A 72,089-nucleotide genomic window follows, 5' to 3' on the forward strand; every position below is an offset into this window, starting at 1 on the left:
CCCCTCTTGGGTGTTTTCTCTTTTAAAGATTAGCCTTTATTTTCTCAAAAGCTACCTATTTTTTTAATCCCTGTGGGATTGAACAAACCAATTGATTGGTAAAAATCAAGTCTTTGATAGCACTCAATAGCCCAAGTCAAACCAATTTTGTCTTTCAAACTAATTTTTCCATTTTTTTTTTTTAGTTCTCAACTTGAGTTTTGCAAGTACGAAAGCACAAATTTTACCTACTCTTTGCCTTTGTTGCCACTAATTGACATCCATCACCTGACCCCCTTTAAGTCATTAGCCTTTGCTCTACCAACTATCCCATAATATTTATTTTAATTTTTTATTATCATAAATAAATTTTGTTACTTTGAGATAATTGAAAATATGTTACATTACAATTTTCTTTTGTTAACTTATTAATTATATAAAATAAAACCAAATATAACAATTTTTTTTTTTTTTTGTAAGCTCAACCTTATTAGGTTATTAAGATATTTTTAGCATATAAAAATAAATAATTTAATACTCAATGACATTGAAACCTCCACAAAGTTAAACATATCATTCACACTTATGGATGAAGATTTATTTCATATTTTAGTTCAATTAATTTCTATTCACACTTAGAAGGTGTTTTTTTTTTTTTTAACTTTTTGTTAATAGTAATTTGCTTTCAAATTTTAGGTTGTTTATTTTTTTACTTTTTCATGACTTACTATAAATTTTTAGCTGAATAGAAAAAAATTAAAACATTTGACTTTTCTAAATAGAAAAAGTAATAGATTAATTTTTCTTTATTTTTTAATACTTAATAAAAATAAAAATATTATAAAAATAAATAATTTAATACTTAACGCTATTAAATATTATTTAGTTTTAATTTTTATTTAAAATTAAGTAAAAATAATAATCACCACCTTAGTGTACTTATTTACTTTCTTACTTCATACATTAATGCCTATGAGAGTGAATTTTGGTTTTCTAACTTTAAGGGTTTAGTAATATAAAATTTATTTCATAAAAATATTTAATGAATAATTTGTATATGTTTGATAACCATAAGTTATGTAGACATTATTTTATATCCTCTTATGACCTAAGGCTGTATAGATACTTGCTTGGGCCACAAATGGCTAGACCTCAAATGGTTAAGAAGGTGACACGTGGAGGAAATCTTAGGAAGAGGTGGTGGCAAAGTAAAAAAAGAAAGAAAGTGGAATTATCAAAGAAAACAAAAAGTAACATGGTGGAAGAATAATGAGTTAGGGGAGGAATTGAAGAATGCAAAGTGGGCTGCCCAAGTTAATCAAACGTAACCTAAAATCATTCAATGGGGCCTCATTGTCCCATAAATGGTATTAAAGGAAGAATTATCTTTTGGGGGTAGATGGACCCCAAATTAACAAAAGGTCCATATAACTCTTCAAATTAAGTTGAAGGATATGAAATAGTAACGGACAAATATACCCTTTAAGAACACATAAAATATTTTATAAAATTAAGTTAAATAATTTTTTTTCAATAATTTTTTTTTCAAAAATACTAAATTAAATAAAAGTAGTTTTCAAAAATATTAAATTAAATAATTTTTTTTTCAAAAATATTAAATTAAATTAAGTATTTAAAAAAAATATTAAATTAAATATTTTTTTAAATATTAAATTAAATAAATTTATTTTTAAAAAATATTAAATTAAATAAAAGTATTTTTCAAAAATATTAATTTTTTTTTCTCAAAATCAACAAAGGGCATTTTTAGAAATATTGAAGGATGATATCCTTCAACTCAATTTCCATACTTTCATTGGGTCTTGGGCTCAATTTGAAAAATTACATGGACCTTTTGTTAATTTGGGGGCCCATCTACCCCAAAAACATAATTCTCCCGAAATTTTAAAATGTGGCTTGTTATTAGTGATAATATAAATTAAATGACAAATAAAGGTGATTGTGATAGGAAAATCATATATGGTAGAATTTGTTTTGACTTAGATTAATGCTAAGAAAGTTAATGTTAGAAAATGATTAAAAGAAAGGAACTTGGCGACATCTTTGTTACGAGGGAAAAAGATAAATAAGTGGACAATTTTTTACTAAAATTCAAGGTGGTTTGGGTATGAAAGATAGGATAATAATTGGGTGGTGAAACGGGGTCACCCCCATTTCAACATCGCCCTGTTTATTCAAAATAATTTTTATCTTCATCTCATTAAAAAAATTAAGTGGGATATAAGAAATTTTCATACTTGTCACATCCCGTCCTGTTTAACTCTTTTTTGAAAATTTTAAAAATTTAAAAATTATTTTAATGACATTAAAATAAATATATTTTATAAATAATTAAATTATTATATTTTTATAAATTATTTTATTGAAAAATATTTTTATTTTTATTTTTATTATTATTATTATCTATGTATTAAAAATAGAAAAATAAAAATTAAATTTTAAAATTAATTTTATACATAGTTGGGGCGGGACGGAGTAAGACAAGACAATACCCAAATCCACCTCAAACCCATCTCGGGTTTTGAAAAAATATCTAAAACACGTCCTAAATCCATTTATTTAAATTTCAAACACATCTCATTAGAGACATGGTAAGATACATATCCAAAAAAAACCTGCACTATTATCATCCCTAAAAAAAATATAAGAAAATAAAAAGAAAGCATATGCTCAAACATATAATCAACTTGACACAATTGTACTTTCATTGCCAATTATGACAAGTTGACAACCCTCTATCTCCTTAGGAGTAGAATAACGCTAGTTATATATGGTTAATCAATGGAGTATCCCAATATGAGTTCCTTATCTTTGAGTTTAAATCAATGATTTAGTGGAAGGAGTAATATCCAATATAAACCAATAGAAGGGAAGGTATATAATCAATATTTCAATGACTAGTTTAGTATCATTGCCGAAGAAATTGTGCAAATAGGCTTCCGCTAGCATAGGTCTTACCCGCATCAGGTTAGTAAACTATTACTATGGTATAACATTCAACATATGCATGATCAATGGAGGGTGGCCCATGAACTAGCCTCAATGTCAAACATCTCTAGGCAAATTGATTACTGTCACAGAGGTTGAATCTAAGTATTATTGTGAAGTTATATGGTTCGAGAATGACCGACGTCCAACACCTTACCTTTAGGGTGCTCCCCTTTGTAAGGGGGTGTTGACCAATCAACCTGGTTTGATAAATGATAAAAGCTTTCTATTGAATTATTTGTCTCTAAAAGTCAACGGACACAAGGAGAAATTCTTAATAAAATCGTATATTCTCCTAGTAAAGTTGTTTCTCTTATTAATAATTGTTTCCATATTGTTTATATTTACAAACCATAAAAAAATTATTTGATTTTTTCTTAAAGTTATTGGGTAGTTTATGGTTGTTAACTAGTTTTATTTTATTTTTAAGATTTAAATTTTTGAGAAATTTAAGAACATGTGTATGATTTATTGAAATATTTCTTGGTCATTTTGTACTTCATTCATGGTGTGATTTTGTGGCAATAAATTTTAAATATAATGTATATGTCTCTACTATACAAAGTTTATAAAATACAAATTTTAAACAACTATTTAAAAATAATCGATATTTCATATATAGTTTGATCAAATGTATTATTTTTTACCATCTTAAATATCATTTTTAATCATTAAGTGTATGAAATTTGAATTATTTTTTTATAAAATTTTTATTTTATAATTATTTTTTATATGAGTACAGGGAAATATTTTTTTTTTATTTTTAGAATATTAATTTTATAATTTTATTTTGTATTTAAAATGATTATATAAGTGAAAAATTTTAATTAGTATATATTAAGAATGTGTTAAATGATGATTTTTTTTAATATTTCTAATAATTAAAAAATAAATTTTTTAAATTATTAGAAATGTTAAAAAGACTGACAAATCATTGTGAAACTATTCTACGAATGCATTTGGATATGATTTTAGAAAGTGTTTACGGGAGGTAAAAAGGTCTTCGAATGTTAGAAAAGATAATAAAAATCTTCGAATGTTAGAAAAGATAATATCACTCCCTAAAAGTGATAAAATGACTAACCTGAATGTTTCCTTTACATAGAAGTTTTCAATTAAACTAATCATATATGCATGGAGAATCAAAGCTTCGAAAAGCCTACAATCATTATTTCCCTCTCATTTCACGTTTTGAAACCAACAATAATAAATAAATAGTCAGTTGAATTTTCCAAGCACGGCTGGGACTCTGGGACCATGCTCTTTTGACTGACTTCTCCTTTCGAACTTTCCTGGAATATTTAACGAGTCTTGTTTACTCGGAAGCCTGTTTGTTTGGTGGGTTTTGACTTTGACTTGAGTTGATGCATCAAGTGTTGATATGGAAGAGTGAGATTCTTGAAGAGCTGGAGACCAGAGGCAGTCATGGAGGCAATCTTTCTCTGCTTAATTTCTCTGGTTTTGAGGGTTTCCGGTATTTCTGAAGGTGTGTTTGCCATTTTCTGCCCCCCTCACTTTCTTTTCTGATATGGGTTCATTGTTTTGTGTTCAATTGTTCGTTTTATATGGCGTTGATTACTGTAGAATCAAACTCAGAATCGATGGGGTAATAACTTTGATTGATTTTGACTTTCTGGGTTCTGTTTGGTTGCAGAGAACTTAGTTGGGTTAAAGTGGGTGCTGCAAGGGTCGACAAATCCTATTTGGCAATCCCTAGTGTTTTGTAATTTTAGTGCGGGATAAACGAATTGATAGGATTTCAATTATTGGGTTTACCAGGATTCTAGAACTTCGATTCACATTTTATCTGGAAAAATTCAATTTAATGTACGTTGTGTTATATTTTGGGAGATTTGAACAAGGGACTTGTCTATAGTCTTTTAAGTGAACCCTCCATTGCCCTGATACGACATTTAGCAATATTTTTCTGTAATTATTCCATTAAAACATGCTTTATAAGTTGTGAATTTCTGAGCATTTTTATGTGTCTTGCATATGCTATCGAAAATTTGAAGTTAAAACCAAATTTTGACTCTGAAACTTCACAATGATTATAGAGGTATACCAAAGTCAAAAGAACCAAGCATCACCAACCTTTTGAGTTTGATAATAGAAAAGTTCATAAATAATTTGCCTCAAAGATTAATGAACAAAATGCAAAAAGAAAAAAAAAAAAAAAAAAAATGAAAGAGACGAATGTGTGCATCTTGTACTCTGGCCACCATCTGATGTATAGGCTTGACTGTTCTATATAATTTCCTTCACTCTGAAGACCTACTAATTGATGTTCCTTATGTTTGCAACTGATGTTTTCCTCATGTGTGTAAACCAGGTGATGCCTTGTATGCACTAAAGTCAAGTTTAGTCGACCCTAAAGATGTTTTACAAAGTTGGGATACTAGCAGTGGTAATCCTTGCATATGGTTTCACGTTACGTGCAATGGTGATGGTAATGTTATAAGAGTGTAAGTGCTTGCTCTTGTTGTAACACTTTCTTTTTTTCCCCCAATATATATGCTTAGAATGCAACTTGTTACTGGGAATTAATTTTGCCTTCTAATGGTATTTTTATGCTACTGTAATGACACGTTTCTAATTTTATATTCCTAGTGATCTTGGAAATGGAAGTTTATCTGGTCAATTGGATTCAAGAGTTGGTCAGCTTACAAAATTAGAATATTTGTAAGTCAAAGTTTTGTACTGAAAATTATCTGGGTTATCTGTTTCTTGTTCAGTGTAAATGCTGGTTATCTTTAATGTTCCTTTTCAATTGCTTTTTCTTCCCATGATTGCTGAAATTATAAAATGCTTGGATTCCATTTTTTTGCTTTGTCATGTTTGGTAATTGTTTTTTGGGCTCAATATCACGTTTTTGTTGAGTTGAGAAAGGGGCTATTACTCTTAAAACTTGACCCCTAAGTTGAGTGCTACATGCGTCAGTCCAGTAGCTGAAAAACTGAATTAGACTGAGGTAGTGTTTGTTTTTTAACTTAATATTGAATGCAATTTGCTTTTAGATTTTAAATGATTTGTTTTGAACTTTTCTTTTTTACTTATTTACTTATTTCTTAATTTTTTTTTCCGAATAGAAAAAGCCAAATATTTGGCTTTTTGCTCAATGGTAAAGTAACTTTTTGAAACAACCAAAACACAACTCAATATGACCCTCACCCTATTAATACCTAATACTTGAATAGAAATCAAATAATAAAAAAAAAGAAAACAACTTAATACTTAATACTGTTAAGTTGCATTTAGAGTAAAGTGAAATTAGGTTCTATTTAGATTTAAGTAAAAAAAAAAAAAAAAAACCACCTGAGTCTATTAGCTGTATTACTGAGCTGTATGCCCACACTCACCCCAGAGTCGAGTAACTACATAACTAGGCCTAGAACACTCAAATTCATTGCCAGTTAAGTTGCTGCCATTGAAATCAACTGTGAAGTCTACTTTGTTGAAGATGCTTGAAATCGTAGCAGAAACTGCTAGCAAAACTAACCGTTGAAACTCTAGGCAGGAATGACAATACATGTTGTATTTCAACCCAAAAACAAGCCACAAAAGAGTAAAATATCAACAAGACATGTCATCAAACGCATGAGCAGCCACCCAAGAAGAGCAACAAGGTTCTTACAGAAAAACCTTCTAAGATGGAGATAAAAAAACCACCAAGAAATACACATCCATGATTCAAAATGGGAATACACATCCAAGTGGAAGAGAACAACAATTACTTTCTTATCAAGCTTACAAAAAAATACAATATAATATGGAGAGATATCTTACGATACCCGACTTCCACACTTGACACAGAAAACCCTCTGTACACCCAAGCTCAGAAATGATGGAGAAACCTGCCTTTGTAGCTGAGATGAAAGCCTTCTTGGAGTCCCTTCTCATTCTCTACTGCTCTCTCTTCTGTTGCAACCAATGACAGCTCTTTGTCATGTCAAGCTGGCTGGATCACTATTCATATTAGTTGGTACCCACTTTTAATGGGCCAAGGAAAAATGAGTGCAAAAGGAAAGTGTCCAGCACTCATATGACTGGACCTGAATTTGGCCTAGCCCCACAGTTTGTGTAAATATATAGCCTCACTCCTAATGGAAAATGAATTTCAGTGATCCTATTGGTTGCTTCTTAAAATTTACTTCAACAAAGAAGTATTTGGTTCAATATTCAGTTCACCAAACAAAATTCTCATTTGTTCCATTGATGAATATGTGATTCTATAACTTACCTAAAGGCTCAGTTTGGATCATGGAATAGTTTACAAGAAAGGATGAGGAAAAGGGAGAAAGGAAGGAAAATAAAGAGTAAGTTTGAGCTCCACTTCTCTGATCCTTTGCCAAAGTTATCCTCCCTTTTGTAGAGAATGAAGAGTTTGGAAACATGTACAAGTTTAAAATAATTTCATTAGATCTAGTTTTTTCTTTCTATTTTTATGGAAACTAAACAAGAGTTTTGTGATTCCTTCCTATAGTTTCGTCCTATATTTTCATTTCCATAGAGCTTTCTGAGATCCAAACTGGGTGTGAAAGTATGTATGTTTTCCTAATACAGGTCATGTCCCATTAGGGTTTTCACTCTAAGAAATGTACTTTAAGAGCTTGTTTAGGTGCATTTTATTTTTTCCATTTCTAACATTTTTTTATTATTTGTTAGAGATTTCTGTTTTCTACTCTGCACTCACAAAAAGCATAGTCCATGGCATTTTGATTTCCATTTTCTTAAACAGAACAGTTTTCCCTGGCTCTGAATAGAATGATCATCCGTTATGTTCTTTGGTCGGTTAAATAGATATCCTGGCATCTTACCGTGTCCAAATTTAGTTTTGATAATTCCAGTCAGGATCATTTTACAAGTTTGTTTGATGAGGCTGTTAGAAGTGCTTGGACTTCACTTCACATATTTTTCATACTTCAGTAATACCAATACTGCCAAAGACATTTTATATACATTATGAGTATCTATCATGAGAAAAACCTCTCAAAATGAACAAAATTCTACCACTTTCCTGTCTTACATTTATTTAAAACAAACATGTAGTTCATTATGACTATAGCAATTCAATATCTTTTCTTGTGTTTAAGTAGCTGTTGTTGTATGCTGTTTTCTGTCAACAATATGTTCTTTGATTGCTGAGACTTTAGTATTCAACATGCATGCAAGTTTTTCATATTCATCTATCATCTATGCCTTAAGTCTCTTTTATTCCCTTGGAGTTGATCATTTGTTTCTGTCTATTCCTTCATAAGTTGAAGCAAATATTATGGATGCTAGTATCCATTCTTTTTCTTTTTCATTTTTGTTTTTTTTCACTTAGATACTTGGAATCTGCTTCATTTGTGATTTTTGTGATCTTTGAATGATTAAATTTCCATGGCAGGGGACTTTATAATAATAACATAAGTGGAAAAATACCGGAGGAGCTTGGGAATTTGGAAAACTTGATGAGCTTGGATCTTTACTTCAACAATTTAAGCGGTCCAATTCCGGGCACATTGGGCAAGCTTCGAAAACTACATTTCTTGTATGGATACTCATCCATCAGGCTACTTTCTTCAGCCATGAAATCTATTTACCTTCTGCTTGATGTAGTGTTTTTTTCTTTTGCTTTTTGGTCCTAATAATTTTAAGGCTTGCTCACAGAGAAGTTAGCAAGTTTAAAAGCTGATATAAGGCAATGGTATAGAGAGAAATGAGGTGGCTTAAGTATAAACTGAAACAGAAGTTAATACTAAGCTTCTTATTTCTCATTCCTCTCCATCCTCCTCTCTAGGTGGTATAATTGCTGCTTTCACATGCAGTGTGTGCATCCTTCTGGTGTAATTATTGGCTGTGGACAGCTAGGTGTAACCCAAGATTCAACTGCCTTCATGATGACCAATCGGTCCTCGTGGAAATCATTGCTTCTGTAAACAGAGTACTTTTTATTTGTATGCTTTATTTGTTATTTGAGGGTATGTTGGCCTATTATGTGTCTGGCAGTCATTGCAATGATTCGATTGTGATTATTATGGAACATAATGGTTTGTTTCCATAAATTGTCTGCTTGGATATAGGCGGCTTAACAACAACATCTTGATGGGAACTATTCCTATGTCTTTAACTGCTGTATCATCACTGGAAATCCTGTGAGTACCTAACTGAATGTTTTATTGAGAAGAAATATAGTTGTGTTTGTTTCTTAGTTCCCATGACAAGCTTGTATTGCAACATTATGAAATTACCATATTTTTTATTCAGGGATCTATCGAACAACAAACTAACAGGAGATATACCAGTCAATGGCTCCTTTTCATTATTTACTCCCATCAGGTTCATTGAATGTGATTTACATTTACATGATGATGGTATTGGCTAGCCTATCTAAATTTTATCCTAATTTCTGTTCTCCAATTGTGCAGTTTTGGTAATAATCGTCTAAGTAATAATTCTCCAAAAAGAACGCTCGATTCTCCATCTCCGATTTCTCCAAATCCATTGACTCCACCGACTCCTTCAGGTTTGTCATCATCATTTTCTGTAATAGCTAACATTAACTCTAAATTGTCTGATTAAAATGGAAAAAAAAGTATCATTGATATTGGGCTTTCGTTATGTTTTTCATCACTATGTTTGCTTGTCATTTTCAAAGGGATTCTTTTGCATGTGTTGACCCCTTGCCTGTCCAATTCATCCATCTCATGAGTTTGTCTTGCTTTAGACGTCATATATCCATTTAGTACTTCTTAATCTGATTTATATAGTATAATATAAGCACAAAGAATTTTTGTAATGAAAGTTGACATAAGAAGATTGCTTACATTTGCATTTGAATCCTCTACCAATGAAGAATGTGGTATTTAATTTCATTGCCTATCTATTATTCTCAAGCTATTAAATTGTATTTGTGATGAAAATTTTTGTGCTTATTTGGTCTAAATTTCTGCGCATAAACTATATGTCCTCAGTTTTTAGAGATGATATGGATTGGATAAATCAGATTCAGTTTTTTGAGATCAGGACTAGTGAGTTATCCCTTTGATTATGGTCTAATTATTCTTCTTGAGGTTTTGTACTCTAACTTTAGAGAAGTAAGGAATCATTTTATTAAGTTGGGGTTGCTTCCAGATAAGGATTTCAATGGTTACAAATATGCTTGGAAAAAATCAGTTCAGAATATTTAGATTTTTTGAATTTTATTGATATAGGAAACAGTGCCATTGGTGTCATTGCTGGATTTATTGCTCTTGGTGTGTTCATTGCCTCTGCAATTGTTTTTGTTTGTTGGCGACTAAGGAGACCACGGGCGCACTTTTTTGATGTACCTGGTAGGTAGTTTTGGTGAAAAGTGGGTTAAGATGATCAGTTCAGGTTATGAAGTTTCTGTATAGGATGCATTCTTCACCTGTTTTCCTTGCTTTTGCAGCTGAGGAAGATCCATTAGTTCATTTGGGACAGCTCAGAAGGTTTTCTCTTCATCAACTAAAATATGCAACAAACAATTTTAGCAATAAAGACATACTGGGTAGAGGTGGATTTGGTAAAGTTTACAAAGGACGCTTGGCTGATGGTTCTCTAGTGGCAATAAAAAGATTGAAAGAGGAGCGTACTCATGGTGGGGAACTGCAGTTTCAGACAGAATTAAGAATGATCAGCATGGCAGTGCATAGGAATCTACTTCGTCTGCAAGGCTTTTGCATGACATCGACAGAAAGGTTGCTTGTCTATCCTCTTATGGTTAATGGAAGTGTTGCATCATGTTTAAGAGGTATTGCCTATTGGTTTCTTCGCATTATCATTATTAATATTATTATTTTAATCAACAAATCAGAATACTTATTTCCTTGAAATGCTGTCTGTTTTATTTGACATTATGGTTGTCAATTCATCTGTTATACCAATTCTTGACCTTTAACCATGGTTTTAAATTTGAACTTTGACATCATTTTCTCTTGTGTTTACGATCTAAAGTTGTACCCTCATGATCTTACTGATGCATTTTTGTAGAGCGGACAGATGGACAATCCCCTCTTGATTGGCCAGCAAGGAAACAAATTGCATTGGGATCTGCAAGGGGGCTTGCTTATTTGCATGATTCTTGTGACCCTAAGGTAATTCATCGTGATGTGAAGGCAGCAAACATACTGTTGGATGAAGAGTTTGAAGCAGTGGTTGCAGATTTTGGGCCGGCTAAACTCATGGACTACAATGATACTCATGTTACCACAGCTGTACATGGAACACTTGGGCATATTGCACCAGAGTACCTCTCCACTGGAAGGTCTTCAGAGAAGACTGATGTTTATGGATATGGGATCATGCTTCTTGAGCTCATCACTGGGCAGAGGGCTTTTGATCTTGCTCGGTTAGCCGGTAATGAGGACGTTATGTTACTCAGTTGGGTATGCATTTACCATCTTCTCATTATCTGCTCTATGTTTTAAGTTTATAACTTCAAGTGATGCATTTTCTTAAGTAGTTCTTTGAGTTCTTGAAGTCCTTTTGCCACATGTTGGGTGTTGGGGTTTTCAATTGTTGCTTCTAGTTAACTGACTAGGGTGCAGGGTACTCAGAGATCAGTGGATTCTTTTCAGTTTTTCACATAAATCAAATGATATATTTTGACCTTGTAACATTTGAGTGTTTTTCTTAACACTTGTTTTAGGTAAAGGCATCCATGCTTACAAGATAAAGTGATGTACAACTTGGTGGATCTCTTAGGCTGCTGTCCATAAGAAAAGCAGTAAAATCAAAGTGATGTTATCATAAGGGTCGTAAAAGTTTTCACCAGAACTGAGTTAAAGCGGGAATCAGAAAACACACACACGCACACAAAAAGAAAAAAAGACGATGATCTTTAAACTGTTGCATGTCCAAAACACAAATAAGTCTAGGACCCGCTAATGTTTGTAGAGGACCCATCGATGCTCATGATGATAATAGGCACTGAGAGAATAACTACCTAGTATGTATTCCAATGACTTTCAAAGAGTAAACAATCACCTATTCACAAGTCAAAGCATGAGCCAAGAAGGAAGAGGAGTGGATAGAAGCACAAATAGGGTGAGAAACAACCACCAGCAATAGTCCCCTTAATGGAAATTCTAGCATGGCACTGATATACCTCAAAAAGAAAAAATCAATGATAGATTGAATATATGGGACAATGTTGAAACCAACAGTTATCCTGGACAACATGCTTCTGGATAATGATATTTTGCCCATATATATTAGAAAGAGCAGTAATAATAGAGATTGAAGACTGCTGATCTCTTTTGAAGTGAAGAATGCAGTGATTGAGAGATTTGCAAATTCGCTAGCATCAGGGAAAGGGATATATTTATCTAAGTGAGGTAGACTTGTTCTCATTTATAGTACCTTTTCAAGCTTGTCTCTTTACCTTACATACTCCTTTGAGATGCTTAGAAAAGCTCTGAAGGTATTTTCTCTGGGCTAGAGGTGAGAAAGTACCACATTTTGTGAACTGGGGGACTTTTTAATGCCAGATAAGTTTGGTGGGATGGGAATTAGAAATTTGTTGGTTTTTAATGGAGCCTTGATTGGTAAGTGGTTGTAGAGGTTTGTCCTCTTTTTTCACATGGGGTGTGTTGGTGGGGGATTGCAGGTGGGTCATATGGGGCTTGGGAGAAATTTGTCAGTGGAAAAGTTCTGAAAGATGGAAGGGACTAGTTTCCTGTGACTCAGGGGGTTCTTCAGGGTGAAGCCTCTGGAAATCTATTAGGAACGATTAGGTTGTTCTTCAAGCTTGATTTCTTTATTAAGTAATGATTATGGGACAAAGTTTTAGCCTCATGTGAGGTTTGAGGAAGCGTGCCTGAGGATTTGGTTCCCATCTATTTTTGCTTTGACTTTTTGTAGGGAAACATGGAAAGCTTTCAGTTGATGGATGGTAGTTCTGCTTATTAGAATGGTTTCACTAAAAGCTTTCATGATTGAGATTTGGAGAAGATGGGGAGTTTTATGGCATCCATTTATCAGGGAAATGAGAAAGGATATGTTAATTTGTAATATCAACAGAACATTTTTTTATCAAATACCTTTTGCTGCAGTAACATCATGGTCTTATTTTATCTTCCTGGTATCATCATTCATCTGTTTGGGAATTTTTTTGCTTCATCCAATGTTGCACTTTCTGTGTTGGTAGCTGCTCGTGAGGAGATCCAACCATGGACTAGATGATGCAAAAGGGGCTAGGGGTTATACTCTTGTATATTGGTGTGGTTTTTTTGGCAAGGATGATAAATTGGGAAATCATATTCTTCTTCATCATGAAGTAACATATGAAACATGTGCCTTAATTTCTTTTCGTTGTTTAATGTTTCATGGGTTTATTTCTTCTTCAATCAAGAGCATCCTGTTAGCTTGGTTTGGTGGTTTCAGGGGAAAAATAAGAGGAAAGTTTGGAGGACTGTTCTGTTCTTTATTTTTTGACCTTAGTATATTTTTTCCTATTACAGATGATGGATGGAGACTAAAAGTTCTAAACACATTCAGCAAATTAGAAAGGACAGGCTGTGGCCAAACCATTGATGTATGATGAGTTTATATCTAAAACAATGGAAATCTTTAAGAAGCAGTACTTTGTATGTGGAACCTTGGTGCAATACATTTATATTCTAGTTCTTTTGAGTTGGGGTTCACAATAGAATACACTATATATGCCTAGGCTCAAAGTAGGAGAGGTAATTGTACTTGTCCTTTATGCTGCACTAAGGATATTGAAGTAAATATAAGATTGACTAATTATGTAATGTGAAGACTGGAGGGAAAGTTGAAAGGAAAAGCATTTTCTTTGTATTGCCTTATTCCAGCAATATTTTCCATTACAATCCAATCAATTTCCTTATAGAATTTATTTTCTTTTCCTTCATTCTGTTTGTAACATAAATGTTGCCCTTGTTTACATTGTGGCTTAAATCTTAACAGCTTAAGCTTTTGGGAAAGTTTGTAGCTTAATATGATATCAAAGCTAGAGATCTTGGGTTTGAGTGTTTCTTAATGCTGTTGTCCCCATCTATTTATCTACTCAGCTTTTAGGAAAGTTGGTAGCTTAATAATAGGCATAGGTTTTCTTTGGTAGGTAAGATATAGACTTCTTGACTGGAACTTCTTTTGAAATTGACATTCATTTTCTTTTAGTCCTTTTATAAACTCACCACATTGAATGGGTCTACTTTTCTTTTCTTGACAAACTTTGGAATTAAGGCATTTTAGAATTTCAATTAGGAACTTCATCCATTTTGTTTCATTCGTGGTGACTATGGCCATACCTTCATATCACATTATAAGCTTGTATATTTGAGTGTTTTCCAAAACAAAATTTGACAACTTCAATTCCATGGAAGCCCTAACACTTATTTAATGTAATCCTCACAGTTAACACTAAATCTCTTTTTTCCAGTAGTTTCATTCTCACATCCTATACATGGCACAAGCTTTTTCCAGAATCTTATTTCCCATTGCTGACTTATGTGTACATTTGCTGCTCTTTTGGAAAATTTAAGGTTAAGGAACTGTTGAACAACAAGAAGTTGGAAACACTGGTTGATTCCAAGCTGCAGGGCAATTACATTGTGGAGGAGGTAGAGGAGCTAATCCAGGTGGCTCTCCTTTGCACACTAGATGCAGCTTCAGACCGACCCAAGATGTCAGATGTGGTTAAAATGCTTGAAGGTGATGGTTTAGCTGAAAGGTGGGAACAGTGGCAAAAGAAGGATATAATTTGCGGAGAGCAAAATCATAGCAACTTCCCCTCTAATAATTGGATTATAAATGACTCCACTCCAGGCCTTCGTCCTGAAGAATTGTCCGGTCCCAGATGATGCTTTTGCTATTCCACATGCATATGTAAGGGTATCTCCTTTATGATTGTCTTTGAAATCCAGACCATTAAATAAGTGTATATAATCTCTTTTTCTCATTTTATTTTTCCTACTACCAATTTATATTATTTGGTAGAGTTAATTGATGATGATTATATATTATCTATTGTCTGTAGGGTTGTCTTGGCTCACACCTGAAGCCTCAGCTTCTAGTTTGTAGCAAAGTGTATATTGGAACAAGCAGATTTGCATAGGTGTGCCAGAGCTATTAGTTCAATCAATCTAATTCAACTTTTGCCCTGAATTATCATGATTGTGAGATATTTTTACAGGACATCTTCTAAATGCTAACAGAAGATCGTTCAAGTCAGGGACTAGATCTACCTATGCTTTGTTGTATATGAGTTGAGACAGAATCATAAAATTTGTGGAAATTAATGAGTTGAGATAGAATCATAACATTTGTGGAAATTAATGAGTTGAGATAGAATCATAACATTTGTGGAAATTAGTGAAAATATAAGTTTTGTATGTTGGCAATTCCATTCCAATTGTAATAAAACCAGCCTAAGGAGAGCTTAATCTCATCTTGTACTTAGTTGAAGATGAAGGGGCTTGATGGACTAGCTTCCCAAGTCTTGTTGATAAAGTTGTCATGTATGGGTGCTTTTGTATAAAAATTGTATTTAAAAGCTTGATATTTTAAGTTGGATTGTAATCAGGAGCCACTTTTGGAAAGTTAAGCTCATTTGAGGCTAGTTTTGGCAGGTAGCTGATAGATGATGCACTCTGGGACTGAGATCACCGAAGGGAAACAGTAAGCATCTGACCAAACTGGCAAATGGGCGAGTCAAATCGGTAACCATAGAGCAATGTTCAGTTTTCTTTGTTGCTACATCAACCGATTGAGACCAGGAGGATCCCATAATTCAAATTTGAGGAACGTGAATTGATCAGTGAAGTCTAAGTGAGGATTGTAGATCTTAATTCTGGTAAGACTTGTACACTCAACTCCTATTCCTCTTTGTGGATCCTTGAGGTAGCTTTTATGGCTCTTGGTTTTTGACCTTCCCTTTTTTTTCAAGGTTTTCTGTGTGGTTGAATATTAATTTATGGTGTGTGATAAGGATTGTAATTGAATTGGATCAATCCATATCAAAGTTGAAGCAAAATCCAATAGAAATTTAGTAAAAGTCAAGTGTTAAAAGCTTAGTTACCAACACATCCCTCTTCCTGACTGTTCCGAGCCCTCGTTCTGCTCCCCCAGCTTCTCTTCAGCTCAAGGATTTGCTCTTCCCATCTTGTCATCGTTGTATCTGAGTTCATTTTTTTTTTGTCTGAAATCAGCCAAACCCATATCATAATCATACTGCATTCGTAGAGTGGAATCAGACTGTCTTGTAAGCTGCATTCCGCTGTATAAACATCATTGTTGATTCTTCCTTCATGGAAGGATCACAAACATCAGGGTGATATTGCAGGCTCATCTGTCTATAAGCTCTCTTTATATCATCAATACCGGCATTTTCTGGACACCAACCAAGTAGCTTATAGTAGTTGGGAGACTCATTTTGACAGGCCAACTTGGGTGCTCTTCTTGCTACTCTGCATGAGACCAAAACGAACCTGGAAGGCCACTGACAATTATGAGCTAGTAGATGAAAATAGCAGTGATGAGGCTTGATCTTAGAGAAATGTCCATGGGAGTCTGGCTGATCAGCTTGTGTTGAACGTGGATGAAGAAGAGGGGTTTGAGCAGTGCATATAGAGATGGAGGACAATGAGGAGAGGGAGGAAAGCATAAGGAATGTATGTGAAGTAGGCAACAAAGCCAAGGCTGCTACTTCTGAATTCAAGGCTGTGCTTCGGAGACATCATCATATGGACATAGGATGAATATCTTTGAAAGGGTGAAGTCGTGTCCGTGCATGATCTTATATTAATATGAGGAGATTCATGGACGGTTTAGTATATAATTTGAAAGAGAAACCCTCTAGGTTCATGGATAGTCTTTTTTGTTCCAAGATAATTCTATGGTACACATTTCCTATCTGTCGAAAACTTATAAAAATATAAGTCTCTGTTTGGTAACCGTCTTCGAGAACAGTTTTTTGTTCTTCAAAAAAAAAAAAAAAAAGAAAAAAAAAAGAAAAAAGAAAAAAACAAATAGGAAAATATATTTGACAACAAAAAATTGTTTTATGTTTTTTGTTCTTAAGAACAAAAAATAGGGTATTTTCAGAAAACATCTTTTAGTTGTTTTTATTTATTTTTTAAGGGTTGTTTTAAAAAAAAAATATACAAAGATGTAGAATGATTAAAAATAAAACTTTAGATATAAAAATTATCTTTTAAAACATATTTAAAAATATTAAAAATATATTAAAAATATTTTAAGTTTCCAAATGGATTTTTGTTCTATAAAACATAAAGAACAGTTTTAAAAAATTGTTCTTAAAAACTGTTTTTCAAAGCTGTTTTCGAAAATGGTTATCAAACATGCTTTAAAGTTCTAGCTAATGGCTAAAGTTAAGGTTCAAGTGGGAAATGACATTATGCTCCTTTTTAGTTTTTTTTTATTAATTATAAATAAAATAGGTATTAATGTATAAAAAAACCATTGAAACCTATGACAATGGGCACAACCCCATTTGGCAGGCCGTCAACGTTTATTTATCAACAAAGGAATGGAAACAATGTGTAGGCTTGACTATAGACAAAATGTTGATGATTTTGGTGGCCTTCTAGCTCATGTTGGCTTTTCCTTATCAAAATTTTTGAGCTCCATATATAATATTGTTGGAAGAGGATATTCTTTCTTTTTAAAAGAATTTCATATTCTTATAAAGCAAATATTTTATTGAGAAAATGTTATTTTAAAATTAGAGGAATTGTTCTATTGTAGAAAATGTTGATATTTAAATGTTGGATCTAAAGACATATATAGGGTAAGTAATAAAAAATTTCTATCCAAGTATGTGGCTAACCTAATATGCTTTTACAATAAATATTTGGGAGAAATGGGATCATTACCTAGATTTGAGCAAATTCAAATTCTTCATTCCTTGTCTTTGGTGTAGAACAAACTATAACTCCAATATCCACGATCTTCCGTTCAATCCTATGGTGGTATATTGTTGAGTAGGCGATGATGCTTTGGAAGATCTCAATTAGACTTGCTCTTCGAACGAAGGGGAAACTCTTTGTTTTTTGGCTTCTAATAATTTTTAGGAGGTGAAAAATAAGAGAAATGACTACTTTGGTTTTTCATGTTTCCTTATATATTAAGGGGAGAAAATACCAAAATACTTTTCCATATTAGAAACAAATCTAATCTCTAAATTAAGTCCCATAGAGTCTCCAATTTTGTGCGCAAAAATTACACTTATGAAGGTAGCTCGATCGAGGACCAATGGAACATCTAATTGTGCCTTCCATAAAATTAATCAAACATAATTTGATAGTCAATTGGTCACACCACTAAAGTTAATTAACTACACTTCACTAATAAGATCCAACTATATGAAGCTAATAGCTATCCCACGACCTACTAATCCTTGTATTTATTCCCCATGAATTGATATCTGTAATTTAATTGATATGTGTTATTCACCAATAAATTACATATTTACCTTTGAGTTGCAAATTCACCTTTGGTATGATCAACTAATGTTATCACATCTTAAGAGGGTAAAACATCAATTTCACTAATCAAATGACATCACCTTGACCAAGGATTTACCTTGATCATGCACCTTAGAATTGTTGGAAGGGAATATATTGTCCCCTAGCGGGATATCATAACGCCTATCTTGAGTATCCATAGACTACATATTGAATCAGTAACCACCCAAGATCACAACAATATATAACCATTAAGTGGGTCTGACTCATATGTGACTCAAAGCGATCACTAATCCAAACATTAACCTTAGTACTTCTTAAGGTTAAAAACTCCTACAAGATAGTAAGTAGGAGAACACATGTCACTTAGATAGTAATAGACATGTTCTCCATAGGTCATGTTCAATGTGTAACCAGACACATTATACCACCTTAGAGTTCCACTTTGATGACTAAGATAAGTCATTCCACCTACATGGGAGGTAGCATGCCATAATACTAATGAACTACTTAAGTTCATAAACGGTTGTAAACAATAGTATCAGTTTACAAGGAACCCATAGTTGTCATCTATGTGTCCACTTACACCCAAACTATGTACAAAGCAAATTGATTTGACTAAGTGTCCATCAAAATAATAGAGAGAGAAACTATAAGTGCACAATACCAATGAATGAATAGGAATCATATATTATATAGCAAATCTTGCAATATGTCTCACTATGCGAGGCTTAAAACCTAAAAAATCCCCCACTAGCCTTAAGTGGACTAGGAGTACATTTAACACCATAAGCATCCCTATGAGAACTGAATACTTATGCTTGTAAGGTCTTAGTAAAGGGATCTACTAGGTTATCCTCAGATACAATCTTCTTTACTATTATATCATCTCTTTATACTATATCCCTGATGAGATAGTATTTCCTTTCAATTTGTTTTCCCTTCCATTGGTTCCTTAGTACTTTAGATTGTGTTATTGTTCCACTATTGTTGCAAAACAATACTATGGTGTTAGGTACAATCATAAGCACTACCCCTAACTCCATCAACAACTTCCTTAGCTAGATAACTTCTTTAGCTGCTATATATCCAGTTTCCATTGTGGAGTCAGTGATGCATGGCTACTTGATACTTCTCCAATTAACACCTTGCCTTCAAGTGTAAACACGTAACCTAAAGAGGACTTGCGAGAGTCTCTATCAAACTAAAAGTTTGAATTTGTGTATCCTATGGGTATTAACTCATTACTATGATAAACAAACATATAATCCCTTGTTCTCCTAAGATACTTGAGTATAGACTTAGCTATTATTTAATGCTCTTGTTCGGGATTAGATTGGTATCTACTCACTATATCTATTGCATAATGTATGCTGGGTTTGGTGCATAACATAGCATACATAAATTAGCTACTCACTATGGAAGCATGAGGTATCACCTTCATGCTCTCTTTATCCTTAATCATCTTAGAACATTGATCTTGAAAAAGTGGCATTTCATGCTAAAAGGTAGCATACCCTTCTTGGAATTTTGCATGGAGTACTTGACTAATATGCAATGTTCTTATTCTTTCTACCATGAAATAGCTTGATTTCAAGAACATAGTGGGCCTCGCCTAGATCTTTCATTTGGAATTGAGTAGATAACCAAATATTTACTAAAGATAACATTTCTACATCATTACCAATGAGCAGTATGTCATCCACATACAAGATTAGAAGAGTCACCATGCTTTCCTGTGTATGGTTGTACCATATAGTTATCTTCCTTAAGAAGCTCATTAAGAAAGGTAGTCTTAACATCCATTTGCCAAATTTTGTAATCCAAATGAGTAGCAATGGACAAGAGTATCCTGATGGACAAGAGTATCCTGATGGACTTAAGCATGACTATCAGCGAAAAAGCTTCCTCATAGTTGACCAGGTTTCTATCTATAACCCTTCACAACAAGCCTTGATTTCAAGGTTTTAACCTTTCCATCAACTCTTCTTTTCCTCTTGTAGATCCACTTACATCGTATGAGTTTTATCTCTTTAGTTGCTTCTACAAGAGATCAAACCTAGTAAGTGTACATAGACTCTATCTTAGATATCACAACCTTATTCCGTGAAGGAGCATAAATATTAATTGTTTCGTCATAATTTATGGGACCAATTTCAACTCCTAAAGGATTGCCTCAAAAGACTCTCTCAATAATATAAAACTATTTCATTTCAAATAATCCTCCCTCTACAATGAGGCTTTGGTGGTGTACTAGAATCAACAGGTTTGCTTGGTATCTGGTTTAATAAGTCATGTATTGTTCTTATTATAACGGGTTCATTAATAGTCTTAGACCACCCTATATCACTTCATATTTCTTTATTCGCCATATAGTTCTCTTCCAAAAATCTAGCATTTGTGCTAACAAACACCTTTTGATCAATTGGACTATAAAAATAAAAAAAAAACCTCTTGTCCCTTTCAGGTAACCTACAAATAGATAAACATCTGATCTAAATTCTAATTTGTTAGCCTGCTTCTTTAGCACACGTGTTGGGCACCCTCATATGTGGTTATGGTGTAAACTATGTTTATGTCCACTCCACATCTCTAAGAGGGTAGTAGGCACTAACTTAGATGGAACTAGGTTAAAAATGTAGGTCACTATATACAAATCAAAGTTTAATTTTTTTCTTTTTACTACTCCATTTTGTTGTGGAGTTCTAGAGGTACTTAATTGGGATATAATCCCATGCTCCCTAAGAAAAGAGTTGAATTCACTAGACATGTATTTCACCTCCTTGATTAGATTGAAGTGCCTTAACATGTTTCCCTAATTGCTTCTTTGATTCACTTTAAATTCTTTGAATTTATCTAAGGCAACAAATTTCATAATCATTAGGTAAATATATCCATATCTAGAGTTTCTATTAGTAAATGTGACAAAATACTCATATTCTCCACATGCACGAACATTGAAAGGTCCATATACATTGGTATGCATTAACTTCAAACATTCAAATACTCTCTGTCCTTTAGCTTTAAAAAGTTGCCTCGTTATTTTACCTTTAATGCATGATTCACATAATGACAACTATTTAGAAACCAATGTTTTTAGTGGGCTTGAACTAACTAATCTTTGAATCCTATTCAAGTTAATATGACCAAACCTTAGGTGCTAAAGATATGTTTGATTAGTGGTAGATTGTTTTCTTTTATAAGTTAATTAATGTATTCTTAACTTGGTTAGTTTCTTTAAAAGTTGTAGTGATATTGTACAAACTGTTAAACATTAATGTGCCAGTACAAATGAATATCTTATTCTTTCTTACAATAATAGAAGTGCCATTGAAAGAAATTGAATAGTTCATTTTACATAGACTAGAGATTGAAATTAAATTATTTATAAACTCCGACACATATAGGCAACCTTGAAGTCTTAGGATATTATTCCTTCTAACTAGTAGTCTAATGGTTCCCACAACATGAACAACTATATGAGCAAAGCAAGCAGGATTCAGGTGTTGGGAACCCTAGATTTCTTCATTCTCTGTCCTTAGATCTTGTAGGGTGCATGCATTTATCCTTATGCATCTCTAAATCTATCGTAATAGAAAAAAATGGAAATAAAAACCATTATTAACTATGGATCTAGAGATATAGTATTCATACTTGGATTGTGATGTTCTTAAATCAATTCTTGACGATGAGGAACATGCCTAAAGGAATGGAAGAACCACAACCTTGACTCTCCAAAGTGTGGGTTTTTAGAAGGGAAGAACCTAGGCTTTGTTTCTGGAAGTGGAAGACAACTCTTACACCAAAAATAAAAAATAAAAAAATGATGGAAACCTTAACACCTAAGGGGTATTTATAGGGTTCCTCAATTGTTCCACCAAATATTAGGTTACTTAATGTAACCCAAAATAAGTCTTGATTGATTAATTAAACAGATAGGGCCATTTAATTAATCAATTAGCCTAAACCAGAGAACTTGTTCACTATCCCTTATGCAACCTTGCAGAATTACCAAAATGCCTTTATGCACAATAATGAACCTATAGCCAATCTAAGCCTCATAAACAAGTCATCATGGTATATGAGCTCAAAGTGGGGATCACTAAGACTTATAGGAGTACTAACTCTCTCATAATCCAATTTCGAAGTTGATTTAACATTCCACTAAAGAGAATCAATTACACTCCAATAACCTATGTAAATAACAATGAGATGAAGTTTGGGTCCATGACCTATTATCCATTGCATGAAGACTCCCCATGAATTGGTGTTTGTAATCTAACAAGGTAATGCTATCACCTATCAAGATTACTTTTCCAATTCTTAAGTTATAGATGCCACTTATTATGTGATCCATTGACATATTCTAACTCCAATAAACATATGTTAAATTCCACTAAAGGAATTATTGCAGTCACATATATCATGATCACATATCCTTTGGATCACACTATCTTAAACCTATGAGAGATCATGGTGCTTTTATTGAGAATACCTGTTACCACCAACCTCCATCAATTGTGACCACAAGATATATCTTTAGGGTCTTACTTATAGGTCAAAGTCTCCTATGGATTTTGGCACAAACTCAATATCCTATCAAGGTTGAGAGTCTATGCAGTATAGTTGCTTAGTGAATCATGACAATTGATAGCCTTGCATCATGATTCATCGTAGGTTTTGTCCAATGTGCATTACATACACTAGTGCACTCACCATAGGAAACCCATCTCGATGACCAAGATAAGTCACCATTCTAATTAGGAGGTGGTATATTACAATTTCTACTAGATTACCCAAATCCATGAACTGACTATGAACAACTTATCTACTTACAAGGAACCCATGACTTATATTTTCTATGTAACTTCTAATGCCCCAAAGTCATGTACAATGTAAGAGATATGAGTTGGATGCTCAAATCAAGATCAATGCATAAAAGGGATAGTAAGGGGATAGTCAAGTTTGACTTTGTTACATTATGTCTTACTTTTAGGTGCTTAATCCCAACATTATGTACATTTCTTTGTTGGCATCTCAAATTTAAGTGATGAAAACAATATCAATTTCTTTAAAAATTGATCTTTAGAATTAAGTACTGAAAATGTGAATCTCAATAATGAACTACAACTAGAAGGGGGGTGAATAGGTGTTGTAGAACAATTTAAAAATTCTCCCAACAAAGATTACCTAACCTTAGACTATCTTAATGTCAATAGATTTTTCTTCCAATAACTTTTCAACAAAGCAAAACATTCACAAGCAATAATGTATGCATCAACACTCTCCCAACAATTTATAAATGCAAAACACATGCAAATGCTTCAACACTCCCAAAAAAATAAATCAAAATATAGAGTGAGAGAAAGAGACAATGAACACCAGATTTTTAACGTGGAAAACCTTCGAAGAGATAAAAAACCACGGGCCTATCACCGATTGAAAACTCCACTATGAAGAATAAAAATTGAGTACAAGGTTTTACCTAGCTCAAGCCAAGCAATCCTTCCCGGAATACTTGACTAGTACCTTCATTTTCAGCTTCTCCTTTTGGAGCACACTTGGAGTCCGCACCAAGCTCAATCTCGGCCTCTTCTTGAATCCACACAAGAAGAAAATGGGTTTTTGCACAAACCCAAATAGAATAAGAGATTGAGATATGAATCAACCCATTTGTTGCTCAAGAAAATCCATTAAAAACCAGTTTGGAAAACATTAAGAGAAGTGGATTTTCTTTGCAATCAAAAACCCCAAATTGGGAAAGCAAAAATGAGAAAATGAAGAACACAAGGAGTGTGGCTGCTCTCTCCACGTTTCTGCAGTCACTCTTACTAGAAAATGAGATAAGATTGGTTTTTAAAGTGTAAAAAGAAACCCTTAATCTAATGGCTGAGATTTGATAAAAAAAACATTAGTTGGATAGATCCACCCCTACACCTGGATCGATCCAGAAACAGAGGAATGAAAGCCTTGCACCAAAAACCATTTTTCTCAACTTTCTAACACATTTAAAGATTAAAAACTGAGTTGATTCACATCCAATCACCACACACTCAGCTACATACCTCGGCCTCTTAGCAAAGTCTTAGTCTTCAAAGTCAAGTAGTCCGAATAGGAATAGGAAAGCCGAGTTAGGGGACACTTAGGAATTTTGTCCGGAATTGCCAACCTAGCTAAACACTCACAAGTACTAACCTTTATGTTTGGATGTTCCTTAACCTTAAATTCAAGTGTTAAATAATTAAATCATTGTCGTCGGAAGTCTCTTAGACTCAAGATTTTTCATCCGATGACTCTTCTTTTATTTTGACACACTTCCAATGAGGGGATGAAATTCTTTTATTATATAGAGAAATTCTTATTTTATTTTTTTAGAGGAAAACTCATTTGTTTATTAGACACTAAAGAAGCCTATTTTTATGTCTATATATATATATATAACATTTTGTTTTTAAAATTATTTCCAACATTCTTATTGAAAAAAAAAATTATCATTGGATTATTTTCAAAAAAAGATAATCCTAAAAAAGTTAACCATTTATAGCCCAATTTAAACTCAAAAATTATCCCCAATATTATTTTTTATGCCTAAATTATTTTCAAACAAAATAACAATTATTGATATTTTGGTTCATTTTTAAATACTTTCACAAAAATATATTTTAACCATAAATTATTTTAATTTATCAAAATATTTTTAGGAAATGGGCTATTATCCATTTATTACTATCCTATTTTTCAAAAAAAATATTTTCAAGCATTTCATTCATGTTTTAAAATTTCAAATACTAAAATTATTGTTTTTATAGAATAGCAAAACATACAAATTTCAACTACTAAAATTATTGTTTTTATAGAATAAACAAAGCAGCACACACTTCTCTTACATTTACTAATTCAACTATTACAATTACCACAATATTTTATTCACCTACCAATATTTCATTCCATTTAGGTGAATCTAAAAAAAAAAAAAATCATATCTACAATACCCTTTACCACTCTATGATACCCAATATTCTATTCCATTTAGGTAACTCTCAACACAAAGAAAGTGGGAATGTTTTCTTATGTTAATTGAATAAAACCCTAAACAACTTAACTGTTGAAGATTTTTTTTTATATGATATGTCATTTTTATAAATTTTAAACTCTGTAGTGTCATTATTTTAAATGCGACACCATAAATAGTGACACTATAAATTATTTTTGTAGTAGTGAGGACTCTAATTAATCAATTAATCCAGTCTAGAGATACCGCTCATTTACCTCTGTGTAACCTTGCACAGTTATCAAAACACCCCTATGCATACAAGTAAACTAAAAACCCATCAAACCCTCATAAATTGTGTCATCAAGGAATATTAATTTGAGCAAGGACCACTGGGACCCATAAGGTAATACTAGTTGCCTCATAATGCAATTCTAAAGTTGACTTAACATCCCATTACAAAGAGTCAACTACACTCTAATACTTTATGTATGTTACAAAAAGATAGCAAGTGTTCGAGTCTATGACTTGCTATCCACTATGCATAATCTTCTCATGAATCGGTGTCCATAATCTAACAAGGCGAAAGTTATCAACTTCTCAAGATTACCTCTACCATCCTTGAGTTACAGATCCTTTTATTAAATGATAAAATGACATACTCTAACTCACTAAGAGAATATGTCAAATTCCACTAAAGGAATTATTGTTGGCCCACAAATTTCATGATCACACATCCTTAGGATCACCTAAAGGGACACATTGTCACAAAGTCCATGAGATATAATGGTACTTTTATTAAGAATGCATGTTGCTACCAACTTCTATCAATAGTGACTCAATCCATAGGGAATACATGATCACTTTAGGATTTCATCAATAGGTCAAAGCCATAGTTAACTTCTACACAAACTCAATATTCTCTCAAGGTTGAAAGATAATACAATGTAGCAGCTTGGTAAAGTCATGACTACCAAATAGCCTTATGTCACGACTCAGCGTAGGTCTTGTTCAATATGTAACCATAAACACTAGTGCACTCACCATAGGAATCCCATCCTGACGGCCAAGACTAGTCATCCCTCTAATTAAGAGGTGGTGCACTACAACCTTAAATAAATTACCTAAGTCTACGAACTTGCTATGAACAAACCATCTACTTGCAAGGAACCCATGACTTAGATCTTCCATGTAACTCCTAATGCACCCAAGTCCTATACAATGCAAGAGATGTTAAGCTTATACAAATGATGAGGTGAATGAAATAAAAGAAAGTAGGTTGCATGTGTCAATGGAATTGTAATTGTTGGTGTATGCAAATTTCATGAGGCCTTACAAGCAAAAACTATAGGAAAAATCATGTGAACAAAAAATTGTATTAAAGTAATTAATTAGGGCACTATCTAAATATTAATATTCTTTACAAAACAATATTTTCCTTTTGATTCTTTCATTTTGATCACAATTTGAAAGTAAACAACAATAATGGTTTCTTGATTTTTGAAGATCAATCGAGAGGCTAGAGTGGTTTTTCCCTAATGAATTTGTTGAATGGCGAAGAACATGTGCATGCTATTTTTTCCGTTTCTTAGACTTGTCGAGAGATTTTATGAAACCTTTTTTTCTTTGTGAAGTTTTTTTTTTCCCCATGTGAAGTCATTTTACCGATCCCTTTCATTGAAGGAAGTCACCATTATTTATAAGTGAAATAGGAAATTAAATTTGGAATTCCCAAGATTTGTTTGATTAATTTGAAGGTTTTCTTTCCTTGATTTTTTTTAGCAACTTGTCTCATTCATTAAGGAAATTTACCAACAAGAGCATATATATATATATATATATATATATATATATATATATTCTCGTTTGACTTCTACTAGAAGATTTGTTTATTTTGTTTAGGAAATTCATCAGTAAGAGAATATTTATTTTTAATTCTCTTTTGACTTCAATTTGAAAATTTTATTTTATTTTCAAGACTTAATTTTGCAGTCTTCCAAATTTTGTCATGTGTTAACCTTTGGAATGCATGCCACATGTTCAATGTGTATAACTCATCACTTGTTGGGCCCGAATTTTGTTGAACTAAGGAGTCACATGTTCAAACACTAATTTATTGGTAATTGAATTCACCAAAAGTTTTTATGTTTACAAATGCCCCCACTTCAAGATGTATCATGTACATGTCTTACCATGTGTATGAGATGGGTCTTGAAGTTGGCCTTCATTCTTCTTTGATGTTTTTTTTTTCAAAGAAATATTTTAATAGGAAGTTCTATTTCAAAATATCTTTTTCCTACTATTCCTAAACACTAGTTTGTTTCTTTCTTTCCTTTCACTTGGTATCAAAGGAAGACTTTGTGCTAACAAGAAAGTTTCTAATTTGAAATATCCATTTTCCTTTCTTCATAGGCACCTTCCCTTCCAATTTGTCCTCCCTATTTTTTATATAAAGAAGATAATAATTTGAAAAACCTAACTTGAACACTCTTAGAGAAGTCTTTCATCCTTGGAGCATGGGAATGTGGGGGCATGCTGTGGAGTAACACTAGTGGAGCAGCACCATGACAACATGGATGATGCGAAATGAAGATGACTTAGTGTGGACGACTCACCATGAGGATGGTGGTGTGGACAACTTCTTAACATATATAAATATATGTTATAATGGAGTTGCATAATAGAGCCTCAACATCCCAAACACATGCTGATCTCCATTGCTTGCAAGATAAATTTGTTTTTAGGTAATTTTTTTTATTTAAAAAAACATCTTAAGACTTTAAAAGGAATTTTTGTAACAAAATTAAATATATATATATATATATATATATATATATATATATATATATATAATGAATATCTAAAGTTTGACTCTCATGTAATCAATTTATTGCCTTAATGCAGAAAGATGTCCATTTTCGATACTTAAGTGCTAAAGTCTTAACCCATGCGAATTGGTTTGACTTGGATACATAGTGATCTCCAAATTTTAATACTTAATTAAAATTAGAACTATATTCAATAGTTATATAGACAAGTCATAACCTTGACGCTATGTAATGTTGTACTTTCAACATTTAATGCGACTTAAGAGCTAAAGTCATCACTTATGCAAATTGACTTGGCTGGATGCATAATGATGTTCAACTTCTCAAAACTAAATTAAAATAGAAATCATATTTAATATCCATGTAGACAAGTTATAACCTTAATGCTATGTGATGTTGTACATTCGATACTTAATGTGATTTAAGTGCTAAAGTCTTCACTCATGCAAATTAGTTTGACTTAGATACATAATAGTGTCCAAATTCTAACACTTCATTAAAATTAAAACCATATTTAACACTAATGTAGACAAGTAATAACTAACACTGCATGATGTTGCACTTTTGACACTTAATGCCACTTAAGTGTTAAAGTTCTTACTCATGCAAATTGACTTGAATGCATAGTGATGTCTAACGGTTTAACATTTAAATAAAATTAGGCCCACACTTGACACCCACATTTTTATTTTTTTATTTTATGGTGGTGACTGAACTAAGGTAGTATCCTCAAGTTACCCACATACTTTTATAGAGAGGAGATCAAATAAAACATAGTTCAATTTTTTTTAAATGCTCCAACTTTTGCCAAGACTAAAGATTTTAATCTTGTGAGCATGTCCTAACTTTTTGTCTAAGTCACATTTTTAGGTTTTCACTTTAGCAGGCTTTTTTTTTTTTTTTTATCATTTACAATTTAAGCTCATGTGGCTAGGAGCGTCACTTATCTTGATTTTGATCCAAGGTCAATAAATGCATGTTCTTAAAATAAAGTTTAATTGAAGGTCAAAGATGACTTATTTTCAATTAAACTTTTAAATCTTTCATAAAGAAAATCTTTTGAATTGGTCTTAGTTTTTAGCCTTCAAGATGGATGAATGACACTTGTATTGTGTTTGATATTCTTCCATAGTCTTATTGAAGAATGTATAAAAATTAAACTTGATTTAGATTCAAGGGTGATAAACACATGTTCTTGGAGCAAAGTTTAATTGAGATTTAATGATAACTTGATCTCAAGTAAATTTGTAAATAATTTCCTTTAGTGTTTTGAAGAACCCGACTTTGTCTTCTTTGGCTTTGAAGATGGATGAATGACTCTTATGTATCATGTTTGATATTTTTTCACAAACTTGTTGAAGAATATTGGGATTTTATCTTATCTTTTGAAGCTTGATTTTTGGATTTGACTTTGTAAACATGTGTTCCTAGAGCAAAGTTTAATCTAGATTCAATGATGACTTGATATCTGGTAAACTTGTAAATAATTTCCTTGAGTGTTTTACATTGTCTCCTTTAGATTTGAAGGTGGATGAAACTGACATTTTTGTATTGTGTTTGATATTCTTCCACGAGCTTGTTGAAAAATGTGTCAAGTTTAGACTTGATTTTGATTAAAGGGTGGTAAACATGTGTTATTGGAGCAAAGTTCAATCGAAAGTCTGTTATGATGACTTGATCTCAAGCAAAATTATAAATAATTTCCTAAAGTATTTTGGAAAACCCGACTTTGTGTTCTTTGGCTTTGAAGGTGGATAAATGACACTTTTCTATCATGTTTGATATATTTTCAAGGGCTTATTGAAAAATGTTTTTAATCCTCACTTTTGAAGCTTCATTTTCTTATTTAGCTTCTAAGTTGTATATTCCTTTTGAGAATGCCTCATGCTAAAGAAAAACACTGAAATTTAGAAAACTTGGAGACTTTAATTTAGAATCTTGGAATTTGACTTCTTTAATGCAAAGGATTTGTTCCTTAGTTTAAGAAGTTTTCCAATAAAGATTTTTATTTTCTTTGACATAAATTTGATTTTTGGTTTTTGTTACTACAATTTAAGCTCTTATGGCTAAGCGCAATATGCAATTTAGGTGTTGATATCTTAGATCTGAGCAACAGAAGCAATACCAATTTTTAAAAAATTGATCATTTAGGATTAAAGTACTAACCTTTAAGTTTGGATGTTCCCAAACCTTAAATTCCAAGTGTTGAAGATGACCTTAAAGTAGTTGGAAGTCTCATAAACCCACAATCTTCCACCTGATGACTCAATCTTGTTCTTGGCACACTTCCAATGGGAAAGAAAGGAGGGTGGAGACTATGACTCTCTTTCTTTCTGGATGGTGGAAGACAAAAGTTATGGAAACCCTAACCTTAGGGGGCATTTATAGGGATCCTAACTAGGCTTAAGTGACTTGAGCCCACATAGGCTTGGGTCACTTAATCTAGCCTAAAATGAGTTCTAATTGATTAATTAACCCAATGAGGCATAGTAATTAATCAATTAGCCCAATCCAGATACCTTGTTCACCTACCATTGTGCAACCTTACATAATTACCAAAATGCCCTTATGCATAAAAGTGAAGCTAGAGCCAATCCGACCCTCATAATTCGTGCCAATAAGGTATATGAGCTCAGAGCGGGGATCATTAACATCTCATTACAAAGAATCAACTGAACTCCAGTATCCTATGTAAATAACAATGAGACACTAAGTGCTCAGGTTTGTGACCTACTATCCACTACATGTAGACTCCCCATGAATTGGTGTCCGTAATCTAACAAGAAGTGTTATCACCTCTCAAGATTACCTCTCAAATCCTTGAGTTACATATCTCACTTATTATGTGATCAATTGACATACTCTAACTTCAAGAAGCATATATCAAATTCCACTAAAGGAATTACTATGACCATAAATTTCATGATCACATGTCCTTTGGATCACCCAAGGGGACACACTATCTCAATCCCATGAGACATCATGGTGCCTTTATTAAGAATACCTGTTGCCACCAATCTCTATCAACAGTGACCCAATCTATAGGAATATGTAACCATTTTAGGGTTTCACTCATAGGTCAAAGTCTCTTATTGATTTTGACATCAACTCAATATCCTCTCAAGGTTGAGAGTCCATGTAGTATAGTATCTTGGTGAATCATGACAATTGATAGCCTTGTGTTATGATTCACTGTAGGTCCTATCCAATGTGAATCACATACACTAATGCACTCACTATGGGAAACCCATTCTGACGACCAAGACAAGTCATCTCTCCAGTTAGGAGGTGGTGTACTACAATCTCTACTAGATTGCCCAAATCCATGAACCGACTGTGGACAACTTATCTACTTACAAGGAACTCATGACTTGTACCTTTTGTGCAACTCTTAATGCACCCAAGTTGTAGAATGTAAGAGACATGGATTGAATGCTCAAATTAATGTCAATACACCAAAAGGATAACAAAATGATAGTTAAGTCTAACTTTGTTACATTATGTCTTACTTTTAGGGGCTCAATCCCAGCATTAGGTTCATGTTTTGAGAAACATTACTACTGTTCAACCATTAGTTGTATTTGAAAGTTGAAGTATATTCATAGAGTTTACCTTGTCTATTGTTTGAACATTTGCAGTAATGTCTGATTCAAGTGAACTAGACTCCAACTTATGAGCAACTTTTGTTCACTCTTTCTTACTTGAATGAGAAGAGTCTAATAAAGTGTCGAGGTTTGAAAATAAGTATACTGAAATTTAATGTCATACTCTTTTCATTCTCATCGGTAATGCTTTTGCCTCCAGTAATATCATCTTTAATTTCTTCAGTAAACATATTTTCACTTGCATTTGTTTTTATACCAAGCTTTATGTCACGTGCTCAAGCAACCAACTCTTTAAAGGTATGAGGTTTATCCCTTAGAGGGTGTATAAAAGACCCCAATGCATTCCTTATATGCACATCTCCATAGATAACACCTTGAATAGTCTATCTTTGTAGTTAAGGCTTAAGGAATGCCAATGATTGATGTAATCATCGACCAACTCATCTTTCCATTATTTGGTATTTGTAAGCTTAATCATATTTTCTATTCTTTGGGTACTATAGAAGCTATTAAGTAATTCACACTTCATTTGGTCCTAATTATCAATGCATTTAGGCTCAAGATTAGTATACCAATCGAAAACATTCCCTTATAGGGAATGAACAAATTGTTTGACAATACGGTCACCCTTCGTGCCTGCATTGTTGCAAGTTTCGATAGAGTGGATAAGATGTTGCTTTGAATTTCCTTTCCCATTGAATGATTGAAACTTTGGAGGTTGACAACCCACAAGCATACATAGGTTATCAATCCTCTTAGTGTAAGGCTTAGAGTACATGAGTTTACTCCATGATGGTCCACCATATTGCACTTTGATTATGTTAATGATCATGTCTTGAAGTTGTTTGATAGATAGTGAGACCACTAAGGCAGATTTTATTGTCTGCCTCTCCACCTACATCGACTTAGGTGCATGTGGTGCATCACTTGGAGATGCAATCCTCGGGTGGTGAGTGAGTTCTTAATTTGAGGTAGTTGTGTTTTGTGTCCATGCCTTAGGAAGGCTATATGTAGATCTATCTCCTTAACGATCTTGGTGAGTTTAGAGATAACACGACTAATCTCAATTAATTGTTCTTTCATAGAAGTAGTGCCCATTTTCATTACCGTTATAGTCATTGAGAAGGAAGAAGTAAAAGAGTCAGAATGGTTGGAGGATTTGTCTTCCTTTGACATCTTAATTGATGATCCAAAATGTGAGTTGGTGCTGGAGTTGGCATCGACAACAAAATAGGGGGACTTATTCCCAAAGCTCGTTTGTGTTGAAGGGCGTTTTTCCTTACTATGAGGACTTTGGTCCTTTGCCTCTAAAGAGGCTAAGGTGATGAGTAGCTAGTAGCTATTGCGTGTCCTCATCAATTTTAGCAAACAAGTGTGCTCACTTGCTAGCTTTACTAAAAGTGTAATAGTTGATTTTTCTTTGCTAGTCATGGGGCCCGTAGAGTTGTTGTTTGTTGATTAAGCAATGACAATCTTATCATTGCCCTTGTTGACATGCACACTTAAATCTTTTTGGAAGTCATCATCTTAGTAGTGATCAATTTTTTAGCAAAAGAGATGAAAGATAAATATGTCCCATTGAGTGTGCTAGAAATTATTATGCACATATTTTATGAGGTCTTGCAAAATTAGAAAAAACTATAAGAAAACTAATGTGAACAAAAATTTGTATTAAAGTAATTAATTGTGAGGTACAATCTCAATGTTAATATTTTTTACAAAAGAATATTTTCCCTTTAATTCTTTCGCTTTGATCACGATTTGAAATCAAAGAACAAAAGTATTTTCTTGATTTTGAAGATCGGTCGAGGGCTTAAAGTGGTTTTTTCTCGAATGAACTTATTGAATGGTAAAAAACACGTGTATGATACTTTTTGTTCGTTTCTCGAACTTGCAAGGAGATTTTGTAAAACTTTTTTTCTTTGTGAAGCTTTTTTTCTCGTGTGAAGTCGTTTTGCCAATCCCCTTCATTGAAAGAAGTCACCATTTTTATAAGTAAGATTAAAGAATTAAATTTGGAATCCTTAAGATTTGATTGCTTAATTTAAAAGATTTCTTTCCTTAATTTTGTTCAACAACTTGTCTCATTTATTACGAAAATTTTCCAACAAGAGAATTACTTATTTATTTATATTCTTTTTCCATTTCCATTGTAAGATTTGTTTCTTTTGGTTAGGAATTTTGCCAACAAGAGAATATTTATTTCTAATTCTCTTTTGACTTCCATTGGAAGATTGGATTTTATTTGTAAGACTTAATTTTGTAACCTTCCAAATTTTGTCACATGTCACCCTTTTGCAAGCATGCCTCGTGTTCAATGTGTATGATTCACTACTTGTCGAGTCCGAATTTTGTTGAACTAAGGAGTCACATTTTCGAACACTAATTTAGTGGTAATTTACTTCACTAAATTTTTTTTGTCTAAAGTTGGATTACGAAAATGAGTATTACATACATTGATATGAAAATATAGTGATTATGACATTTGAGAACCTTTTCATTTGAATGATGTGAATTACATTGTGTAAATTTTTAACTAAGGTAGGTTGGATGTAAATTTTTTTTTACTTGAGGTGTGTCGAGCTTCTAATTGAAGGTAAATTTATTAAAACTTATTGATTAATATTAGTGCATTGCTTTATTTAGTTCATCTTGAATATTTTATTTATTTATTTATTTATTTAAGTAGTTTTAGTAGAGCCTATAAGTTGGAATACATTGACAAAACTTGATCCCACTAGAAAGATAGCTTCATGTCTTCATGCCCTTTCTATCAAATGGCACTCAATATGAGGCTTGACCTTATTCTATGTTTGAAATAGTTGGTGGTTACAAAATTTGAGGACAAGTGAACTATTACCTTAGATCACTAGTTAATTAATCTTATGGTAGAGACAAGTACTAGTTTAATGGTAAGAGAAATCTTTAAAATTAGCCTAACAACTAAATTTGTATTATTGAACTTCAAATTTTTGTGTGATTTTGAAGCCGGTCTTGGAAATCGTTATTTTCTTATGTGGTTTGATAGTTTTCTCATTTGATTGATTGAAAATTTAATGAAAATTTGTTAGTTTGTATTCCAACTACTTTTAGCTATTCAAAAAATTTTAAAAAGAATTTAATGGGTATTTTCTTAACTTGTACTTTCTTTGAGCACATTTAACGATATATACTTTAGCTTAGGTTAATTGCAATAATGTATAAAAATTGTCTTTATAAATGGTAGAGTAGATTCAATATGATAAATTATTTTATTGAGAAGAGAATTATAAACTAATATATTCTTTTAACTCAAATTATTTCTCTATGGTACGTAGTAATGTTGTATGCAAACCAAAACTGTCAATAATTCTATATATATATATATATTGATACATAAACAAATATATATATATATACTCAAGTAAATCTAGTAGGAAACATTTAGCATGATAATTGAAAAAAAAAAAACATACATATTTTGTGGTGGGATTAGTCCCATGATAGCAATATTATTTTGGAATATCCATCTAAAACATTATTATTATAGTGGTTTCTAAAATATGCTCACAATGAATCATGTCTTAATAACTCAAATATTCAAAGGAAGATTAATCTTTAATTAACATACTTTATACCATTTCTAGACTACAGAAATTTAATTTGAACATCAAGTTAGTTAGCAACCATATTATGAGAATTCTTAAAACCATGAAAAGTCTCAACTTTGGATTTCAACAAGTGAAACCAAATGGCCCAAGAAAAGTGGTCAATAAGAATATAATAGTTAAAACTATATTGTAAGAATAACTTAGGGTTAAACCCCACAAACTAAATTAAGTGAGAAAAATTTAGGTTCCCCCCCCCCCCCCCCCCCCCCTTTTTTTTTTTTTTTTTTTACTTTTTGTTGGAAGTAACTTAATCTTAGATTTTAAATTGTTTTTTTTATTTTTTATTTTTTACTTTTTGTAAACTTATTACTTATTTTAAAAATTTTTAAATGAATAAAAAAAAGTTACAATATTTGATTTTTTTTAATGCTAAAAATAATTTATTAGTTTTTCTTTACTTTTTAAAACTTAATAAAAATAACATATTAAAAAAAAACAACTTAATATTTAACATTATTAAGTACTATTTAGTTTTAAGTTTTACTTAAAATTAAATAAAAAAAAATCAAATACCTTTGTAAACTTAGATACTAAAAAAAAAAATATCAAATGAAGATGGGCCTATTTAAAATTTAACAAGCCTCCCAAGTATAAGACTCGAGTGCATAGAAAGAAAAAAATAGTTACGAATGATGACTCAATTGCTTATTTTGAAAATGACTATTAATACTTATGTAAAAGCTTTCTTTGCCCATTCAAACAAGTGAGCAAGTATAAATTATAAGAATGCATGTTGATCTTTTTCCCATGGTACAATCCTTAAATACTGTGGATATATGAAGTAGGATAATTGCTAAAGAAATTGATTTTATCTTGACTAAGAACAAGAAAAGGAACAACATTTGCATTGGTCAACATTCTCTAATTTATCTGTTTTGTAGTTTATGGCGCTAGAATTGATTACTCAAATATTGATGGATCATGATTAAAAAAGCAAAGAGAGCAAGACTTAGAAAATGACTTGTGAGATAAATAGAGGAACAAGAATGAAAGATTCAAGAATAATAGATTAAGATTCAAACATTTAGTACTTGAATTTTAGATTTATCAAACTAAGGGTTAGATGAGTATGACAAATCGAACATCAGTAAAGGTTGTCCTTAAAATTTATTCTCCTTACTAAAAATACTATGAAAAACTATTAGATATTTTTTTATAATCTCTTTTTTTCGGACCATTAGGAAATAGCAAACAAATGATCTCCAAAAAAATCTAATTAAATTTCTTTACTACTATTTTAAATGACCAATTAATCTAAAAGCAAAAATAGTTAAATAATGAATCGACCATATATATATATATATATATATATATATATATATATAACATCCTCCTATCTAACATACTATATAAGAACTCATTGTTGAACTACCAATTTTTCTAAAAGTTTAAATTTACCTCATATACTCGCATATGAAGAGATACCAAATAATTACAAAGGGGGAGAGGAAAAACAAATGGGAGAATCAAATATGCAAATTATGGAGAGGTGAGTCTAAAAAATCAAAACCCTAATAAGAAATTAAAAAAAAAAAAAATCAACGCACGAAATTATGATTTTATGTGGTACAATATCGCAGAGGAGGGAAAAAGAAAAAGAAATTTAATAGTAAGTGTTCATGAAAGAAAATATTAAAAAATAGAGATTGCAAAGAACTTATCTCACTTGAATCATATATGTGAAAGATATCTCAATACAATCCGGTTTTAAATTATATTTTTCAAAGCTAACGCCTTCATATGTAATTTTTCTTTTTTCTTTTTTCCTTTTTTTTTAGGTATAAAGAAAAGAAAAGAAAAGAAAAAAGGTAAATAGATTCCAAGTAAAAAAAATTAAATAAATAGGTATGAGTAAATAAATAAGGAAATCAATACGATCAAAATAGGAAAAAAAAAAAACCGGTAATATTGCAAGTAATTAAACAGAAAATTCAACCTTCTACTTTTCTCTTTGTTCAATATTTTTATTACATGTAAATTAATAAAAGAATTAGAATTAATCAATTAACCAAATCAACTACCAACAAATAGCATGTTAAACATACATGAAGAACTAATGAATTGGAGAAAGCAACAAATCGCCCCTCATTTCTGAATATTCCGAGCCCTCATTCTACTTCCCCATGTTATCCCCTGTTGAGCCATTCTGTAGTCGGACCTTCTCTTCAACCCTGTAATTTGATTTTCCCATATCTTCGTTGTAGTGTCCGTCCTCAATGGTTGCCTAAAATCGATCAAACCCAAGTCATAATCATAGTGCATTCGCAGAACGGGATCAGAGAGGGTCTTGTAAGCTGCATTCAGCTGAACAAACATCCTTGTTGATTCTTCCTTCATGGAAGGATCACAAACATCAGGGTGATATTGTAGACTCATCCTTCTGTAAGCTCTCTTTATCTCATCAACGCCTGCATTATCAGGACTCAAATGAAGCAGCTTGTAGTAGTTGGGACTCTCATTTCCGCAGGCCAACCTGGCTGCTGATCTTGCACTGCATGAAACCGAGACAAACCTTCGATGGTTATCGGCGAGTGGACGACGAATAATGGGTGGTTTTACAGTGTTGAGGCGTGAGGTCAGAGAAATATCCATGGGTCAAGTGGCTCAGAATGTGGGTGGAGTAGAGGGTGTATATACGGACGGAGGAAAGCACAGGGGGATGTATGTGAAGTAGAAGACAAGCCGACCCAAGACTGGCTGCTTTTTGAATTCAATATTGTGGGCGGAGAAGAGCAACGGCAACACCCAAGCTTTACGCGTTTTCTCTTTGGTATACATCGACATGGGGTGGACCTTTTTGAATTCATTAGCTTCATCCATGCTTCTATGTGTATTACAAAATGAAGGGTGGGTAGCTTTCTGTTGAGGTCAATTTTTCAAAATGATTGATTTTAATTAAATTAAATTTATAGTCCATTAAAATTTATGTATTTATTGACATAAATTAAGAGTACATTTAGTAATGATTCTACAAAATGTTTTTAGTCTTTCTGACATTTGAACAATAAATTTTTTTATAATTTGGAGTAAAAATTGATTGTATATTTCTCTCCATATTATCATAAGTTCCAAATCAACATTATCATACTATATCTTAAGAATAAAATAAAAACAATTATAGGTTTGTGGGTTTGTGGATTATGGAGTCGGCCAATGATTATTGGTTAGAGGTAATTGTACTGAGTTAGCTCACTAATAAAATAGGTTTAATTTTCATCAATTAAACACGTTAATAGCCCAAAAGTCAAATTGAAAATTTCTATTTTTCCCAAATAATCTAATAAATTTAAAACTCTCTCTCTCTCTTATCATTTTTTAAAGACTCATGGAATGATAAAGGAAGCAACCCACATTCCTTCCTTTATCATTTTTTAAAGACTCATGGAATAGTAACGCAAGCAACCCATTTTTTAAAGACTCATGGAATGATAAAGCAAGCAACCCACATTCCTTTATCATTTTGTAAATACTCATGGAATGGTAAAGCCTCATGGAATGTTAAAGCAAGCAACCCACATTCCTTTATCATTTTTTAAAGACTTATGGAATGGTAAAGCAAGCCATGAATATCGGAAAAAGAATAGGGTCATAATATAGTGCCAAATGGTATATTTTTGGTATCATAATCAAAATACAACACCAAGTAAGATGTTATATAACATTTTCAAGTCTAATTTATTTATATTTGATCTAAATTTCATCATATATATATATATATATATATCAAACAATTTGGATTTAGAATTTGGTACTTTAACATTTTTCAAAAAGAAAATTAATAAAATTAACAAGGGGCAAATCATCACTTGCCGCCTAAGAAAATAGTAAGCAATATTTCATCGAGCCATTCAAATAAAATAATGGTTAACCTACCCTGAAGAAGTGGCTCAATTGAAAAACATTGCTAGGCCGTCTTCCAAGAAAACTATATCATATATGTTTTAAAATATTTCTTCATGTCATTGTTCATACCATATCCTTCAATTGTATAACATCAAGAACTTTGTATTATCAGAAGATGTTACTATCCAAAAGAAAAAAAAAGGGCTTAAAAACAACAAATCAATTCACAAGTTGCGGTGTGTCGCCACTAAAGTAATTGCCGAAAGCCTAAGTAAGTGGACCACTTGATTGATAAGACCAATTTATTGTGTTGCTGCAGCCGGCCACAGTGCATTCAAACTTCAGTCAATGGTGCTTTTAGGGGTCCAAAACAACAGCTTAAGGGCTGAGAGTTGATGGAATCAAAACCATTGTTTTTAAAATCAGGGATTGAATTGAAATAGTTATCTATTTATGGTTGAATGGTGGAAACTAGTAGTTATCATAAATAAATATAATTATATCAATATTTTAAATCTGACTAAATAAAATAAATACAATATTTAAATGTGAAAATATAAATTGAGAATGAAAAAAACAAAAAATCTAATAGCTTAACTTTTCTTATATATCGGAAGTTATTGTTGAAATCCAAAAGAGATCTAAAAAGAAAAAGAGAGACTGAAAAAAAAAAATTTAGGATTTCTTATGGATTCTTTTGAGCATAGGTACCACACCATTAGAATTTAAATATGCCTAATAGAAGAAAATAAAAACTAATTTATCCTTACTTCTAAAAAGAAAAAAAATAATTCCAATATAGTAGCTAAATAAATAAATATATAGTAACTAAATATATAATTATGATATAGTAAATAAACATATTAATAACTTTTAACATTCTTCACAAACTCATGATATGATTGCTAGAAGAATCAAGAGTTTGTCAATCAAAAATTGAAAACATGGAAGCACGTGTGACTTGGCAAACAACTTCTCGATCATACTGTTAAGAATATCACTTAATAATCAATCGAGTTTTGTATTGCTTAATCGAAGTAGCAAATACCAAATATCAGTTTCATGCAAAGTAGAAAGTTCCTCAATTATAGTGAAGACCCTAAGAAGAATGTGGGGGAGAAGAATCTATAATCTCAAAAGGTGTTGAAGTAGTCATATAAGGAGAGGAAAGAGCATGACAATAAAAATAAAATATAAAAAAAATACCAATTTCTGCTTGAAAACTATCTATATTATCCAAAAAAAAAAGGATCAATGTGAAAAAGTTCAAATATAAAGACATTATGAGACTTGACAAGATAGAAAAGGTATAGTTGCAAAAAAGAAAACGTAGTAGAAGATATAAAAGTAAAACTATTAAGGAAAGAGAGAAGAAAAAAAAGACACAAAACTAACCCATCAAGGAAAAAGAGATAATAGTCACATAAAACTATCAAGGAAAGGTCAATGAATAAAGATAAAAGAAGACATAAAACTATAGAAGGAGAAATAGAAGAAAAAGAGACAAATGAAATTTTGATTCATATTTAACAAATAGAAACAAATAGAATTTTGCATTCATATCCAACAAATAGATACAAAAAAGTAAAAATAAATAAAAATTGGATTCAAATTGAATAAATAAATAGAGGAAATGCAAAACTAGATTGGGTATACCATCTTTCCAAATGTTCCTAAATCTCCTTGATAGTTTCATACTTTGTCAACTATATGTCTATCAAATTATCAATGGAGTTGTTGATCCAAGTGATAATTTTCAAATTGCTTACTTTCCAAGCATCTAACTATTCTACATATTTTTCATTCATAAGTTTGCATAGAGTCCCAATGATATAACCCCACATTTTTTGCCCTTTAGAAAATTTTTCATCACATAACTCCAACATGAATAATTTTTTCATCCAATTTCACACTAATAGATTAAAAGGAATCATCTTCATTCACCAACTATGACGAATAAACAACCAATAACCAACAAACAAAAGAAAACAAATACAAATAGAAGAAAATGAATACAAAATCAAATACTAGGATCAAATAGTAAATAACGATGCAATCATCCACTATGATATCCCATAATCAAACATGACTAAAAGAATCTATGATCAAATAGATACAAAGTAGTGTATGATATTAAAATATCTTACATGAGATCACAAATCAAAAATCCTGTTAAAGATTGATTTTGCTCTAATACTATGTTAAAATCCAAAAAAGATTCAAAGAGGAAAAAAGAGAAAATAAAAGAAAATAGAAGATTTTTCATTATGAATTTTCTTGAAAATAGGTACAACACCATTAGAATTTAAATATTCCTAATAAAAAAAATAAAGACTAATTTAGCCTTCCTTCTAAAAAGAAAGAAAATAATTTTAACATATTAACTAAATAAATAAATATATAATAATTAAATATATAATTCTAATATAGTAACTAAATATATTAATAACTTCTAATAGTTATATACTTATATATTTTATTATTTTATAATTTCAAAAAATATATATATTATTTTACACATATTATTCATATATTAATTATTATAAACTTTTTTAAAAAACATATTATTTAGTTTATTATTTTGCACATTTAAATAACATTACAATGCTAGCTTGATGTTCTTTTCCTCATTCATAAGACTTGATCCAACTTCAAGATCCAGCAAATTTTTCCTTTTTCTTTGAATCATCCAGCACCCATCCCACATCGGTGTGGGAAAAGGATGAATCGACTCAACTCAACAATCCAACCCTTTTTGGGAAAGTTTTAATTAAGACAATTTTCAATAGTTTATCCAAGACTTTATATCCATGTAAGAATGGATGAAAAAAAAAATCAGAAGTTGTCTTTAAAAAAAAAAACTTAGATATAAATTATTTATATTTTAATATCTACTCATTATTATTATTATTATTATTATTATTAGTAATAGAAAACATGGGATTGCATTTTTCTACCTCTTAGATGTTATTTTTTTTTTCTATTTTATTTATTTATCTTTTCACTCTTTCTATTCACATGGCCTTGGTACTAAGATAATTTTTCTAAGAAAAATAAATACACTCTAGCAGGTTAAAACGGTTTTGCAAGGAAACCGTGCAACCACGAAGGGAGAATCTAGAGAGAGACAGAGATAAATTTCGGGAAGAAGAAAACAGAGAAGGAAAAGAAGAAATACAGAATTGTATTATATTGATCGTTCCAGAGAGCTATTACATGAACAAACATATCTTGCACTACAAGACAAAGAAAGTTATCTCGTTAGTACAGGTATCATCCTATAACTAATCCCCACTAAGTAGATAATCCCCACTAGGTAATATATTATTAGTTCTAACATCCCCTTAAGAGCACGGGTCTTGGCAAAACTGTGAGCTTGCTGCGCAATGCAAGAAGCCTGTGAGTAGGTAGTGCTTTAGTCATTATATCAGCAAGCTAGGATCAAAAGGAGTGAAGTGAACAACCAAGGAGCCATTAGAGACCTTTTCATGAACAAAATGACAGTCAATCTCCACATGTTTTGTCTAAGAATGTAGAATGGGATTAGCAGCAAGGTAAGTGGCATTAATGTTGTCATAGAACAACAATGTTGGAGGAGAAAATGGGATTTTCAAATCATGAAGAAGAGACTCCACCCAAGTTAATTTAGCATTAGCATTAGCTAATCCTCTATACTCAGATTCAGTGCTTAAATGAGAAACCACTTTCTGTTTAGAGGAGCGCTAAGAGACCAAGCTTGAACCAAGTAATGTGCAGTAGCCATTAGTACTCCTCCTATCATCAGGGCATGAGGCCCAATTAGCATCTGTATAACATGTTAAGGAAAGATCTAATGCAGCAGCAATGGAGATTCCATGAGAAATAGTGCAATGTAAATACCGAAGAATCCATTTCACAGCTTGCTAATGCACATCAGTAGGACAATGCATAAATTGACAAAACTTAATAACTGCAAAACAAATATCTAGACAAGTAAGGGTGCAATATTGAAGAGCTCCAACCACACTAAGGTAGAGAGTATGATCTTCAAGAGATTGACCTTCATGAATGGACAATGTATGATCACAAGCCATTGGAGTAGGTAAGGAAGAGTGTACCATAGAAGTTTTAGCTAAAAGATCTGATATGTACTTCGTCTGACTAAAATGCAAAGAATTTTATGTTTGATGAGCTTCAATACCAAGAAAAAAATGGAGATCTCCTAGATCTTTGAGTGCAAACTGAGAATGAAGAGTGGAAATTAGATGAGTTATCAAGTGTGAATCAGTTCCTATGAGCAGTATGCATGTCATCCACATAAATCAGAACAAGCAGCATATTAGCACCAAACTGAAAAATAAACAGAGGAATTAGCTTAAGCCTATTTGAAACCCCAACTAGTCAATGAGGAACTGAGTTTAGTATACCAAGCCCGTGGTGCTTGCTTAAGACCATAAGAGCCTTTTGCAACTTACACACATAAGACGGATTATTTGAGTCAACAAAGCCAGGAGGCTGTACCATAAACACATCTTCTCCTAGGTCACTATGTAGGAAAGCATTATGCACATCCAATTGCTTAACAGGCCAATTCTTAGACATAGCTAAAGTAAGAACAATTTGAATTGTAGTAGGCTTAACTATTGGACTAAAGGTTTCAAAATAATCCTATCTAGCAGTTTGAGAATAGCCATTAGCAACCTAATGAGCCTTATGTCTCTCAAGACTACCATTTGGTTTGAGCTTAACTTTGTATACCCATTTACAGCCAATGGGTTTGCAATTGGGTGGAGCAGGTACAAGAGACCAAGTGTCATTAGCTTACAAGGCATCAAACTCAGCTTGCTTTGCATGTTGCCACATAGACTGTTGAGAAGCTTATTGGTAAGTGGTAAGCTTAGTCAAAATGGAATTGGAGGTAGTTGAAGTGGAGAGGTTATATAATTTGGGCTTATGAATACCATGTTTAGACCCGGTGACCATGGGATGAATGTTGGAGGAAGTAGGAGACTGATGGATGATGGGACATTATGGAGAAATGGATGTATCAGAAGGACACAATGATGAGACAACAGAAGAAGGGAAAACAGAAGAAGAAGGAAGAATGGGAGAATAATCAAAATTAGAAAGGAAGTTGGTGTTGGTAGAAGATGAAGAAGATAAAGGAGCAATAGGAGAAAGTGGTCTAGATTGGAATGATGTAGATGGGGATTGTGGACTGGTGGTAGATGGAAAATAAGAAGTAGAAAAAAAAAAAGGAATAAATGTAGGATAAGAAATACTAGAAGGAGAAGATATGGACCGAAGCTTTTTGAAAGGAAAATCCAATTCATTAAATACATGTCTTGAAACATAGATGTGACTGGTAGAAACATCAAGACACAAGAACCCCTTATGCTGGGAACTGTTGCCCAAAAAAACACACTCAGTTGATCGTGGTTGCAACTTATGAGAGTTATATGATTGAAGACAAGGAAAACATGCAGAACCAAAAAAAATTGAAGAAGTTGTAATTAGGAATTTTCTGAAAAATGATCTCAAAGGGGCTTTTGAAGTTAAATATAGATGTAGGAATCCTATTGATGATATGAACAGCAGACTAAAATGCAAATGGCCAATATGATATAGGTACTCCAGAATGAACTAGCATGTGTCTCATTTCAACAACATGACGATTTTTTCTCTCAACATGCCCATTTTGTTGGGGAGTATAAGGACAAGAGACTTAATGAGAGATACCATGAGAAGCCAAGAAAGTGGAGACAGATCTATACTCCCCTCCCCCAATATGTTTGTAGTGTTTTTATCTTAGCATCAAATTGGTTTTCCACAAGGTGCTTGAATTGAAGAAAAATGGACAACGTCTCATCTTTAGTTTTAAGTAGGTACAACTAGCTAAAACAAGAGTAATCATCAATAAATAGCAAAAAATATCAAACACCACTCACAGAATGAATGGGGAAAGAACCCCAAAGATCAGAATGTATTAACTCAAAAGGAATTTTAGCTCTAGAATTAGAGCTTACAAAGGGAAGCCTGTGGCTTTTAGCAAATTGATAAGAATTACAGAAATCCACATCAAAATGTGTGATACTGGAATTGCAAAGATTTAAAACTCTTTTGACAATCTTGGAATTGGAATGTCCTAAACAATGGTGCCACAAATTTGCTTCTTGAGTGCTGGAGAGGAAGACTTTGGAAAGACTAGATGTAGGAGGGTTTGAAGCTGAAAAGACTTGATAAAGACCATTAACAAGCTGGCCCTATAGAAGAACCTTCTTCGAGACCTGATATTTCATAAGAAAAATGTCAGGATATAATTCCACAAGGTAGTATTATCAACACAGAGTCTGGACACACTTAAAAGATTGTTTGAAAGAGCAGGAGCATGCAAAATGTTATTCAACTTAAAAGGAGAAGAGGAGAAAGATAAAAGAAAATTGCCAGAATGAGATATAGGAATTTTCTTACCATTTCCAACCATAACTTGTTCATTGCTAGTAAATGGAGCAAGATTCTGTATCATGGAGATATCTGGAGTAAAATGATGTGTGGTTCCAGAATCGATGAACCAGGAGGGATCCCTTACAAGAGAAGATGTAGAAAAAGAATTAGGCCCAAGAGAGGATGTTGTGAAGGTAGTATTAAAATTCTTTGGAGATGGAGGTTAATAATGAAGATTTGTTCTGTGGTAGCAAACAAGAGCTATATGGCCAAATTTTCCACAAATTTGACACGATGATTTTGGACAATTCAGGGAATTAACAGGTTCTGATGGCCAATTGGAAATAAGAGGATTTCCTTAAGGCTTACCTACGATACTTGGGTGAAAGGAATTTGTAGCAAAAGTAGGAGGAACAAAGAAATGGGATGGGTGTTTGAAGTGTTTCTTATTATGATGAGAGGCAGTCCACTGAGTCTGAGCAATATGAACTTGAACCTAAACTTTGTTGGCTTGCATAACTGTATGTTGTTGCTCAAGTCAAAACTCGTAGCTCAAAAAAAAACTATGTATCTCCTCCAAATTGGGCAAGTCAGATCGATTATTCACAGAGGTGACAAAAGCATTATACTTAAGAGTCAAGACCATTAAACATATAAATCAATTGATCCTTTCTAGAAACTGGTTCTCCAGTGGCAGTTAAGCTATTATAGAGGCCCTTAATCTTTTGAATATGATCCAAGGCAGACATACCTCCCTTCTTTAAAGACTGAACTTAGGTGCACAACTTAATAAGTCTAGCCATTGAAGCAAAGGCATAGATCTGACCCAATGCTAACCATATTTCAGCAGCATTATATCCCACTATTTGAGTCATGACATTCTCAGATAAAGAGGCATATAACCAACTCATGATAAGTCTATTGTACATTTTCCATAAAGAGTATTCTGGATTGATAATGAGTTGTTGCATATCAAGAAACTTTGAAGGATAGGGGTGGGTGTTATCAAGAAAACCTTCTTGCCCATTTGCAATCACGACATTGAGTAGCTAATTTTTCCATATCAAATAGTCATCTCTGTCAAGCTTAATAGTAAGTGGTTGATTTGAAGATGGAAAAGAGGTTTGAACAAGAGGTAAAGTTTGAGCTTTGATGAGTTGATTTTGGGGATTTGCTTGAACTGATATTTGGGGGATTTGAGCAGTAGAAATATTTGTAGGGTTGATAGAGGGAGTATTCTCATATATATTTCTGTTGGTGGTCATTTGGATCGAATGGAGGAAGCTCTGATACCAAGATAAATTTCAGGAAGAAGAAACAAAGGAAAAGAAGAAAACAGAAGAGGAAAAAAAAAAAAAAAGCAGAATTGTATTCTGTTGATCGTTCTAGAGAGCTGTTATAGGGACAAATATATCTTGCAGTACAAGACAAAGAAAGCTATCTCATTGGTACAAGTGCCATCCTATAACTAATCCCCACTAGGTAATATATTATTAGTTCTAACAGACGGAAATAGCATGTTGATAAAAGGGGTCGTCCCTTCCTGGTTCCCCATTCACATCCCACCGCACCAAAGCCCAAGATGGTGGATTCATCATTTAATAAAACCATTCTCTTTTATTTGGTGGTAATTAATCTCCAAATCCTAGAAAGCATTGGCTGGATAAGAGTGGAGGTCAAAGAAAAAGGGGTTAAGGAAGGCTCATAAGCAGAGAATGAAGGAGATAAGGCAGGGATGCTCTGAAATCTAAAACCCACCAATACTAGAATCCTACGTATATTTGATGAAAACCATAGGAATTAAGCCACAAAAGCATATTGAATTGATTATAAATTATAAAATTGAAATTCGACCATAACCTTCAATCTCAAAGGAATCAAGACAAACAACACGACACATACCATAATCTTTAATCTCAAAGGACTTTTAATAATAAAAAATTCGTACTTGATTGTCAATAATAAAAAAAAAGTATGTGCTTACTTGTTAGAGAAGAAGAAAAATGATGAAGATAAAAGGAGAATACATATTTTTTAGAAAGTTAAACAATATTAGGAAATAGTTATTTCATCGGCCATAGATGCTACTTTCTCTTTCTAAATTTTTATTGTTCCTACATATTTTTTTTTTTTTAACAAAAAAAAGGAATAATTCTTCCTTTTAACCAATCATGCTTCGTTCCCTTTTTCAATTTTTATGCTTCCGAGAATTGTAAAATTCCAAAATTTTCTTATTCTCCCACGGATAGAGATTCTCAATGCCAAAAGTAAACATTCTAAAATAAAATACCAAATATTTATTTATTTATTTATTATCAAATATATATATATATATTAGTATCTTATATAAGTTCTACATTAATTATAAATCATAATTATCTATAGAATAAAATAAAATAAAAGCTAAATCCAAGTAATATTTTTTAAAATAATATATAATAACAAAATATAATGTTTAAAGAAATATTACTACCTTTTCTTGACTCTGTCTTTACAAAATTATCTGGACGGTGGAAGACAAAAGTGAAGAAAACCCTAACCCATAAGGGTATTTATAAAGTTCCTAACTATGCTTAAGTAACTTGAGCCCACATGGGCTTAGGTCACTTAATCTAGTCCAAGTTAATTTCTAATTGATTAATTAATCCAATGAGGCCTACTAATTAATCAATTAGCTCAATCCAAAGACCTTGTTCACTTACCCTTATGCAACCTTGTATAATTACCAAAATGCTCTTATACACAAAAGTGAACCTAGATCTAATCTAACCCTCATAACCCATGTCAACAAGGTATATGAGCTCAAAGCAAGGACCATTGGGATCCATAGGAGTATTAGCTCCCTTAGAATCCAATTATGAAGTTAATTCAACATCTTACTACAGATAATCAACTAAACTCCGGTATCCTATGTAAATAACAACGAAACACTATGTGTTCAAGTCCGTGACCTACTATCCATTGAGTTTAGTCTTCCCATGTACTAGTATATGTAATCTAATAAGGTGAAAACTATTAACCTTTCAAGACTACTTCTACTATCCTTGAGTTACAAATCCTCTTATTGTGTATTCAATTGACATGTCTTAGCTCTCAAAAACCCTATGTCAAGTTCCATTTAACAAATTACTATGGTCATAGTTTCCATGAACACACCTCTTTAATAATGACCCAAACCATAGGGGATATATGATTCACTTACGATCTCACCCGTAGGTCAAAGCCAATACTAACGTTAGCACAAGTTCAATATTCTCTTAAGTTTAAGAGACAATAAAATGAATTAGTTTGGTGAGGTCATGAGTACTACTTGATAGCCTTAAGTTATGACTCATTGTAGGTCTTGTTCAATATGTAATCATATACATTGGTGCACTCACCATAGGAAACCCATCCTAATAACCAAGATCATCCCTTCAATTAGGAGGTGGTGCACTACAACTACTAATGGGTTGCTTAAACCCACAAACCAATTGTGAATAAGTCATCTATTTGAAAGGAACTCGTGACTTGGATCTTCCATGTAACTCCTAATACACCCAAGTCACGTACAATGCAAAAGATGTAAGCCCAATGGGCAACCTTATAAATACCTCCTTAAGGTTTAGGGTTTCCTAATGGGTTTTAATTAGTCGTCTTTCACTTCCAAAGAGAGAGAAAGAAAGAGAGTCAAAGCTTTCTCCCTTTCATTGCTATACTTTTAAGTGTCAAGATTATGGTTCGAGTCATTGAGCAAAAGATATTAGGTATATGAGACCTCCAATTTTTTCAAGCACGTTCTTCATTGCATGGATTTTGATATGGGAACATCCAGGTCACATGTATGAGCACTTTTTCTTTACATCATTATCCTAATATGGTTTTTATTACCATTATTTTTCGCTACATTAGATCTAGAGAGCCTTAGGGATCGATACATACACCCTATGAGATCCAAGGATAGAGAACGGAGTAATATGGGGTTCCCAACAACTGGTATCAGAACCCTAAGGTAGGTTTTAACATGTTAAATTTATTCTATGGTGTGCTAACTCTGTTTTGCAAAGTATATCTATTCATCCCATGGGCCAAAGGGATGAATGAATGTCAACATGATTGTTATAATTATAATTATGTTTGGATTTGTTGATCATTATTGGTTTATTGTCTTCTCTAGATTAGGTTGTACACCTGTTAAAGGGCATAGGATTTTTATTTGATTGTTATAATTGTAATTATGTTTTCTTTAGAAGTACAAGGAGGTAATGTTATTGTGGAGCATAATCTTTCTACAGTGCCCAATTTGATTTTGGGGCTAGTAGGAGTTTGTTGGGATTAAACCCTTAAAAGCAAGACATGATGTAACAAAATTAAACTTAACTGTCTCTTTGCTATCCTTTTGGTGTATTGACATTAATTTGAGCATTCAACATCTATCTCTTACATTGTACATGACTTGTGTGCATTAGGAGTTGCATAGAAGATACATGTCATGGGTTTCTTGTAAGTAAATAAGTTGTCCATAGTTGGTTCATGGATATAGGCAATCCAATAGAGATTGTAATGTAACACCTTCTAATTAGAGGGATGGCTTATCATAGTTGTCGAGATGGGTGTCTCATGGTAAGTGTACTAGTGTATGTGGTGCACAATGGACAAGACCTATGATGCATCATGATGCAAAACTATCAAATGTCATGATTCATTAAGCTAATATACTGCATGTACTCTCAACCTTGAGAGGATATTGATTCTATGTTAAAATTAATAGAAGGCTTTGACTTATGGGTGAGACCCTAAAGTGGTCATATGTCCCTATGGATTAGGTCAATGTTGATGGAGGTTAGTGGCAACAAGTATTCTCAATAGAGGTACCATGATATCTCATGAGATTGAGACAATGTGTCCCCTTAAGTGATCCGAAGACATGTGATCATGAAATCTATTACTATAGTAATTCCTTTAGTGGAAGTTGACATAAGCTCCTTGGAACTAGAGTATGTCAATCAATCACATAATAAGTGGGATTTGTAACTCAATGATTTAAGAGGTAATCTTGATAGATGATAGCACTACCTTGTTAAATTACGGATACCAGTTCATGGAGAGTCTGCATGTAGTGGATAGTAGGTCACGAACATGAACTTTGTCTTCTTTTTATTTACATAAGATACTAGAGTATAGTCAATTATCTTTAGTGGAATGTTGAATCAACTTCAAAATTAGATTCTGAGGTAACCAATACTCCTATGGGTCCTAGTGGTTCTTGCTCTAGGCTCATATACCATGATGGCACATTTTATGAAGGTTGGATTGGTTCTAGGTTCATTCTTGTGCATAAGGAGATTTTGGTAATCACATAAGGTTGTATAAGGGGATAATGAACAAGGTCTCTGAATTGGGCTAATTGATTAATTATATGACCCTATGTGGTTTATTAATCAATTAAGACTCAATTTGGGCTAAATTAAGTGACCCAAGCCTTGATGGGCTCAAGTCACTTAAGTCTAGTGGGTAACTCTATAAATTACCCCTTATGGGTTAGGGTTTCCTAATAACTTTCAGTTAGTCATCTTCCACTTCCAGAAAGAGAGAAAAAAAAAAAAAAAAAAAAAACAAAGCTTCCTCCCTTCCATTGCCTACACTTTGGAGTGTCAAGTTCATGGTTCGAGTCATCAGGTGGAAGATCTTGGGTGTATGAGACCTCTAGATTTTTCAGGCATGTTCTTCATTGCATGGATTTTGATCTAGGAACATCCAGATCACAAGAATGAGCATTTTTTCTCTAAATCATTATCCTAATATGGTTTTTATTGTCATTATTTTTTGTTGCATTAGATCTAAAGAGCCCTAAAGATAGATGCATGCACCTTACAAGATTCAAGGATAGGAAACGAAGTAATTCAAGGTTCTTAACATGTACTTGCTACTACTACCTTGGACCATTTTTAGTCCAATTCCATGCATCATCTTCATTAAAAATGACATCTCTATTGGTCACAGTCTTCTTTGTGAGTGGATTGAATAATTTATATGCTTTGGAAGCTTCACTTATGCTAAGAATGACACACCTTTCACCCTTATCATCAAGCTTCTTTATTTTCTTATCTCGAACATGTGTATAAGCAATGCAACCAAAAATTCTAAAGTGGTCTATTGTTGGTTTCCTCCCACTTCCAGCCTCCTCAAGTGTCATGTTTTGGATTTTAAAAAAAAATATATAGGAATTCTATTCAAAACATGAAAGCTCCATTTACTACCTTAAGCCAAAAAAAAAATAAAAAAAATTGGAATGTTCATTTTGCTTGCAAGCTTCTTACCATGTTTAGTATGGTTCTATTTTTGGTTTCCTCCCACTTCCAACCTCCTCAAGTGTCATGTTTTGGATTTAAAAAAAAAAAGGAATGGTATTCAAAACATGAATGCTCCAATTTACTACCTTAAGCAAAAAAAAAATAAAAATGGAATGTTCCCTTTTGCTTGCAAGCTTCTTACCATGTTTAGTATGGTTCTATTTTTTCTTTCTAATACACCATTTTGTTGAGGTGATTAAGCAATTATAAGTTCCTTTCTAATACCGTGCTTATCATACAAAACTTGAAATTCTTTTGAACAATATTCTCCACCATGATCAGTACGCAAAGTTTTGATGACTCTCCTTATTTGATTTTTCAACTCATTCCTTGAAGATTTTAAATGTACTAAAAGCTTCTGATTTCTCCTGCAAAAAGGATTTTTGACTATAATCATCAATAAAGTAATTAAATATCTTTTACCCCCATTTGAAATTGGATAAACCAAACCAAAAATGACAAAATGAACCAACTCCAGGACATTCTTTGCTCTCCATAACTTTCCTTGTGGGAATTGAGTACAATGTTGTTTTCTAACAATAAATTCTTCACAAACTTGAGACAGAATAGCAATTTAGGGAAGACCTATCATCCATATTCTTTCATTAGAGAGTTGTTAATCTACCAAAATTCAAGTGACCATATCAAAAATGCTAAAGCCATGATGGATCGGTCACCTTAGCCTTTAAGCAAATTTAGACATTTTTTATTTATAATGGAAACAATCTATTTGAACTCATCTAAACAATCACTATTGCTCCTCTTGAAGGGCCATACATCTCATAAGCTCCTTTTTGAATAGTTATGACATAACCTTTTTCTTGTAATCGACCAACACTCAACAAATTACTTTTCAAATCAGGAACATATAAGACTTTAGAGATTGTTTCCATAAAACCATTTTTGGTTTTTATCTTAATGTCAGCCTTTTCTCATAACCTTCACAGTAGAACCATTTGTGACATCTGTAGCACTCTACCTTGAATTTGTCAAATCCTTGATCGCGTCCCTTCCCTTTGCCTTGAAAAATGGATGGATCATTATCATTCTTGTAATTGTGATACTGTCTCCCCTCATCTCTGTTGCCTCGACCTCCTTTACCACTACCACTTCCTCTTCCCTGATCTACTGATCTATTCGATATTAAAGAGTTGTTGTCAGCTAACACCTTTAGAGCTTGCTTCTCTTTGACTTGATTGACAAAAAAATTTTCATGAACAAGAAAAGTTCCTTGCAATTCATCAATTGAAAGTTCATTAAGATCCTTCGATTCCTCAATTAAACAAACAACATTATTAAGTTTCGGAGTTATTGATCGGAGAATGTTCTCTATTATCATTATGTCTATCATCTTCTCACCATGAATCCACATCTTGTTAACAATTGCAATTGTCAGTGAAAAATAATCCATAACCCATTCTCCTTATTTCATTCCAAGTGTTTTGAACTCAGGCCAAAGTGCCTAAAGCTACTGCTTCTTTGTTCTCGTTGATCCCTCATACTTTTTCTTCATAGAATCCTATATTTGCTTGGAGGTTTCTTTGCAAATAATTGTACTTTCCAAGATTCAATGAACAATTTCTTGGAAGAGAATTTTTTGCCTTTAAATCTTTTAGCTTCAATCCTTCTAAATTCGTCCTCTACTTTTGTGTCAATACCACACCAGCTACTGGTTCTTTTATCCCTATGCTAACCACCTGCCAACACTTTTTAGACCTCAGAAAGTTCTCCATGAGCATGCTCCAACGGTCATAGTAACCATCGAAACAAGGAATAGCTAGCTCCACAAAATTATCATAGGCCATCGTTCACTATTGCTACTGTTGCAAAACAAAACAAAGAAACTACTACTACAATTTTGTGTCTCACGAACTCTCTCTCTTTCTCTTGGCTTTCTCAGGCTCACCTTTCTTAACCCACTCTTCTTACTAGGCTTTGATACCACTGTTACCGATTTAAAATATAAACAAACTTCAAAATAGAGGAGACAACTTCAAATATTATTCGTCTTAAAATAGCTTATAAATAGCCATGAAACCACGTTTCTATTGACCCGCTGCAACTACAACCAAAAGACTATAGGATGGTAAACAGACACAAAAACAACTTCCTAAGGACCAGGATAAAATAACACACCCAAAAGACTCAACAAAAACAAACTAATATTTGTTGAGACTTGTTGGTCAAATGATTACATGACCATACTTTAACAGGACAGGGGGTGGGCTCTATGTTTCTTCCTTTCAATTCTTTTTTTTTTTAAGTAAATCTAAGTTATCTCCTTAAAATATAAAATTTTTTTTTTTTAAAGCAAATAAATCGAAATTCAGTTTCATAAAACTAATAACAAAAATACAAACAAACATGCTGTAAACCTTTTTTGTTTTGGGGTTTTTTTTTTTTTTTTTTTTATAAAACCCAAACCTTTTTTTTTTTTTTTTGGTGAATGGAAAAAATCTCCCTTTTTTTGTAAGTAAAATCGGATTTTTTTTTTAGAATTTCAAATCATGCTTTTAATAAATTTGAAACCCTTTTTTTTAATAATAAATTAGAATTTTTTAAAAAAAAAACTAAAATAACTTTCTAAAATTTTTAAATAAAATAAATTAAATCATTTTTTGTAATTCTTTTATAAATTAAATGGAAATTACTTTTTTAAAATAAGAAAAGATTGAGTTTTTTTTAGGTAAATAGATTCGTAGTAGTAGTAATAATAATAATAATAATAATAATAATAATAATAATTATTATTATTATTATTATTATTATTATTGTTTATTTTAGTTAAATATCTATAGAAAATGAAATGAAAGGTCTTCACAAAAATGTCTTCCTTGTTAATGAAGCCATAGTAATCTTTTGGTTAGAAAATATTTAAATAAATTGAATATTATTTCTTTAATAAATCTCAAACATTTTTTGCAAACAAAATAAAAATCTAAATTCGAAATCCCTTGTTTGACAAAGCTGGTAATCCCTTTTTTTTTAATAAGATATGGCATCTTTTTTTCTTTTTTAAGTTTGAATTTAAAATTTGATTTTTTGATTTTATAAACTAAAATCGTTTTTTTAATATTAATAAAATTTAAACTTTTCTTCTAGATTATAATTTCTTTTAACAATAAAGTTTAAACCCTTTCTACATGTAGTAACAAAAATCAAAATCATTTTTTTAGTGAATAAATTTGTAAAATATCTCTTTTAATAAAAATTATAAAATCTTTTTAAGGATAAAAACTGAATCAACTATTTTTTTGTAAATAAAATTATAATAAAATATTTTTAAAATCTATTTTTATAGAACTGAAATAATTTGCATGGTCCCTAATTAGAATGAAAAAAAAAAAGGCCCTTTATTAGAATCCAAAAACATCTTTCCTTAAACTAAACAAACATATTTTATTTAATAAATCCTTTTTATAAAATCAAATAATAAATTATTTTTGGTAAATAAATAAGGGATTAAAGTATTTTTGTAAAAAAAAATCATTTTCATATTAAAAACCATTTTTACTAATAAAATTGAATTTTAATGTTGTTGTAAGTAAAATTGTGAAAGTCTTGTTTAATAAAAAAATAATAATAAAAATCAATTTCTTGCAAACAAAATTGTATTGAAATATCTTTTCTAGATAAATTTATATACCAAAAACATTTTTCCAAATAATTCATATAAGTCACTTTTCTTAAATAAATATAAATGAAAATAATTTTGTAAACGAAATTGTAAAAATTCATTCCTTTTATAGAGAAATTAAATAAAAAAAAAATTCTTGTAAATAAAATCAAATTGAATTTTTTTTAATAAAACTCCATTCAATAAATTTTTTTTAATAATAATGAGTAAAAATAAATTTCCTAAGGATAAAAATTGAATAGAAATAAAATTGAATCAAATCATTTTTTGAAAATAAACCAAAACTTTTTTTGTAAATAAACAAATTCAAATAATTAATTGGAAATTGTTTTAATGCAAATAAACTTGTGGACCTCATATTGTGATGCATGTGTTTCTACTCGAATGGCGCGACTCACTTTTTATTTTTAAAATTGATTTTTGAAAAGTTTTTAGAGTCGCCACTTATTTTTGTTTTATTTTTAAAGAAAAAAAAGAAAATAAGAAAGAAAAACTCTAAATGTGACTCCTAAAAGTAAAACAAGTTCGCGAAAAACTGAGTTTTGGTCTAGGGGTCAAATTACTTATTGAGAAGGTACGATGATAGACCGTAACACCCCTCTAAATCCTAAAAGTAGGTCTCTACTAATTAGTTAAAGCAAGTATGACAATTAATCAAGAAATCATGGATACCAAACAATGATCAAATAATAAAACAAATCATGCATGATAACGAATAAATAAATAAATATGATCAAGTACAAGGCGTACCTTAATCGCAAGCTAAGTGTTATAATGAGAGACAAAGTTAGTGTACAAATACATAATAATAGCATGCATGTCAAAGTAGGGCAAAGTCAATCGAGCAATCAATCACAGATGTCGAGCCCCACCAATGCCCAATTTATTTTGTATGAATTAATTCTCTAGAATTCCATTATGTTTGGAAGTATAGAATTTTATTCATACTTATTAAAAAAACGTTTAAAAAAAACAAGGAAAGTTGTGAAAAATGCTTGTCAAATAGAAAATGGCAGCAAATAATTTATTAAAATTGGTTTTTTGGTGACCTAAAACTTGAATGAAGAATGAAAAGTTGTGGAATTAAAATCATTTGGAAACTGGACTTTTGAATACTAGCTTTTGAAGGCATGCATGAAGAATTAAAAGGATGGAAACACATGGCCAGTGGGATTGCGTGCCAAAGGTGCCCATGCATGGGTGCAAAAGTGGGCCCAGGGTACTCTATTTGGAATACTGATTGTGCTTCCTTAGAATTCACTGTTCTTAGTCTAGAAACTTCACACCTTGCTGGCCACATGGAGGAAAATATCCATGTCCAATAAGAAGAGTACAGGGCTAAACACCGATTTGTTAAAGATGACGAGAAATTGGGACCCCATATGTAAAATTAATGAAGCTACTTATCATGGGAGGTAGTCTCATTGGTCCACATCTTCCACAAACTGAGCTCATAAATTATGAGAACCATGCCAAACATTATCTTGTAATCTCCTTTCTGCAACCACTTGAACTCCACTAAAAATTTAGCCACCAATACACCTTATGTAGCCACCGAAATTCATTTTTTTAACATTGAAAATTCAGCCACCTCCCATTTCACCACCTGTTATCACAATGCCACCTCCCATTGTTCCGACTATTAATGATACTAGATTGGTCAAGCAGGAGGCCAAGGTTAAGAGGCTTGAGTCCAGGATGAGACAGGTTAGACAGTAGGATGGAGGTTTGACTTGGGATGATAAGGATGGCATACCGGCGACGAGCTTGCCCACCAAATTTTGCATGCCAAACATTGAGTGTTATAGTGGGATTGGTTGTCCCAAGATCCACTTGAGACTATACAACACAGTCATGAGAGAGCACGAGATAGATAATGCACAATTAGTGGCTCTTTTCCCCATGTCACTTAGTGGGGCAGCTCAAAGATGGTTTGCCTCAGTTCAACCTTCAAGACTTCACATCTAGGAGGATGTGGCTCCTGAGTTTCTGACTTAGTTTGCTTTCAGTGCTGACATTAATGTATCCAGACGAGAGTTAAAGGCCACCAAACGAAGGCCAAACAAGTCTATTTCTTCTTTTGTTAGTCATTGAAAGGCAAAGATGTTTGGTATGATAGACCGACTTAAGGAACATGATCAAATTGATATGGTTCTTCGAAACCTACAACCGAGGTTTGTTAGACGCCTCGTGGGCATTCCATTTCAAGATCTCAAGAGTCTAGTTCAGGTAGCTTTTAGTGTTGAGGAGGTCATTGCTTGAGGATTATGAACAAATACTGCTCCTTCCCCTAACAGTAAAGGGAATAAGCCAATTGGATCATCTAGCAGATTTAGAGAGGTTGGCACTATTAGCTATCAACATCAAAGGCCTACATATCACTCACCTTACAGGCCTCATGCAATCAGAGCTCATTTCTCTTATCCACAATATCAATATCAATCAGTTTATGTTTAGTTGCCTTACATTGCTCAGACTAGCATGCAACCATGACCACCATATCCGAGAGTCACTACTCTCTCGCCATTTAGATTATATGCACAAAGGCTCGTGAGAGAATTCACTCCATTAGGCATGACTTTGACTAGAGCTTTTGAGAAGCTCAAAGACACTGGTTTGATTGTTTTTTTGGTGCCACACCCCTTGCCACATTCAATTCCTCCTCATTTTCGCTTACATGAGCATTTTTTATATCATCATATTTAGGGGCATGATACTGAGCGTTGTGAGGTACTCCTTCATGCGATATAGGACTTGATTAATTCAAGAATGGTCAACTTGTCTAGGCCAAGTGTGACTACTAACTCTTGCCTACGCATTCTACACACGTAGTTCCCCATCCTCCTAGTTTTTAGTAGATTGATATGGATGTTGATGGTATTGATGGTCATTTGGTATTTTGAGATATTTCGAGTTGAGGACTTGGTTCAGTTGACATGGGTACCTCACTTTATAGTAGTTCAACTCAGAGCACTTTTCATTTTGATTATGGCCATCATCAAAGTCATTTACAGTTTGTCGAGTCTAGTTTTTTTAATTCATCATAGTTATTTTTGTTTTGTTGAGTCCGGTTTTGGTTTAGAGTCATTGTTTATAGTTCATGTTGAGAGTTCAGTCGATTGTAGTCCTTTATTTTTCACACATGATGTACTCATTAGTTCATTTAGTGATATGATCATCTTATTATGAGTATATGTTCTTCTCTTGAGTTTGCTTTATATATTTTATATTGATGTGTGTTATGCTTTCGATGTGAGACGTCTTTTCACTTATACATTATGATCACTTTGGCTTGACCTATCATGGAGGATATTGAGCCTATTGAACTAGGATTAAGAGATCAACCTAAGGAGTTTGAGACTGTGACCTATTTCACCTTCTTATTAGAGCAGTACCATATCCACAACTATACCTTGATCTTTTAGACTTGGTGACCTACCCATTTTGAGTCTGACATGACACCACCCCTTGGTACCATTATATGATCCTACCACCCTTGTTCGTCTTAGCATACTACAATACCATTGTCTATTCTTTCCATCTTTTCTTTGATCTAACCAGGTAGAGTCCGAGATGATTAGACTTGAGGTGAGTTTTGCATGATGATAGATGGATCATGATGAGAAAGTAGTTTGACTGCTTGATGATATTATTGGGGTAGAGGGGTCATCATGGAGTATCCAGATCTAAGCCACTGCACATGACTTTGAGGTTTTGGCATGATCAGAAAGTCTAATTTTATGAGACGATGATGAGTGTCTTATGATGATAGAGTGAGCTGATTGTCAGATGGATTTAATGATCATCACAGAGCATCCGGAGTGAGGGATTTCACATGATTTCAGAGAGATTGATATGACTATGTTGGATGGATGTCAGTCTTTAGTATTGATCATGTGAGATTTTGAAAGCATGATATTTGAGGTTGTAGTCTAAAGATGGGTGGCCATCATTTCGTGAGCCTGTTTATTTAATCACCCTCGCATATAGAGTTACTTGTTGCTAGCCCTCTGAGCCTCACATGAGCACCATAACCTTTTCTTTCATCACCTCATTTACCTATGACACTAGGTTAGGGACCCTATAGTGCTTTCATGCCTTGATTAGGTACCTCATGAGCATTGAACCTAATAGACACATTCAAGTCTTATCCCTCACCTTTCATTGTGATATTTTTCCACTTTGTCATCATCCTCATCACTTTTTCTTGACATCACATATCACCACTTGTGATATTCATCCTCTGTCTTTTTCCTCATCATCGCTTACTTGACACCATCCTTGTTTTACCTTGGGTAGTGGTTTTCCACACATCACTACATGGAGGATTGTCATATTCTTCTCCCAATCCACCTCATGGTAGTGATTCAAATATCTTAGTTTAAGAGGTTGTCTTGTCAACAAGGATTCACATTATATCAACATGTGGGGAGGGTTTGATCATTTGGGTATGTATTTTCATTAGAGGTCATTCATTATTGATCAAAGTATGCACAAAAAAAAAAAAAAAAAGTTTGCATTATTCATTTTACCATTCTCCATTGAGCACATGTATGGATATGCTGGTTTGCTTCATTGAGTTTATGTGTTAGAGAGAGTTCGTATGGGAGCTTCTTTATAAGATTCTATCTTGGTATGTATCTTTGGATGAGAGTATGAGTCGCCCATTCAATTTTTATGAGAGAGACGAGCAACTTCTCTTTAGTATCTTTGGATCATTGCTCTATCCATCATTCCATTTATTTCTAACGAGACTATTTTCCATGCTTTGTTGCAAGTTGACCATCACTCACTTTTCTATCTATTTGCTTTCTTCTATCTTTATTCCATTACTCCATTTTGCTCTACCTCATCTGATTTCTTTCTTTTCTCATCATGGTTGATGTTTGACTGGGGTTCAGCATCCACACATTATACTTTTTTATTTGATATGTTCATTTCTTTATCATCACTTTTCATGTGGGAATCCTTAGGTCTATGACTCATGAGATTTTCTACGCATTGCATCTCATGCATGAGGGGTATGGGGATTATATCATAGGAATTATTGAGCTTAGTTTCCTTTCATTTCTTCCACCCTATTACCTTAACCTACGTTATGTCCCGTGTCTTAAGACCACCCTGAGGCCATGATTTCACACATTGTGCTTGATAGCTCACACATGAGCAATACTTGAGATTGGTTGGAGATTGTTTCTTGGAACATGATGAATGGGGAGCTGAGGTGATGGCTTACACTAGGGCATACCTTTCTTATCAGTGGTGGATTTTTGGAGATGATGTGATCTACACTAGGCCATACCCCACTTGTCAATGACAATTTCTTTTGGGATGATGCCTTGCATTAGGACATAGCTAGTTTGCCTCTTCACTTGGATTATGATGGATTAGGAGTTGTAGGATGACCCTCCACTGGGGCATAGCCTGGTTGATTTTTGAGATGACGGTTTATTTTGAAACACAAATGCTCCAGAAATCGTACATAGTAGACATAGCCACTCTTTTTTTTTTTTTTTTTTGAAGCATGGGGTGATTAGGGTCTGTTGAGATTATATTGGTATATTCATTTTCAGCATTGAGAGATGATATTGACCTTATTATGATGACATATACTGAGACATAGCCCTCTCATTGGCGATAGACTTTGATTTATCTTGGAGCATAGTCACTTCAGATGGTTTATACTAGGGCATAGCCACTTCATGCGCACTCATAGAGCATGAGGATTTTGATTCATATGGATTATGTTGAGATGTTTCCATTTTTAGCACCAAGAGTAGAGATTGATTGATTTGTTGACATACACTAAGCATGATCCTCCTTAACGATTGTTGACTCAGCTAAACTACTTTATACTGGGGCATAGCCGGTATGGAGAGTATTTTTCATTGGAGCATAACCACCCTATTGGATCTTTTACACTAGGGCATATTCATCTTTTAGAGGGAAATCAAATTGATTCTTTACGTTGGAGCATTTCACGAGTGATATGGAAATCATTGGATTATTTCATGTTGTACTCACTACATACTAGGGCATAGCCACTTTGTTGGATGTTTTGACATTGAGACTTAACTTTATGTTTATGATTGCTGCTTTTGATGGATTATGGAGCTATTGACATCTTGGATTCAGTCTTCTCAGCATACTTGGATGATTTTTTATACCTACCTACCTTTCATTTCGTACTAAGACATTTCACCCTTGATACTTTCATGCTTTCTACCTTACCAGAGCCTAATCATTACCTTTTTTTAGCCCACACATTTCACCATGACACATGACTTCACAACTTACTCTTTAGATTAGGGGAGAATGTAAACCAGATCTCAACTTTCTTATATAGCTTTCATACATCTTTTGGACTTTAGGTTTAGCATCTTCCATGATGGTAGGGCCTAGCAGATTATTGATTCATTGGTGGTGGTGCTTTCATTATGATAGTCATATGTTGAGTTTTGACTTGCTTACACTTTATCTTACGAGCATTGGTCATCATTGTTTTTATCCATTAATTAGTTTTGTTTAGTCAGCATGGTATCACAATACATGGTCCTATTTGGCATTTCCTGTTTGAGGTTGGGCATTTTCATTACATGATTGACAAGCATATCCAAAGTACAATAGTTTTGTGGCATTTCATATGTTAGTTTGTTCACCGTTGCATACTAGGTCATACCTCCTTCTCTGAGAGCTTCAGACCTTCTGTAGATTGCATCACCTTTTAACCTAGTTGTTGATCCTTATGAGTTATTATACTGAGGCATATCCCCCCTATCGAGTTTGCTTGCATCATTATCTCAATTGTCCTTTGCTTTTGAGCCACCTGATCAAAAATCAAATTTTTTAGGGAAGGTTCATGCAAGGTTGTCGATGGTGAGAGCATGAGAAGATAATGAGATTTTGAGAGCTAAGGGTAAATCCATAGATGCAGCCATGAATTTTTTCAGAAGAATTAGAAGAGTATAACCATGAATCTCAGTGAGAGAATTTGAGAATTATAGTAATGAATTTTGGTGGATGAGTGGAAGAAGTTGTGGAATTTTTTTATGGAGATTGCAACCTTGAATTTTGGTGAATGAAAAGATAATTTGAAAAGGGCAGCCATGAATATTTTAAAGTTAGAAGATGGAAACATGTTCAACTGAATTGGAGAATCTACCATGAATTGAACCTTTTTTTTTTTTTTTCAAAATATCGAATTTCGGTGAGAATTAATGGTGAGTTAATGGAGAAACGACAACCATGTAATGCTTGGTTTAGTGAAGAAATAATGGAGAATTTTGGTTGCATATGGACGTTTTTTTTATAACGGAGAGTCCATTGATATTGTGGGCTGCATATAGTGGTTTTTATGGTAAGAATCCGGTAAGGGAATGTAGTTAAATTTTAATGCGCATTTCAATAGAGAATGTGGCTGAATTTTCAATGGTAAAAAGATGAATTTTGGCGGCTGCATAAGGTGTATTGGCGGCTGAATTTTCAATGGAATTCAGGTGATATTGTGGGCTGCATAAGGTAGTTTTTATGGTGAGAATCCAATGAGGGAATGTAGCTGAATTTTAGTGTGGCTGAAATTTCAATGATAAAAATATGAATTTCAATGGCTACATAAGGTGTATTGACGGTTGAATTTTTAGTGGAGTTCGGGTGATATTTTGGGCTACATATGGTGATTTTTATGATAAGAATCCAATGAGGGAATGTAAGTGAATTTCAGTGCATGTTTCAATAGAGAATGACTAAATTTACAATGTTAAAAAGATGAATTTCGGTGGTTGCATAAGGTGTATTAGCGGCTGCATTTTCAGTGGAGTTCAAGTGAATAAGGTGGTTGCAGAAAGGATATTATAGGATAATGTTTGCCATGGTTCTCACAGTTTATGAGCTCAGTTTGTGGAAGATGTGGACCAATGAGACCAACTCCCATGATAAGTAGCTTCATCAATCTAGCATATGGTGTCCCAACTTCTCGTCATCTTTAACGAGTCGGTGTTCAGCCCAGTACTCTTCTTATTGGACATGAATATTTTCCTCCATGTGGCCCACAAGGCGTGAAGTTCCCAGACTAAGGACAATGAATTCCAAGAAAGCACAGTCAGTATTCCAGAGAGAGTACCCTGGACCCACTTCTGCACCCATGCATGCCTTCAAAAGCTGATATTCAAAATTCTAGTTTCCAAATGATTTTAATTCCACAACTTTTCATTCTTCCTTAGAGTTTTAGGTCACCAAAAATCCTATTTTAATAAATTATTTGCTGCCATTTTCTTTTCGGCAAGCATTTTTCACAACTTTCCTTGTTTTTTTAAACGTTTTTTTAGTAAGTATGAGTAAAATTCTATACTTCCAAACATAATGGAATTCTAGAGAATCGATTCATACAAAATAAATTGGGTATTGGTGGGATCCGACATCTGTGATTGATTGCTCGATTGACTTTGCCTTACTTTGACATACATGCTTGATTTCCGTGCCCAATTGGTGTACCTTGATTTCGGTCCTCTGATGGGAGTAATCAACAAAATTTATAACCTATTACACCATATACTAGGATAGCCTCAGCTAACATAGCATAGTAGCTCTAGGATCGTTCACTGGGAAGGGTTTTCAATTATAAATGAAACCAATTCAGAGTTAAATTAGTGTCTTTTCATTTCAAGGTTAGCTTCAAAAGAAAACATAAATTTTGGTTGACAAAGGTTTGGTTTCAAACTAATGGAAAAGAAAGTAATGGGAATTACTTATAAAGAAAAGTGTTTCTTGGAGTTTTAGGATCACTGGGATCAGGCTCCTCATACAAAAACAAAGTTTTGGTCACTTTGATTCTTTTCCTCGCATTGGAGAATTAACATATAGTTCATTCTCCAATCGGTGTTGTACAGATGTAGCCCATTTATGAATTTCAGCATTAATTCCCTCTCACTGATGCATCTCGCAATGGCTCGTGCCTCTCACCTAACATTTGCCATTCAAGGTGATCATTAACCTTCGACATCCCTTCTCAAGCTCGTAAGAGATAACTAATGGATGTTTCCTTAGAGTCCAAAAGCTTACCAAGTGTTGGCAATTCTAGAAAATCCTACCTTCAAGTCACCTTCCAAAGGCTCGCAAAAGATAAACTAGTGAATCTCAATGGACGGAGATCACTTGCCTTACCAAGTGTTGGCCCAGGTGAATTGAAGGTGTTTTAAGTTAACTAAAAAGATAAAAACCATTAACGAGTTACACTTTCTCTTCATTAACAGCTGAAACAACAAAACTCTTAATTCTTGCATTCGGCACCTTACCCAGCTACCTTAGCTCCAAGAAACAAAAAGTCTAGCCACTCATTCTTTGAGGAAACATCCTCAGAGCTTGTTTGGCTAGTAAGAAAAATACAATCAAAATGAGAAGGTAAGGCATAGCAAAGCTCTGTATTTTACTTCCTTTAAAACTATACAAAAAGTTGGTGTTCTCTGAGAACAAGCTTTCGAGATGTCTGATATGAAAATTACAAGAACAATATATACATGGTTATTCACCCTTTTGTCTTACTTAACAACTAAGGAATCCTATAATTGGTGGGTTACAAGGAGAAAATGGGGATTTAGACATCAAATATCTGAAGCAAAATGTCTAAAAATGTTGGTCGCAAATATCTGGAAGCACTCAGGAGCATTTCGCAGGCGTACAAGATGGATGCGAAATTTCGCAGCCAAAGGCTGATTTCGCAGCGCTGCGAAATTGGCCTTCAGCTTGCTGTGATCGGCTTCCAATGGATCTAACTTATTTATTTCAACTCCGATTTATGCACCGTTTGAAGTTTTGGATTGCTGACTTCCCAAGCTTCGAAACGACATATGGTATGCATCAAATGGACTCTGGGAAGTGCTTCAAAAGTATCAAATAGTTGATGTCCACTTGAATTCTTCATGTTGCTTTCATCCTTGCATTCTTGATTTATTTTTGGCAAAGGACTACAAGGCTCCAAAGCTTGATTTCTTCATGTTAATGAGCTTCCAATTGCTTTGCCACGGATTCCTTAGAACTCTCCTTGATCTTGGATTGCTTTGGTGATCAAATTACTATCAAAAGCACCAAAACTTGCACAATTTGATTAGAAATGATTGCAAAGGTACTTAATATGCTAATTGAGTTAAAAGGTAATAACTACTACTCAAAAGTGTTTAAAAGAGTTAATTACAAACTATCAAATAGCACTTTTTGAGTAGTAATCACTCCCCCCAACCAATATATTGCTAGTCCCTTAGCAATAAAGGAAAGAAAAAAAAAACTAGAAAGTAATATACTTTACAAAATCTGCTGATTACTTCAAAAAATTTTAAGTGGCATGATGATCAAGCTCTCCCATGAGACATTAAAGAAATAAAACTCAAATTTCAGCAAGAGTTATCAAATACTTTCCCTAATCACAATTCAAAAAGAGAAGGCATTATGCAAATTGAAGCTTTAAAATCATTTTCACTTCCAAAGCACCAAACCTTACACTTCCACTAAAATCTAAGTGTTACTTGATAGCTTCCGAATATAGTATGTTGAACTAATCTCTCCCCCCAACCTAGTTCTTTTTCCACACTTAGCAAACTGACCAAATTTAATAGGCTAAGAACACACCCCTTTTATTTCACACATTTTTTTTTTTCAGTGTAGGAGTACAAGGCTTAAAGGTATTCTTTTTCTAAATTGTCCATGTAACGGGGGTCCATCGATGACTCCCAACCAATTAAGGTTTAGGGCATCAAGCTTTAAGGATCTTTCAACCACTAACTCCTCGGATTTTACCCTGAACTTTTGAGAATGAATTTTAATACCCAAGCACCTACAGTATGTTAAACTCCACCTATTCACCCTTGTAACGAGCATTGAGGTTGGTGACTCCCAACCAATGAAGGCTTAGGGCACCAGGCTTTAAAGATTTTCACCATATACCCTTCAGACCTTACTCGGGTTTCAAGGCAAGCAAACATCTTTCTTTCTCTTTTTTTTTCAAAGGCTCATTGGCCTTTTATAAGGTGTCTCAACACTATTAAATGAGGTCAAAAGTACCAAGTCTAAATTTTCCTAAGTCAAAGGGGAAATAGTTTTTCATCTTATAGTCGGAATCTATTGTGCACAGTGTGTGAATAGCTTAAAGTGGAAGAACTAAGGTTGAATTCAATAGAAGTTCAACAATTCATTAACTTTAGTAAGCATAATACAAACAATAAGTTAAGTAAAAACAAAAATTCAATTTCTCTTATGTTAATTTGATAATTTTTCTTTAATAACCATGGAGAGTAGAATAAAAACTTAAAAATTTTAAAATTAAGCAAAAAACAACTAAATTATTAAAATACTTAGCATTGATCAACAAAAAAAACTTTCTTCCTCAACTCTCCCCCCAACCAAGCTGAACATTGTCTTCAATGTGGCATGAGTGATTGAAATTAGAGGGAGATAGTGGTGCCTCCTGAGTGGTATGAAGTTCGAGTAGAATAGGAGAAACCACATGTTTCAAAAACAACAAAAGATATGAGTAGAGGAATTAAAATAAAATAATGCTAAGAGTGCTCAAAAATTGGCAAACTTGTATTACTTCATTGAAGTACAATAAAAAGGAAAACAAGTAATACAACCAATCCCAATATATATAGAATATCAAAAGCATGGGATTACAAGTTACTATATTAAGAAAATTCATAAAGAAAATACATAAAGTAAACTATGTAAATGATCAGATATTGGTGGGAGGATGATGATGGGAAAATGATGGCTCAAGAGGATGTCTCTGCATCTCCTGTAGTCGGCTCCTCAGAGGGCAAGGTGTGCTCTGTGGGCTCTGAGATGATAGGAGTGGGATGCTCAAGAGTTAATGGAATACCCAAATGGTGCTGAATTTGTCTTAGAATGGCAGTATGCTGAGTCTGGGTGGCTAAAATCTGCTCCTGATGAGCACAAAGAGTTGTCATCTCCTAAGTAAGGATGCTCTGAGAAGTGGTTAGTGTCTGCAAAGTGTGACATAGACCTCTATACTCGGACATGGATATAGCAATCCTAGGCTCAGATGAAGAAGGGGGCTCTGTTGTAGCTGGAATAACAGGAGAAGTCTGTGGTGTGGCAGAAGGAGCAGAGGGTGCAACCTCAGGTATAGGCTCCTCTAGCTATGGAATGTCTGGATGCTCTGCTCTAGCTAGGGCTCCCGGCTCTGCACTATATGCTGTCATACTCATCCATTTGTCGAGAGTGAATATCTCTCAAAAAATGCATTTGCGCTCAAGCTGAGGCTCAGCTGGATAGCCCAAGTGCTCCAAAATCTGACATAGCAATCTCGAGAAGAAAAGCGGAATAGCATCCGCTCTAAGCAGTTTCTTCCTATGGACCTTCTCTTCAAAGTAGAGAAGAGCGGCCATAATCAGATAATGAGGGCCAAAGAAGAATCCCTCAGATATCCTAAATAGGGCCTCCAACAAAACTCCTCTCCTCTGCACCCAATGCTGAAGTGGATAGATGTTATGGCACAGGAGTGCATCGATGAAGAACATGCTAAGAGGGAGCTCATTCCTCAACAGATACTGATATGAGGATGCTCCTCTGGACAGGATATGAACTATATCACTCTGGGCAGGATGAGTCCAAACTCGATAATCCTCTAGACGGGCTGGCTCGTATGGAATATGCAGCACCTCTGCTATATGTCGAGCTCCCAGAATACCATGACGTCCGTCAATGGTGAAGTGAATGACAGTAGGATCTCTGACCTGGTGTGTGGTCATGGACTGATAGAAGTCCATGACTACACGGGGATAGAAAAAATCCCTGGGAGTCAGCAAATGCTCTAAATGATACCTGTGCAGCAAATGGAAGGAGTCCCGGAGCTCTGGCTGAAGTCTGAAGGTGGCTGTGTCAAAACACAGCTCAGAGTGAAATGGTCTAGCCCGACAATCCAAATTGCCCTGAATGGGGGGCTGGGTGACATGAGACGCATGATAATCACCTCAGGAGTCATGCTTGAGGGAATCTGAGACTCTTCAAGTGGCGGCTGAGACGACTGAGGCTCCGATGGAGGCTCTAAATAAGTCTCCGGAGATGGCTCCGTTAAGTCAATTGGCTCTGAGTCCGATACCCTGGCTTTCTTCATTGGTGGACGGCCACTGGACCTTGTCTGATAGCGCCTCACCGGAGGACTCAATGGTGCGGTTTCAACCGAAGGTGGGACGACAACTGGTCGCGGAGGCTCGGATGTGGAGCCTTGAACATGGGTCTCTTTTGCGGCCGAACGGAGATGAGGACTTCGCTCCTCTGGTTTTTGCCATGGCTGACTGAAGAAAATGGTCGGAGACGCACGCGGCTTAGGCTCAAATGAGAGAGCAAATGAATGGTTGCTCTGGCTTGGATTCTCTTTGGCACCTTTTTGCAGCTCAAATGACCGGTTTTAACAAAATATGGAATTTATAAGGTTCAAAAATTGGATGCCAAAGGTCGTTTTTAATTTTCGCAGAGGAGGGTCGATTTCGCAGCGGAGAGGCTTTTTTGCAGCAAAGGGTCATTTTTGCAGCCCATTTCACAATTGCGAAATGGGGGTACTGTGCTGCGAAATGGCACTCGTGTGCCAAAAGGGTGTTTTGCAACTGCAAAACACCCTGCGAAATGGGGCTTTGGCTGCGAAAATGGGATTTCTTACACTTTGGGGATTTCGCAGTCATTTCGCAGCTGCGAAACGAGGTCACTGTGCTGCGAAATGGCACTCGTGTGCCAAGAGGTGGTTTCGCAACTGCGAAAATTTTCGCAGAGGGGGGCATGGGGCTGCGAAAATCATTTCGCAGCCAAGTGGCAATTTTGCAACGAAGGCTTGATTTCGCAGCGGACCTTTTGGGGCTGCGAAATCATTTCGCAGCAAAGGGGCGATTTCGCAGGGGCCTCCTTTGGGCTACGAAATTTCACAGACCAATACTTTTCCCTTGCTTTTAAATTCCTTCTTGCTCCAAGCGACCTTCCTTCGATTTCTTTGCAATTCCTCCTACATGAGATCATTCAAAAAGATTAAATTACATACAAATACACAACTTAAGATCAAATTTTAAAATTAAAAGAATTAATAAAGCTTTTAAATTAACAAAATTAAGCAAAAAATATGGACTTTGGTGAAACCAAGTCCATCTAACCCTTTTCTAATTAGGCTTTCTATGGCTCAAGGAGGTTGATTTCCTCCTTTTCTTGCTTGAATGGCTCAATGAATGCCTTGAGACGATGACCATTGACCTTGAAAGTGTCAGTGCTATTGGAATTCAGTAATTCCACCACTCCATTTAAGTGTACTTGGTGAATAATGAAAGGGCCTATCCACCTTGACTTGAGCTTCCTAGGAAAGATGTGGAGCCTTGAATCATAGAGCAAGACTCTTTGTCCTTTATGGAATTCTTTGTTGGAGATTAATTGATCATGCCACCTCTTTATCCTCTGTTTTGCAACTTTGAAATTGATGTAAGCATCATTTCTTAATTCCTCCATCTCATTAAGGTCTAAGCACCTCTTTGCTCCGGCTCTGATCAAGTCCATATTCAACTTCTTGATTGCCCACCAAGCCTTATATTCAACTTCCATAGGGAGATGGCATGCTTTGCCATAGACTAGGAGATAAGGAGACATACCAAGAATAGTCTTGTAAGCTGTTCTATGTGCCCATAGTGAATCATGAAGCTTAATAGACCAATCTCTTCTGCTAGTGATCACCACCTTCATCAATATATTCTTCATTTCCCTGTTTGCTAGTTCCACTTGACCGGAAGTCTGAGGATGATAAGGTGTAGCTACCTTATGCTTCACTCCATACTTGGCTAATAGGGCTTCAAAAGGTTTATTGCAAAAATGAGTACCTCCATCATTGATTATGGCCTTGGGCACCCCAAATCTTGAAAAGATGTTCTCTTTGAGAAACTTGAGAACCACCTTGTGATCATTGTGTTTACAGGGGATTGCCTCAACCCATTTAGAAACATAGTCCACCCCCACCAAGATATAAGAGTTACCAAAAGACATTGAAAAAGGTCCCATGAAGTCAATGCCCCAAACATCAAAGAGATCAACTATTAGAATGGAGTTCATAGGCATTTGATTCCTTCTTGTTAGCTTTCCAAGCCTTTGGCATCTATCACAGCTCCTACACATGATGTAGGCATCTTTGAAAAGTGATGGCCAAGTAAACCCTGATTGCAATACCTTCATGGTTGTTTTCTGAGAGGCAAAGTGGCCTCCACATGCACTTTCATGGCAATGGCTCAGGATTCCTTGTTGCTCTTCTTCAGGGACACACTTCCTTATTATTTGATCTGCACAATACTTGAAAAGGAAAGGCTCCTCCCAATAATAAGCATGAATCTTTGCAAAGAAGTGCTTTCTGTCTTGTGTTTTCCACTCAGTTGGAACTTCACCAGTAACTAGATAGTTAGCAATATGAGCATACTAAGGAGTTTTTTCTAGCAACATGAGTGATTCCTTAGGAAAATCATCGTTAATAGGTAAGGCATGGGAATTGTGTGCTATAGCCAACCTTGACAGGTGGTCAGCTACCACATTCTCCACTCCTTTCTTATCTTTGATCTGGAGATCGAACTCTTGTAGTAAGAGAATCCATCTAATCAACCTTGATTTTGCATCTTGTTTTGTCAATAAATACTTCAAGGTTGAATGGTCAGTGAAAACAATGATGAAAGACCCTACTAGATAAGCATGAAACTTGTTTAAGGCAAACACCACAGCTAACAATTCTTTCTCTGTAGTTGTGTAGTTCCTTTGAGCTTCGTTTAATGTCTTGCTTGCATAGTAGATCACATAGGGCTTCCCATCTTCTCTTTGGCCAAGCACAACTCCTATAGCAAAGTCACTGGCATCACACATTATTTCAAAGGGTAGTTGCCAGTTAGGAGCCCTCACTATTGGAGTTGTTGTTAAGAATTGCTTCAGTTGATCAAAGCTCTTTTGACATCTTTCATCCCATATAAAGTTAGCATCCTTAGCCAAAAGTTCACAAAGAGGTTTTGAAAGATTAGAGAAATCTTTTATAAATCTCTTATAGAACCCTACATGGCCAAGGAATTGCCTTACTCCTTTTACAGTTGTTGAGGACGACAATTTGACAATAAGTTCCACCTTTGCTTTATCAACTTCAATGTCTTTCTAGGAGATGATATGACCAAGGACAATTCCTTGATGTACCATAAAATGGCATTTCTCCTAGTTGAGCACCAAATCTTTCTCAATGCATCTGTTAAGAACCGCTTCCAAGTTGTCTAAGCATTCTTCAAATGTACCTCCATATACGGTGATGTCATCCATGAAAACCTCCATAATTTGCTCCA

At 33.6% G+C, this 72,089-nt stretch overlaps 2 protein-coding genes across 11 annotated transcripts; one reads left to right on the forward strand and one right to left on the reverse strand.

Annotated features, from left to right (window-relative positions):
* The first annotated feature begins 4,117 nt into the window (after nt 1-4,117).
* LOC100243623 (BRASSINOSTEROID INSENSITIVE 1-associated receptor kinase 1) lies at nt 4,118-16,907 on the forward strand. 10 transcript variants are annotated; one of them, XR_787034.3, is made up of 13 exons: nt 4,120-4,474; nt 5,321-5,453; nt 5,599-5,670; nt 8,378-8,521; nt 9,054-9,125; nt 9,238-9,309; nt 9,399-9,496; nt 10,185-10,304; nt 10,403-10,744; nt 10,984-11,378; nt 14,502-14,850; nt 15,588-15,811; nt 16,167-16,907. XR_787034.3 is itself a non-coding variant. In XM_010659306.3 (12 exons), the coding sequence occupies exons 1-11, from the start codon at nt 4,414-4,416 to the stop codon at nt 14,817-14,819; spliced, it is 1,827 nt and encodes a 608-aa protein (XP_010657608.1). In that variant the 5' UTR covers nt 4,120-4,413; the 3' UTR covers nt 14,820-14,850; nt 15,588-16,041. The 10 variants fall into 10 exon arrangements, 6 of the variants coding, with proteins under 6 accessions (XP_010657608.1, XP_010657611.1, XP_059597187.1 ...); XR_009467120.1 differs by lacking the exon at nt 16,167-16,907 and adding an exon at nt 14,996-15,073 and having other exon boundaries at nt 15,588-16,041; XR_009467121.1 differs by lacking the exon at nt 16,167-16,907 and adding an exon at nt 14,996-15,073 and having other exon boundaries at nt 14,502-14,844; nt 15,588-16,041.
* Nucleotides 16,908-37,602: 20,695 nt separating this feature from the next.
* Nucleotides 37,603-38,109, reverse strand: LOC100265939 (chaperone protein dnaJ 20, chloroplastic-like). Its single transcript, XM_002262745.1, has one exon. It carries the CDS (start codon nt 38,107-38,109, stop codon nt 37,603-37,605), a length of 507 nt encoding a protein of 168 aa, XP_002262781.1.
* Between the last annotated feature and the right edge of the window lie 33,980 nt (nt 38,110-72,089).

The sequence above is a fragment of the Vitis vinifera genome, chromosome 12 (assembly GCF_030704535.1).
Source record: "Vitis vinifera cultivar Pinot Noir 40024 chromosome 12, ASM3070453v1".
In the NCBI taxonomy this organism is placed as follows: domain Eukaryota; kingdom Viridiplantae; phylum Streptophyta; class Magnoliopsida; order Vitales; family Vitaceae; genus Vitis; species Vitis vinifera.

Excerpts from the sequence above, each read along its gene's own strand:
- LOC100243623 (XM_010659306.3), top strand. The coding sequence starts at position 4,414 with ATGGAGGCAATCTTTCTCTGCTTAATTTCTCTGGTTTTGAGGGTTTCC. Across the intron at positions 5,454-5,598 it reads GATGGTAATGTTATAAGAGT|TGATCTTGGAAATGGAAGTT; the intron begins GTAAGTGCTTGC and ends TTATATTCCTAG. Across the intron at positions 9,310-9,398 it reads TCATTATTTACTCCCATCAG|TTTTGGTAATAATCGTCTAA; the intron begins GTTCATTGAATG and ends CCAATTGTGCAG.
- LOC100265939 (XM_002262745.1), bottom strand. The coding sequence starts at position 38,109 with ATGGATATTTCTCTGACCTCACGCCTCAACACTGTAAAACCACCCATT.